At 37.1% G+C, this 72089-nt stretch overlaps 4 protein-coding genes across 5 annotated transcripts in view; 2 read left to right on the top strand and 2 right to left on the bottom strand.

The window, feature by feature from the left end:
- Positions 1 to 13986, top strand: part of LOC110938414 (gibberellin 2-beta-dioxygenase 8) — a 21477-nt gene extending 7491 nt beyond the window's left edge. Inside the window, exon 3 of the mRNA XM_035990603.1 lies at positions 13558 to 13986. Coding sequence (XP_035846496.1) covers positions 13558 to 13788 — 231 coding nt within the window. The 3' untranslated portion in view covers positions 13789 to 13986. The remainder of the gene's footprint in view (positions 1 to 13557) is intronic.
- A 25115-nt stretch (positions 13987 to 39101) lies between these two features.
- LOC110939674 (probable pyruvate, phosphate dikinase regulatory protein, chloroplastic) lies at positions 39102 to 42276 on the top strand. Its single transcript, XM_022181246.2, has 3 exons — positions 39102 to 39615; positions 41277 to 41916; positions 42002 to 42276. Exons 1-3 carry the CDS (start codon positions 39154 to 39156, stop codon positions 42103 to 42105), a joined length of 1206 nt encoding a protein of 401 aa, XP_022036938.1. The 5' UTR covers positions 39102 to 39153; the 3' UTR covers positions 42106 to 42276.
- A 791-nt stretch (positions 42277 to 43067) lies between these two features.
- LOC110939673 (probable UDP-3-O-acylglucosamine N-acyltransferase 2, mitochondrial) lies at positions 43068 to 48206 on the bottom strand. Of its 2 annotated transcripts, none has more exons than XM_022181245.2 (10): positions 47775 to 48206; positions 47151 to 47355; positions 46923 to 46999; positions 46773 to 46822; positions 45333 to 45397; positions 44909 to 44960; positions 44767 to 44837; positions 44196 to 44262; positions 44027 to 44098; positions 43068 to 43362 (listed from the first exon to the last, which is right to left on the bottom strand). In XM_022181245.2, exons 1-10 carry the CDS (start codon positions 47938 to 47940, stop codon positions 43306 to 43308), a joined length of 882 nt encoding a protein of 293 aa, XP_022036937.1. In that variant the 5' UTR covers positions 47941 to 48206; the 3' UTR covers positions 43068 to 43305. The 2 variants fall into 2 exon arrangements, with proteins under 2 accessions (XP_022036937.1, XP_022036936.1); XM_022181244.2 differs by having other exon boundaries at positions 47151 to 47358; positions 47775 to 48109.
- Positions 48207 to 58647: 10441 nt separating this feature from the next.
- On the bottom strand, positions 58648 to 59907 carry LOC110942457. Its single transcript, XM_022184237.1, has 2 exons — positions 59352 to 59907; positions 58648 to 58829 (listed from the first exon to the last, which is right to left on the bottom strand). The coding sequence occupies exons 1-2, from the start codon at positions 59905 to 59907 to the stop codon at positions 58648 to 58650; spliced, it is 738 nt and encodes a 245-aa protein (XP_022039929.1).
- Positions 59908 to 72089: the final 12182 nt, after the last annotated feature.

Genomic DNA, 72089 nt, shown 5'->3' on the forward strand with positions numbered 1-72089 from the left:
TCCAACCACAGATCTGTATGGAAATCCAATACAACCACCTCCTCCTCCTCCTGCTCAACAACCTCAATATGCGTGTTATGGAGGAACATCATCTGCTGCAGGTCAACAATCAAAGTCAAGTACAGTACAGCTCGACACGTCAAGCTTCTCTAAAATCAGTGTAGAAGTAGCTAAGGAACACATGGAGCTGCTTAACACTGTAGTGAGCGCGTACTGTGGATTGATAGAAGGTCAGATTGGAAACATTAATCTGACACAAGAAGATTACAGGCAGATTGATAAGGAAGAGATGGACTTGATGGACATCAAATGGGCCTTTGCGAGTGCTGTGAGAAGAGCAAAGGATTGGATGGAAAGTACTGGCAGAACCAGCTTGGAAAGTAAGCGTGACACCAAGTATGGGTTCGATAAGCAGGCGGTTAAATGCTTCAACTGTGGTGAACGGGGCCACTTTAAAAGGGAATGTACAAAGCCAGCACAGCACGGGAATCAAAATCCCTTCAGAAACCGAGGCAACCAGCAGAATCAGAACAGGAACACTGAGCGTTCATTGGTGCCTGCAAATAACCAAACCAACCGAGCACTTGCAGTTCAGGTGGATGAAGGTTGTGACTGGTCAATCCAGTTGGGTGGTGATGCTCCTGATGAAACAGCATGTTTTGCTCAGATTGTGAAGGAGCTAGCTCACACCAGTGGTAGAGAATCTTCTGCCAGTGGTGGTGAATCGTCTGAAGATGAAGACTCTTCTGGTTATAGCAGGAGTGCTGATGAAGAATCATCCAATTCTGGTGATGATTATGTGGGTGAGACATCGAATGCAGCAATCGATGCAGATATTGATGAACTTTTGGAGGAAGCTGCAGCAGAAACTCAAAGAAGATCTATTTTGGTGGATCAAGCTGCTTATACTTCGTCTTCTCTCCATTCAGCCTTTATGGCTAATGTCGACGGTTCATCAAGTCAGGTATGTGTCGATGAACCCACTGCTGTTAGTTGTGATGAATGTGCTAGGATGCATGCTAGATGTGCTGAAATGGAGAAAAGTATGTCTGAGTTGCAAGGCAAACATGATGCTTTACAAGCTAGTTTGTTTGACTTGCAAGACAAACATACTACTGTGAATGAAAATTTGAGTGACTTGCAAAGTAAGCATGACGCTTTGCAAGAAAAATATGATGTGACCTTTCTCCACAATCAGAAACTGACTGTGGATCTCTCAAAATGCACAGAAGCCAACATGTTTCATGAAAATCATGAAAAAGAATTTAAGTCAATGATTGAAACATTAAAGAAAGATAAAACTGAATTGACTAAAATGGTTTCAAGAAAACAAACTGATATTAATTTGTATATATCTCGCCTTGAGAGTATGCAAAAAGAGATGGCTTGTGTGAAAACCGAAAGTGATGCGATCCAACTCAAGCTAGACAGTTATTTGAGTTCTAGCTATGTGTTAGATCACATCATTGACGTTCAGAAGGAAAAGAGAGATGTCACATGCATAGGGTACAAGAAGTGTCCACCTCCAGTGAGACATAATTATGATGCCATGCCTGATGAAGAGGACAGGGTTTTCTTTGAACCTTCTGTGCCTCTAGATGTTAAGGAGTTTGCTGCAGGACTCGGATACCAAAAGGAAGTATCCTCAGATTCAGATGTGTCAGCAGATACATTTGTGAGTGCTGAACAGAATCAAGATCCTCCAGTTGTGATTGAGGATGCTGATTCGTCTGATGATGAATCTGACGATACTGTCCCAGCAAAGTCTGATGCGGTAGTCAAAAATGAGGACATACCTCTTGAGAATCACATTCTATGTGATCCCCCTGTTCAACCCGCTAAGACTGTTGCAACTGAGTCCTCGTCTGAGAAGGAGTCGGAGAGTGTGAATTTGCTGTACACTCTAGTTGGTGATGATAAAATTTACTCAGACAAAGATTTTCCCATTAAGAATGTTAATCAATCCTTAATCTGCAAAGTCTTTGAGAATTCGACAAGTAAGTTCTTGGGAAAGGCAGGACCTAAAGTTACAGTCACACAGTGTCCTCCAATCCCAAAGGCTGAAGTTCGAAAGCAATTTGGCAACAAGAAATTGCCAACAGTGCCAACACAGCAAAATCACACCAAACCCAAAGGTAAAGCACCGGCTCCAGTGCAAAAGAAGCCGAATCAAAAGAAAAAGAAGAATGTTAACTTTGTGAAATCGACGGGAACAGACAAAATTGAGAAGTTTGAAAATCAATCTAACTTAGATTTTGTCAAGAAAGCTATTGTCGAGAAAAGAAATGAACCAAGTAGTTCAAAACCTAGTACCTCGGGCTCACAAAGTTCAACATCATCGGCTAGACGATCACATGATTCTTCGGGGTTTGTAGAACGAAGATCATGTTTTGAGTGTGGAACCATTGGGCACATTATTAGAAACTGCCCATATCTTCATAAGCAGAAAGGAAAGGTTGATGATCCCCGTGGCAAAACTGACCGTAAGCCAACTGTTTCCACAAAACAAGATCCCCGCCTTGTAAAAGAAAGGGAAAAGAAACAGAAACGGCAACAGGTCAAGAAGATTGAAAAAGCAGTTAAAACCGATGTGGTACAAAAACAATCTGTTGTTGTAAAACCAGAAAATTCTAAAACTTCAAATCATCAAGAAGTTAAAATTTTAAAGAAAAACACTGGTGAAACCAAACAGACTTGGAAACCAAAAACGGTTGTTGAATCAGGGGGACCATCACAATTCACCAACCATCAAAGACAAGAAGTGATTGTCATTGATGAAAATGGAAGACCCAAGACCACAATGGCTTGGGTCCCCATCTCCAACTAATTCATTTGAGTTCATGTGCAGGGTGCTTCAGGAGGAACTATCAGTAGTCATTGGATTGTTGATAGTGGGGCATCCAGGCACATGACAGGCGACATGAAGCTTCTCTACGACGTTAAATCTATTAGAGGAGGTTATGTTGCTTTTGCTGGAGATAAAGGTGGATATATAACGGGAGAAGGAATGATATCTAACGGGATTGTCAGCTTTGACAAGATCAATTTTGTGCAACAACTTGATCACAATCTTCTTAGTGTTTCTCAAATTTGTGACAAGAAATTTTCAGTACACTTTGATGCTAATGGATGTTACGTGCTGAAACCCGGCTTCAAAATTCCAAAAGAATGGATTCTCTTGTCGGCTCCAAGGATAAATGATTTGTACGTCCTTGACATGAGCCAGGCTATTACTACGTCTGCACAAGCAACTTGTTTCGTTTCCAAAGCCACAGAAAAAGACACTATCTCTTGGCACAGACGAATGGGTCACATTCACTTACGAAAAATGAATCATTTGGTTTCAAATGAATTAGTGAATGGTGTTCCTCTCAAAAATTTCCATCTTCAAGACATCTGTGTTTCGTGCCAGAAAGGAAAGCAAACAAAGAAGAAGCACCCTACAAAGAAGATCAACACAGTGGCAGTTCCTCTTGAACGTTTGCACATGGATTTGTTCGGTCCTGTCAAACACAAGAGTATTCGGGGTGATCAATACTGCCTCGTGGTTACTGATGATTATTCACGATTTTCTTGGGTTGCGTTCATGGCACACAAGAGTGAAACCTTTGGCATTATCAAAAACTTGATCATTCAGATTGAGAATTTGTATAAGTTGAAGGTTAGGCGGATACGCAGCGACAATGGTACTGAATTTAAAAATCATTCCATGACGGAGTTCTGCACTTCAAAGGGTATTCTTCATGAGTTTAGTGCAGCTTATACTCCTCAACAGAATGGTGTCGCTGAACGTAAGAACCGCACATTGATCGAGACTGCTAGGACAATGTTGGTAGAGTCACAGTTACCCATTCCATTCTGGACTGAAGCTGTGGCCTCTGCATGTTACACATTGAACAGAGTCCTTACAGTAAAAAGACACAACAAGACCTGCTTTGAGCTTCTTCAAAAACGGAAACCAGATTTGTCTTATCTCGAACCGTTTGGAGCTCCATGCACAATCATCGATCCTAATGGAAAGTTTGGGGCAAGAGCAATTGATGGATACTTTCTTGGGTATGCCACTCCCAACTTACGAGTCTGGAATCTAGAGACTAAAAGGATCGAGGAATGGTCTGAGGTCAGAGTACAAAGGCACACCTTGCCAGTCAAAAATCCGGGTCAACCTTGGATGTTTGAGTACGATGACTTCTTCAATTCGATCAATGTTGAAGCCGTTGAAGAAAATGCTGCGGCTAGGATGTTTTTCGAGAGTGACAATGCAACAGTTTCACCGGTGGTTCGTCCAATTCTTGTGAATCAAGAACCATCGTCTTCGGTGAACAACAATACTCTCAACAATGAGGATTTTCATGATGCAAACGAATTGAACGAATCTTCAGAGGATGATGAATTTCTAGATGCCGATCAAGAAGCTCCTACAACAGCAGTTCATGGTACTTCAGAGGGCACTCCTCCAGTTGATACACATAGAACAGCTGAGACTACTGCATCATCCTCTTCGTCAATTCCGGGTCTTGAATTGGTTGTTGATCTTAATCTTAACAACCTGGGTATAAATGTTCCAGTTCCAGATAATCCAGAAACAAGGATTCATAATACCCATCCTCAACAAAACATCATTGGAAATGTGCAAAGTGGCGTTCAAACAAGAAACATGTTGCGAAACAACAACAATGCAGGCTTGTATGCAGCTATTCGAGAATCCGGGCAACAAAACGACTGGTCCTTCGCGTGTTATGTCTCACAAGAAGAACCAAGAACGTGGAAAGAAGCCTTGAAAGATAATGCTTGGGTTGAAGCAATGCAGGAAGAACTGCAACAATTCCAGAAGCTGGGTGTCTGGAAACTAGTAGAGAAACCTGCTGGATACAAGAAGATTGGTACCCGTTGGGTTTTCAAATGCAAAAAGGATGACCGCGGAGTCGTTATCAGAAACAAAGCTCGTTTGGTCGTTCAAGGTTTTCGTCAGATTGAAGGGATCGACTACAACGAAGTGTATGCACTAGTGGCACGTCTCGAAGCAATTCGAATCTTTCTAGCCTATGCGTCCTTCAAAGGATTCAAGGTTTATCAGATGGACGTGAAAAGTGCATTTTTACACGGTGTGGTTGAAGAAGAGGTGTACGTCGAACAGCCTCCAGGTTTTGAGGATCCTATCCATCCCGATCGGGTTTGGTTGCTCAACAAAGCTCTTTATGGTCTTCATCAAGCACCACGAGCTTGGTATGCAACCTTATCACACTATCTGCTGGAGAACGGTTTTCGACGGGGCCTTATCGACTGTACTCTTTTCATCAAGGAACAAGATGGAGATCTTCTTCTGGTACAGGTATACGTTGATGACATTATTTTTGGTTCTACTAATGATGTCTTGTGTAGGGAATTCGAGCGCATCATGCAGGATAAATTCGAGATGAGTGCTATGGGGGAAATGACTTTCTTCTTGGGGCTACAAGTGCAACAAACGGAGTCTGGGATATTCATCCATCAGACTAAATATGTTGGTGACATCTTGAACCGGTTCCAGATGTCTGATGCAACGCCCATTGGTACCCCATTGCCAACTAATCACGGAATTACTCCAGATTTGAAGGGAGAAGCTGTTAGTCCCTCAAACTATCGCGCTATGATCGGATCTCTTATGTACCTCACAGCATCAAGGCCAGACATCATGTACCCAACGTGCCTGCTTGCCAGATATCAAGTCAACCCGAAGGCCTCACATCTTGCTGCTGTTAAAAGGATTTTTCGTTATTTGAAGGCATACCCTGACACCGGTCTGTGGTACCCTAGGGATAATAACTTTGAATTGGTAGCTTTCAGTGATTCTGATTTTGGCGGATGCAAAATCGACGGAAAGTCCACAACAGCTGGATGTCAGTTTTTAGGAAATCGCCTAGTTACCTGGCAATGCAAGAAGCAGACGTGTGTAGCTACATCAACATGCGAAGCTGAATACATTGCTGCCTCAAGTTGTTGCTCCCAAGTTCTTTGGATCCAACAACAAATGCGGGACTACGGTTTTGAATTCCTAACTACTCCTATTTACGTTGATAATTCTGCTGCTTTAGATATCACTAGAAATCCTGTGCAGCATTCAAAGACCAAACACATCGAAATCAAATATCACTTCATACGTGATTGCTTTGAGAAAAGGCTAATCGATGTTGTTAAGGTCCACACCGATGACCAACGTGCCGACTTATTTACCAAAGCTTTTGACAAATCAAGATTTGACTTTTTATTATTGGTAAACGGCATTAAGGTCAAGCAAGAGTAAAACCAACATCGGAAAATCATTTTTGTAAATATCTTTGTGTCTTTTAAATTTGTCTTAGTTTATTGATTTTAGGGGGAGTAAATCCAAAAATCTGAAAATCCAAAAACATCGAAAAATTTCAAAAACACAAAAACAATAGAAAAACAAAAATGAGTTTCCTGGCGAGCAAAAGAGAAAATGATAGTACATCAGTGGTCTATCCTAACCTCTTTAAACCTTAAATGCAAAACGATAAGCAGCTCTATATAAGATGTATCGGTAGGCTCACAATCATTTTAAAGTGTGCAGGGTGATATAAATCTTAAACCGACTGAAGACCAGGTGGGAACCATTCATTGGCATATGGTCTTAGTACCGAAATTTCGTTTGATAGATTGCCGAGGTTCTGAGATATTCGGTCTTTATGCTGCTTATCATCTGGGTATCATGGTTGCTTCTATAAATAGACTAAGTCTAAGATCTTCCATGATACTATACATACGTGTACATAATTCATACTGCATTCGACCTCAATAAGTGATAAACAATCACATGTCCAAATCAAATAAGTGATAAAATATCACATTTATCCGGGTGTCAAGTTCGTCTCTCTGCTGTACGGAAGTACTGACCTGTTCACGGACTTGCACCTGTGCCCTCATGCATACGAAAATCAAGTTCCTCATCAATAAGTGATTATATCACAAAGGACTTGTTTTCAAATCAAAATAAGTGAGTATCTCACAATTTATACGGTCAAACAGATGATATTCGGTATACTCACCGGTAAGATGAACTCTCGTGCATACCTTGATACGGGAATGTGTCGTGATGTGGATGAACACCGGTCAGTAAGTATAAATCATACATTAACGTATCCTCTAAACATGATTACATCTGATAAGTTGAGTTTAAGTGGACAACAATACCGATAATTGTTATAGGATGCTTATCTTAATGTTAACTAACTGAACAACAAGAGTGTTTTGGCATGACCGTACACTGATATGATTCTCTTACCCTCGAAACTTGCAAAAAGAATGTCTGTATATATTTATTTACTTACTGCTTAACTTTTATTATTTCTTTTAAACAGTTTCGTCGTTTGGTGCATATCAGCACGACATTAGCGGTGATGTCGTTTGATAACACTCAAAGGATTTTAACTTGTTGTCTTTTAATCTCAAAAATACCAAAAAGATTTTAGGAGTGTTTTAATATAAACTTTATAAAAGCCAAAAAGATTTTATTTCTGCTTTATTTTCGATCGTACGATGTTGGAGCTCGAGTCTTCGTTGCCTGAAACCTGAACGAAAACCGAACTGACTAAATCTTCATAAACGGTCAAAATTTGCAAAGTTTTGAAAGTTAAAAATTGAAATTGATAAATTTATTAAACTTTCAAACTGTCGGACGGTGTTTGATTGTGACATGGTCATTCGTGTGTCATTTGTTTATACTATATTCCAAGCAGTTGTTCTCATTATGCGTTTAGATTTCTTGCATGTGCAGATTCTAAAGGCTGGGAGAACATGGTCGATGACAAGCTTTGGAATGAAGACACCACGAGAAGGCGCTCAAAAGATGAAGATGATCGAGTTGCCGCTGGCCATCATCAACACCACAAGGATCTCACTTCATAAAGATAAAGTCTTTTCACGAGCATAACTCAAGGGGGAGCTTATGTTAAGGGGGAGTTTGTCAACACACTTTCTACATGATACGGGTAGTTTGTTGATACACTCTCTACTTTCAAGACGTGAAGACTTTGAAGATCCTCCGACATTGAAGACTTGAAAGGACATCAGAGTTTTGAAAACTCGAAGACCCAAGACCGTCGAAGTTCGAGACGAGTCTACATTTATTGGAAGACAAAGACAAAGCTACAGCCAAGGGGGAGTTTGTTGGTGCACTTGTGTCTGTACTTTGTCTGTATTCGGTCTTTATGTAACGATGTCCTGATTTGTGTTGTAAGTTGACCAAGTCAACCATCCTCCGGTTTGACTTGGACAACAGTTGATATGTTGAAAGATGTTCTGATCGAAGGATAACCTCGAAGGATACTGTTGATCCTTCGAGGTTCTCGAAAGATATGCTTCGAATGGTAGACCTCGAAGGTTCATCCTTCGAGGTCCCTGCTTATCCTTCGAAAGCATTGTTTCCGAAAGATGATCCTTCGGACCATATTTCGAATCCTTCGAGCAGACCTGCTGAGCTGGGTATATATATACCCATGCATGTGTTGAGTTTCGGTAGACAGACACAAGACAGAAAGAGAGAGCATTCTTTGAGAGCATTCTGTCCAAACTCACACACACACTTTAGAGAGTTTATAGAACACTTCTGTAAACATTGAGCTTGTAACCGAACCCTCATTGCATTAATACAAGTTGTGTTAATCGGTGAACTTGTGTGTTTGTTTCTCTACTTGCTACTAACTCGGTTTGCTTGCTAGCTTGGATTCCGCACTCGCTAGTAGGTTTGTATAACAAGGTTTAGGTTCGTAATCCTCCGCGAAACAGGGACCTACAGGCTTTATTTCATACCATGGATATTAAGGGTGAGGGTCTATAAAGCATCCTAGGGCTGGCAATTTTACACGAATACACGACACGAACCTACACGAAGTTAACAGGTATCGTGTATGGCCTTAACAGGTATCGTGTATAAAATAGGTAGACACGAGATTACCTGTTAATTTTCGTGTATAAACAGGTAAAAATACCTGTTTACCTGTTAATACCTGTTATTACACGATAATAAACTAAATTAAATAAAACTCATCAACCATGTGCATGTGGGTTCCTTTAGCACCCCCTTGTTTACATCACGCTATCGTGATGTCTTAAAGCCCATGTGGGCTTTACTCCATAACGTCTAACCTAACAAGTGTGTTGCTTTATATATTATATATATGAAGGATAAAATGAAAACCTTGGTGAGTTAAGAAAATCAAGGAAACCTCATTTCCACTAATCTAGAATTAATTTCATATATACTCTTGTAAAGTTGGAAATTTTCATATACACAAACAAAATCAAAAACTAAAACTATCAAATATGCCTTTATAAAATAGTAAGAATATCAAATATACCTAATTTATTAATAAAAATCTAATAATAATAATTTTACCCTTAGTTTTTTAACTTCTAAGTTTTCATACATGAAATCTTTTAACTTCATATTTTTTAGAGTTAAATGCTTGGTTGGTCCCTGTGGTTTGCAAAAATTGCAGACTTGGTTCCAATGGTTTACTAATTACACGCGTGGTCCCCGTGGTTTTCAAAAATGCACTCGGTTGGTCCCTAGCCCTAACATCAGTTAAATTTCTCAGTTAAGTCCATGTTAAATGACCAAAATACCCTTGCTTATTAACAAATACATAAACAGATCAAACAAGGGCAAAATAGTAATATATCAGCACCTTCATTCTTGTTCATCTTCAACCTTCACTCAGTTATCAACTGCCCCCCCAATAACCAAACCACCATTTTTCCTGTTTAACGTCAAATTCGTGTGGGAAACACTTGAAATCCATCGATCTGTCTCGGTCTAGGTTCTTTACCCATGTGGGGTTGGTGAATTTGGTCTCGAATTGTGTGAATTTGGTTGAGATTGATCTGTCGAATGCTGTGCATATGAATGACACTGCGGCAGCTGCGGTTGCGAGTTGCCGGAGTTTGGAGAGGCTCTGGTTGACGAGGTGTAAGGGGTTGAGTGATATTGGGATTGGGTGTGTAGCTGTTGGGTGTTTGAAGTTGAGGGTTTTGAGTTTGAAGTGGTGTTTGGGTGTTGGTGATTTAGGTGTGGCTTTGATTGGTGTTAAGTGTAAGCAGATTAGAAGCTTGGATCTTTCTCACTTGCTGGTATTTAACACTTCCCTTAATTTTGATATTTTGATAGTTGTTGGGTTATCATCCTCTGTTTGTCATCCTTTGAATCTATGTATTTTATGGACTGTTTGAAAGTGAGTGCTTGCATTGCAAAGCGTAACGTATTACTGAGAGACCATTTTCAGGGGTTTTAGACGTGATTTAGGCTGGTTCCAGATCTGGAGCTCCGAATTTGTGTCAGCAATGTGTTTTTGGGTGTTTTGAAGTGGGTTTTTTTAGAGAGAGAAAGTGTTGAGAGAGGAGAGAGGGAGTAAGGTGGTGGCGGCGGTGTGGTTAGGCGGCGGTGTGGTTAGGCGGCGGTGTGGTTAGGCGGCGGTGTGGTTAGGTGGCGGTGGCCGCAGGTGTGTGGTAGTGGTGGTAGGGTGGGTGGTGGTGAGAATAAAGAACTAGGGAGAGAGAGAGCAGAGAGAGAGAGAAAGAGAGTTAGAGAGAGGTGAGAGATTGATCTGTTTATGTATTTGTTAATAAGCAAGGGTATTTTGGTCATTTAACATGGACTTAACTGAGAAATTTAACTGATATTAGGGCTAGGGACCAACCGAGTGCATTTTTGAAAACCACAGGGACCACGCGTGTAATTAGTAAACCATTGGGACCAAGTCTGCAATTTTTGCAAACCACAGGGACCAACCAAGCATTTAACTCTATTTTTTATATAGCACAATTTAAGCTTAAATTTATTTTTACTCATTTTTTTTATTTTTTCTCATAGACGATATTATTCTCCATATATATAATATCTAAGCTAAATAAATTAAGCTACAAAGAAGTAAATATAATATTTGAAGTTAAAGGTCATATACGAGATTTCAAAGCTTTAGAAAAATAAGTGTAAAATTATCATTTATTAAATTGTTTTTAATGAATTGGGTATATATGATATTTCAACTATTTTGTAAGGGTATATATGATATTTATAATTTTGCAGGGGTATATGATATTTTGCAAGTTTTTAGGGGTATATATGAAATTGCCATTTAATCTATGGTGTAGATTAAATCAAGTACAAAACGTTATTTTTTAGAAAAGTGTAAAGACTACGAAAAGTGTTTTTCAGAATTTGTTACAGTCTGACACAAAAGTGCGTCTGTCTGTAAGTGTTATACAAAAGAACTTACTAAAAAAATGTAACATATTGTTACGTGCACCGCAAAACTAAAAACCTTTTTAAATTCTAAAAATTGTAACACTTGAAGTTCAAAAATTTTAAAAAAACTGCTATCAAACGTGTTACAGGTGAAGTTCAAAAAAAAAATATAACGCTGAAAAACGTAACACATTCACACATTCTCTCTTCTCTCTTCTAACAAAAAAATTGTACACAAATTAAGAAAAAGTTAATTGTCAAAAAGTGTAACATATGTCATTTTTGTGTTCACACAAATAAGTTTTTCTTTAACTAAAGTGTGATTTCTCTCTCTCCCCCTCTCTCTCTCTCTCTCTATATATATATATATATATATATATATATATAGAATTGCGCTAAAATAAGAACCACCTTGAGTTGTAAGAACCGTGAGAACTTTTTGATCCGGTGCGAGGTGGACCAAATTTTTTTCATAAACGTAGATGCGTGTATTATAAACACATTTGTAAAAAAAAAATTCAAAAAAAATGTCGTGTGTGTAGTTTTGAGCACCACAAGTTTGTGTTTACGGGTACCGTAAATTTTCCGGTAAGATTTACGGTACCCGTAAACACAAACTTGTGGTGCTCAAAACTACACACACCACATTTTTTTTTTGAATTTTTTTTACAAATGTGTTTATAATACACGCATCTACGTTTATGAAAAAAAATTTTGGTCCACCTCGTCCCGTACGGTGTAGTTCTCACGGTTCTTACAACTCGAGGTGGTTCTTATTTTAGCGGTCCTATATATATATATATATATATATATATATATATATATATATATATATATATATATATATATATATATATCGAAACAACATTAATTAACACTAATGATAAAAGTTAGATAAAAAATTATACACATTACAAATATTGCTTCATAATTGCATCTAATAAAATATTAAGCATAGTTATATCATTAGCTAACAACAACACGAGGAGGAGGAAATAAAATAAACACCATAGTTTTCAAAAAATAAAAGAAGAAATACAGAATACAAAATAAAAATGAGAAAAAAAAAATAAATAGAAAAAAGAAAGCGGATCTAACAAAAAGAACTCGCAACAGTGAGAAATTAGCATTTAGACACGGTAATCTCATTCTTAATGAAAGCTGAGTTTTTTTTTTTTTTTTTTTTTTTTTTTTTTTTTTGAATGGCAAATTTGGATCACTGACGGACCACTGGAGTATCATCGTGCCACCAATAGAACCACCCGATCATATTCATCTCCACTAGGCAATAATACCTAATGGTCAAAAGCCTTATCCCACCCCCAATACCACTAGGCTATAATGCCATAGGTAATGAAAGCCGAGTTCTAACACCTTTTTTGGTACACCTATTTTATGGTCAAAGAATATGTACACAAATTGAATTCCATTACTTGTATATTTGTTGAGAGACATATGCCAAAGAATATGTATACAAATTGAGTTCTATTTTTTATATATTTATTAAGAAACATATGAAGCCACATTAGCACCCACAAATCAGGTTATGTTTATTTAATAGAAACAAACTTTGTACCGCCAATTGAGTTATATTTTAAGGAAACTAATAAAACCTTAAAAATGTACAAGAGACATGTTATATACTTATATTGAAAGATACATTCTAGTTTCCTACTTCTATGTATGTTCCTTTTTAACAAATTGGGCCCTCATACAGTCATAAAAGAGACTTACTATATTTATTTGAATTATGTCCCTTATCTCTATGAAGTGTAATATAGTGCCTTTTTTTAATAATGAAAAGATAAAACCCTTGACACGTCGTTTCATGTGGTTTTTGAAAATAGGGTTTCATTTCATTATTTCAAAAACGAATTCATAACTTTATTTATTTAATATCGATAAAACCATATCAACACAACATAAATTTTCACTCCACTTACCTATTTTGTCACGTGTTCAAAAGATAGTTGTTTATAAGTAGTCCGGGATGTATAAAGTTGAGAATCATGAATCAAATTAAGACGTCATGTTCTTTGTTTATGGTTTACTTGATTTATCCTCACGCCGGTGGCCAGACGAGCTATCTACTAATTGCTAAGTTAAATATATAAAAAAAAAAAAAAAAACTGTGTGCTGCTCCTTTTTTATTATATAAGTTCTGATACCATATTGGGTATTCTTATAAAACTATCATACATAACAATTGTAGTCCATCTATAAACGCATTCTTAATCACAATACTTCAATTGAAAACCAAAATGTAAATGGATTAAAGAATACTAATAGTTTTTAATTGATTTGAATGTTTACAGGCATGGAGTAATGACGTATATAAGAGCGTGGAGCACCGAGTGGTAGCTAATAAGCACTTTGAGAGACACTCAGTTGCTTATTTCTTGTGTCCATCTTATGAAACAGTGATAGAAAGTTGTGGCGGGAGTTCAACTTATAGAAGATTCAGTTTTGGAGAGTTTAGAGAACAAGTTCAAGACGATGTCAAAAGATTTGGTCATAAAGTAGGCCTACCTAGGTTTGTTCTATAAACCAAATATATCCATAAGTTTTGTCATTTTCATTTATATTGATACTTTGCGAGAAAGTTATAGATGCAATTATACATAACGTTTATGTGATGTAAAGGAATATGTGACCTACTATATAAAATAGAAAAATGAAAGATAGAAGATTATGTACTGATGTATAAACAAGTGGAATATATTAAACCAATTGGTTGTGTGTTAGTTGAGTTGTTTCAACTTTGAAAGTTGAATTTATACATTCTTGAATATTTAGACTGAATAATCTATATTAGCGGTGCTTATGTATTTACGGGAGTTACCTCAGAAATTATTATATATTTTTTCATATGTTTTCAGTTAGTCACTAGTACTATTTGTATTATATCTCTTAATTGTATTATGCAACGGCATAATGATAAAAGAAAAAAAAAACTTAAAAATCAGGTATATAAATATAAAGAATTTCATTAAACCTCTTGTTTTTCAACTGCAAAATGTCTCTGGTTGTCAACTTTAGGTGCATGCCAACCCTTCCATCTCGCATGGAAGTGATTTCAAGTGTTGAGTTTCATAGTATACTTTAGCATCATTTTCAAACTACAATCCTAGGCTAATCATCACATTAAATTGGTGAATCATTCATACGCAAGCCATGTATATATAGGTGGTGACTTACAATGGAATAAGCGAGACATTAGAGGAAGATGGAGATGTCATAAAGGTAGTCAGAATGGAATAAGCGGAAGCGATAATCGCGCTAATCATTAACTACCATACGGTCTAGTTTCCTACTTCTAACCTTGTTCCTTTTATGTAATAATGAAAAGTTAAAACCCTTGACACGTTGTTTCATGCGGTTTTAGAAATTAGGGTTTTATTCATGATTTCAAAAACCAATTCTAAACTTTCATTAAAAAATATCAACAAAACCATATCTACACAACATAAATTTTCACTCCACCTACCTGTTTTGTCACGTGTTCACAAGATGGTGGCTATAAGTAGTTCGGGATGTATAAAGAAGAGAATCATGGATCAAATTAAGACGTTGTGTTCATTGTTTAAGGTTTACTTGATTTTTCCTCAAACTAGGCGCCAAACGACCTATATACTGATTGCTAAGCTAGATGTATAGAAAACGCATGCTACTCCATTTTTATCATATGAGTGCAGATACCAAATTGTGTATTCTTTTAAAAAACTACTACAATATACATAACATGAGTTACATCCCATCATATACCATTTTATAGTCTTTGAAAAGTTGTGTTGTGAAACAACAAGCCTAATAGCTAAATAATATGAGAAAGATGTAGGGAGAAAAATCTTTATATTATTCATGGTGTGTTCATACAATAAATACAATGGAATGAATATAGGGCAAAGAAACTTGGAGAATAAGCCTGTTCTATTTTAGGCGTTGATAACCAGAATATCAAATATATTTACAACACCCCCCCTTGGTTATCAACTTTATACGTTTGGAGATATCGTGTAACGCCCGGCTCTTTTGTACTTTCCATTTATAGAAAGTTTTGTTCGTATTTCTATTTTTGGAAACCTTGTATTCTTGTAATCGCTCCTTTCATTGTAATCATTATCAAACCGAGACTTGGGTCATTAATGAAGCTTGTATTTTGTTACATTTATGTTATACACACTCTATGTATGCTCGTATGTTCGATTTGGTGAATCAATCGATGTTTAATCGTTATTCTTGGAAACTATGTGCGAAACTTGTAATTAATCTAAACTTATGCATTGAACGTGTTTTGAACGAGAACGATACTTGGTTATGACATTTATACGCTTAAACATACTTTGGTTTGATTATCATGCTTACCTACACCTTATACTATGCTTTTGTATCAAAACAAGTCCCTAAACTCTCAAGATTGTACCAAAAAGGATCAAATACAAACTTCAGGGACTAAAGTGTAACAAAAAGAAAGTTGGGAGACCCCTACCCGCCGCGTGACGCGAGGGTCCTAGACGTCACGCGACGCCCTTGTTTCGGCAGAAGGTGTGTTTCTTTGAGCTGCATGCATGAAATCCCATTAATCTAACTCACCCAATCACCTTTAATCCACCTCTAATCACCTCCAATCATCTCCTAACTCCTCCATTATAAATACCCACCTTCTCCAACCCATTTGACACTTTCACAACTCTCTAATCTTCACAAATTCACTCTCAATCTGCAGTAAATCTGAGTTTGGACAGATTCTTGTAACTTCACTAAAGTGAGTGTAACTTGCTTGTTTCTTAGTCAAATCACTTGGTTCTTCTTCCTATTGCTTTGTTATGTCCTTGGGTTTGAATCCTTGGTTTTTCCTTGGAAGAATCATGCTTGGATTTGCCCTAAAATGGACTAAAACTTTCTGTTTTGTTTACTATTAATCAACAACATGTTATTTCTTATCCAACTTGTGTCTAACACATCTCACACCAATGTCCTAATGCTTACAACCTCTCTTATGGTTGGTTAAGCTTAAAAACATGGTTGAGACACTTAAATCAGAGGTTAAAACCTCACAAACTTTCTGTTTTAATTAGGGTTTTACCCACAAGTAGTGTTCAAGTGTGAAACTTGATGTATGTGTGATGGTTGGTTTAGCCTAGGCTATCCTTCATAAGAATCCACTCATTACTTGATGTTTTTCTATAGATTAGTTGTTGTTATTACCTTAATACTTGTATGTTCATGACCCTCCTTGTTGTTTATAACAACAAGTGTAGTGGTGAACAATAGAGGTGCCTAAATGGAAGCTTGTTCTTCCTACCTCATGTATGAACTCTATGTCACAAAGAGGTACCTAAATGGAGACATTAATCTCCTACCTCATGCTTGAATCTTAAGACTTGTAATCTATACTATCTAAGTTAACCAATATGTATATACCTAAGTAACTAAACTTGATGATAACTTAATAGTTACTTGTTAAGAATATGTTACATCATCTATGACCATGCCCTTGTTACGACTCTAATGGATCCTTGAATCCATGAAATCATATCAACTCTTTTGAGTTTAATAGTGTCAAGAACAAGAGTTATGTGTACAAGATGATTATTTTCACTTATGTTATTTTTTTCATACATATTAAACTCCGAATCTATAATCTTCCGATTTCCCCCAAACTCACACACCTTTGCTTTCCCGTGTAGAAGGACAAGTTGCTCCAAACTAATCCATCCACCAACTTGCTCTCGGAACTTCAAGTCACGACTTGTAAACCGTGAGTATACTCGCATTTTTCCCCTTTTTACTTTTACCACTTTTGGGGTGTAACATGTTTACCTATTGAAACTTACACTTGAACTTTTGTCTAAACACATGAACATTCCTATAACATGCTTGTATATGTGATGGCTTGAGACTTTAAATTTGGGTGATTCTTATGTGTTGAACTTATCATTAACTTCGTACGAGCCAAACCGTGACATATGTAGCGCTATAGGATTAACGACCCGCCTCTACTGAAACTTTGGTTATGTCATGAGCAAGTTGCGTTTTCTTGGTTTGATATGTTAGACACATGCCATATTTAATGATTATCTTGAATTGCATGCTTGCTATGAGGGATTGTTCACACTTTTATCTTATGCTATGTATGTACCAAACTTGTATACTCGCCTTTGCTTTTGCATTGAATTTGTATTTTAAACATGTTACAGGTTGAGGATGATGAAATGAAAGAGGTAGCACGATGCCTAGATACACACTTTAGACGTTAGGTTTAATATGTTGTATCGAATTTTGGTTATATTGGTTTGTTATTTTGATTAAACTTGTTGTTATTTGGGATCTTGTATTGATGACTACTTGAAGTTTGGAAATGAAATTTGGATTATTAAATTATTGTCACAAATAGTGTTATGATGTCTCGAGCAATCTTGACACTTCGTCTCATCCCGATGTTTCCGCCATTGGTTGGGGTATGACAGATTGGTATCAGAGCCATAACTATAGGGAATTAGGAAAAATTGCCATGCTTTTGCCCTAATCTATAGTTTTAGGAACTTTGTCTCTTATTTGTTGTTTAAAACTTTTGTACTCTAACATGCATGCTTCCTAGCTACACTTCTTGTTATTAAACTTATGCGCCTTTCCTAAGGCTAACACGAATACACTTATGCTATTTTATACTCTTGTGACATCAATGAAACAACTTTACCAAAATAGGCGTGAAACCCACAATTTGGTAAACGACTCTCACTCTTCCTTTAATCTATTTTTGCACGAAATTTCACCATTAAGCTAGGAGTGACATCCACAACTTAATGGTGATTTCCATTTCAACTCTAGTGGACCCTTGTCAAAGTGTCAAAATTTTATTTTGGCCGACAAGTACCAACCACATTTAGGGTACGAAATCGTCAAGTTAGGGGTGAAACCCGCATCTTGTCGATTAAGTCCCATTCCTCGATTTTTATTCTCGCCAAAGTCCCGAATGTTTCAATCATTTAGAGATGTGTAGTAACCGGAAGGGTAAGATACCGTTAATCGCTTCTCGACGAGAGTATCTTACTTATAGGCCAAAGCACAATATCTCTAATTCGAAAGAACTTTCGACCCACTTTGGAATAATCGACGTTTCTCTACCCGAAACAATCCAATGTTTTATTGAGCCTCTCTTTTATGTATCTCAATTTATATGTGATTCTTATACTTGAACGTTCATTCATTTCCAAATGTCGTTTTAATCATTTCGCACGTTATCGCAATCACAAACAATAATAATCCCTCGTGAACAAACTAAATTTACAATGCTTTCGTTTATTCATGTTATGCTATGTGGAATTCATGACTATGCTATATGAAACGTCTAAACTTTTATGTTATGTGAATCAAATTGAAACCTTTTATGCTATGTGAATCAAATTTTTATGCTATGTGACCCTTTATGCTATGTAATCAATTTCGTTTTCTTAAACAAGCATTATGATCAAGTCTCACCTATTCCCTCTTTTCGAATTCAAATTATTTTTGAGATTTCATTTTCTACGCATATATCGTACAAATACTTTATCGTACATTTATACATTATTTACATGCATGATTTCACATAATTTTATTTATACCCCTTGTAACAATAAATGGAGACATATCATCAAGATGGGAGTGATTTCCTTACCTTGACGACTAACTCCGTTTCTTTTCTCATCTTACAACGGCCTCGCCAACGTATTAGGGGTGATTCCCTTACCTAGGTGATCGTTACCAATATTTTCCTTAATAGACTATATTACGTAAACAAGATCACGTTTATGTATAAATCGTTTATCATTAGCCAAATCTCTATTTATTTCAGCATGCATTGTTTATATGAATGAATTCCTTATTCTACAATCTATTTTTTTTATGTAGCTCACACACACAAAATTCTTAACTTTTACCATAAACGCTTATTCTTCGATTTTCAAAATTTACGAAATGCTACTTATCAACCTAGTTGGTTTAATAAATCCATTGCCCACGAAATTTTGTATTCAACGTAACTATTGAAAAGACTCATCTTATGTCTTTAAACTAGAAAATTTCTATTTTCAACTTGGAATCAAACCGACCTTTTTCACGCACACCTACAAAATACGACCAATGTTATTTACTAAAAATTTCTTTCAAAATCAGTAAAATGTTTTACTAAAGACGCCTTTTCAACAATCACTAAGATCGTATACCAAAACCCTCTTCTTAAGAATTAACGTTGTCACAAAAATCTCTAAACTTCAAATTTATTCTTTGATGCAAGATCATTTAAAACGATGCAAACTTATTTACTTCTAGAACCTTTTCAACCATTATTCAATACGTCAATTTAATTTAAAATGTGGGGGCACGGAAACTTCATAATAACCAACCATCTCCAACGTATGTAAATCCTTTTTAAAACAAGAGTAGCATTTCCATTCTTTTACAAAGTACAATTCACATAATCAATAGATGTTTTACACTCTCCTTACGTTCACAAACTAGATGCTACGTTCCATGACAACTCAATCTATTTTGATTTAATTAAACGTCACGCTCTGCTCAAACAACTATATATGTATATCATTTTATGTGCTTTAGTTTATATCTCGTGTCAATTACACTTATACCCTCATTTTGATTTTGTACTCAAAACTTCTCGGCCTTTCACATGCTTAAATTCGTATGTTACGATTAATACCACATACAAAATTATTACTTATTACACTCATATCCATATTCATATTTATGCATCTTACGCTTACACATTTATGTTTATTTTCATAATCATATACGTATTCATACACTTTACATTATACTCATGTTCACAAATTATTCATTTACGCCATACTTATGTCCAAGTTTATATTCATGTAATACAATTATACTTACACTCACAATTACGTTGCGCTAATATTCATATTCGTGTTTATACTCATATATCCTACTTGTACCTGTACCTATACAACTATGCTTAAACTTATATTCACATCCATATATTTTCCTCATACCAATACAATTATGTTTATACGTAAATTCGTAGTTATACCCGCATTTATACAATTTATGATAGACTCATACTTATATATATACTCTCGTTTATACGATTTACGTTTATGCTCATGCTCATTCGTTTATGCTCAAAATTGTACTCACATATACACTCATACTTCTACTCATACTCCTGGCATGCGTTTTGTGTTTATGCTCTCGTGCGTGTTCGTATTTAAACTTAACCTAGACTCATGCTTTTTACACAAAATTTATACTTTCGCACTATACGCGGGCGAAACCCGAGGGATTCGCTTACGTTGTTATACTATTTGGAACACAAGCATGCTTATATGCTATGCCTCTATGCACGCAATCTTATTTTTAGAATTTGTTTATACCTTAATTCATACGCAACTAGTACAAGTTATGCGGATCATGTGACGATCAATGTAATCGCGGGTGCACACGGGATTATAGTGATAGTCGTATGAGAACCATAGAGTGTACTATTGTGTATGATAAGACACGGAACGTAACATGACACCGGATACGAAACGGACGTCACATGGTCAAAACATGGTGGATACGCCGCTGGTACTTCCTATATATAAGTGTTTTCACCATGTTACCAAACTCTCGTAAAACGTGCCATGAGAAATTCAGTGTTTTGAAGACCTTTTGGACCTTATACAAACTTTAAGCAACTCACAAACGCATTATATCCGATTACCCATGACGAGACTTCATTTTTAACGTGCTACTTTCGTCTATCTAATACTTATATCATACTTATAACATGCATTCGTTTATTAAAAATCGATCGTCCACTTCAATACTTCTAGTATTCACCATTATTTTTGTCTTTTATACGAACCCCGTTGACAATCAAGTCTGTTAAACCGTCTTCCTATCCCTAATTCTTATATAGACGTACTTAGTAGACCATTATCACTTTATTCAAAGTACTAGGCCTTGTCGTCTCCAAAACTTCATACCCTTCAAAACGTTTCAAATTCTCAAGGCCACATTTCTTAATAGTCATCCTATTGTCAAAACTTTTTCAAGCCTACGTTTTTCCTAAATTTCGGGACGAAATTTCCTAAAGGAGGGGAGACTGTAACGCCCGGCTCTTTTGTACTTTCCATTTATAGAAAGTTTTGTTCGTATTTCTATTTTTGGAAACCTTGTATTCTTGTAATCGCTCCTTTCATTGTAATCATTATCAAACCGAGACTTGGGTCATTAATGAAGCTTGTATTTTGTTACATTTATGTTATACACACTCTATGTATGCTCGTATATTCGATTTGGTGAATCAATCGATGTTTAATCGTTATTCTTGGAAACTATGTGCGAAACTTGTAATTAATCTAAACTTATGCATTGAACGTGTTTTGAACGAGAACGATACTTGGTTATGACATTTATACGCTTAAACATACTTTGGTTTGATTATCATGCTTACCTACACCTAATACTATGCTTTTGTATCAAAACAAGTCCCTAAACTCTCAAGATTGTACCAAAAAGGATCAAATACAAACTTCAGGGACTAAAGTGTAACAAAACGAAAGTTGGGAGACCCCTACCCGCTACGTGACGCGAGGGTCCTAGACGTCACGCGACGCCCTTGTTTCGGCAGAAGGTGTGTTTCTTTGAGCTGCATGCACGAAATCCCATTAATCTAACTCACCCAATCACCTTTAATCCACCTCTAATCACCTCCAATCATCTCCTAACTCCTCCATTATAAATACCCACCTTCTCCAACCCATTTGACACTTTCACAACTCTCTAATCTTCACAAATTCACTCTCAATCTGCAGTAAATCTGAGTTTGGACAGATTCTTGTAACTTCACTAAAGTGAGTGTAACTTGCTTGTTTCTTAGTCAAATCACTTGGTTCTTCTTCCTATTGCTTTGTTATGTCCTTGGGTTTGAATCCTTGGTTTTTCCTTGGAAGAATCATGCTTGGATTTGCCCTAAAATGGACTAAAACTTTCTGTTTTGTTTACTATTAATCAACAACATGTTATTTCTTATCCAACTTGTGTCTAACACATCTCACACCAATGTCCTAATGCTTACAACCTCTCTTATGGTTGATTAAGCTTAAAAACATGGTTGAGACACTTAAATCAGAGGTTAAAACCTCACAAACTTTCTGTTTTAATTAGGGTTTTACCCACAAGTAGTGTTCAAGTGTGAAACTTGATGTATGTGTGATGGTTGGTTTAGCCTAGGCTATCCTTCATAAGAATCCACTCATTACTTGATGTTTTTCTATAGATTAGTTGTTGTTATTACCTTAATACTTGTATGTTCATGACCCTCCTTGTTGTTTATAACAACAAGTGTAGTGGTGAACAATAGAGGTGCCTAAATGGAAGCTTGTTCTTCCTACCTCATGTATGAACTCTATGTCACAAAGAGGTACCTAAATGGAGACATTAATCTCCTACCTCATGCTTGAATCTTAAGACTTGTAATCTATACTATCTAAGTTAACCTATATGTATATACCTAAGTAACTAAACTTGATGATAACTTAATAGTTACTTGTTAAGAATATGTTACATCATCTATGACCATGCCCTTGTTACGACTCTAATGGATCCTTGAATCCATGAAATCATATCAACTCTTTTGAGTTTAATAGTGTCAAGAACAAGAGTTATGTGTACAAGATGATTATTTTCACTTATGTTATTTTTTTCATCCATATTAAACTCCGAATCTATAATCTTCCGATTTCCCCCAAACTCACACACCTTTGCTTTCCCGTGTAGAAGGACAAGTTGCTCCAAACTAATCCATCCACCAACTTGCTCTCGGAACTTCAAGTCACGACTTGTAAACCGTGAGTATACTCGCATTTTTCCCCTTTTTACTTTTACCACTTTTGGGGTGTAACATGTTTACCTATTGAAACTTACACTTGAACTTTTGTCTAAACACATGAACATTCCTATAACATGCTTGTATATGTGATGCTTGAGACTTTAAATTTGGGTGATTCTTATGTGTTGAACTTATCATTAACTTCGTACGAGCCAAACCGTGACATATGTAGCGCTATAGGATTAACGACCCGCCTCTACTGAAACTTTGGTTATGTCATGAGCAAGTTGCGTTTTCTTGGTTTGATATGTTAGACACATGCCATATTTAATGATTATCTTGAATCGCATGCTTGCTATGAGGGATTGTTCACACTTTTATCTTATGCTATGTATGTACCAAACTTGTATACTCGCCTTTGCTTTGCATTGAATTTGTATTTTAAACATGTTACGGGTTGAGGATGATGAAATGAAAGAGGTAGCACGATGCCTAGATACACACTTTAGACGTTAGGTTTAATATGTTGTATCGAATTTTGGTTATATTGGTTTGTTATTTTGATTAAACTTGTTGTTATTTGGGATCTTGTATTGATGACTACCTGAAGTTTGGAAATGAAATTTGGATTATTAAATTATTGTCACAAATAGTGTTATGATGTCTCGAGCAATCTTCACACTTCGTCTCATCCCGATGTTTCCGCCATTGGTTGGGGTGTGACATATCGCCTCGTTAAAAACCTTGTTAGGAAAACCCAGTGGGACAAAACCTCAGCTAAGTGAAAATGAGTGCAGTGCGTTTTGTCTCCCCGTGATACGTCTAGATAAATTGCCTAATTAAAAACCTTACTAAGAAAACCCAATGGGACAAAACTTAGTTTAGAGAAAAAGAGTGCAACTTGTATAATACTCTCTCTTATATGAATATGTACCCTTTAAGTGCCATGTGTCTTGAAGTGCAATTCTTTATGTTCAAAGATTTTGTAGGCAATGAAATGGCTCTTGATCCTTTAAAGTACAATCTTTAATGTTGAGCAATGTTGTATAATCTTCATATAAGACTTTTGTGCCACCTCTTGAAAACAAACATCATAAGATCCACGACTTTGTTGTGTTACATACCCTGTATCTACAAGACTAACCAAACTTGTTTTGATAGATTAGTTAAATATAAGTTCATATCTTACATACCTTAGATGTATCGAAATAATTATTTTCCCATTTCAATATTTCCTCGCTTAACACATGCTATATCAAATCAATAAATTTAATAAAGATGTATATAGAATCATGAATAGATATTAAGAAATAATAATACACAATTGCACTAAACCATGGTATTTCTAGACCAAAAATTTTAGTTTCTTTCATAGGAGATTATAATAGTCATTTTATATATCAAGTAATTTATCAACCTTTAATATGTCAAGGTTATTAAAAAATTTTCCCTCTAAATGTTCGACAGTTTCTCTCGATGATGCCTAGACATCATCACTGTAAACTGTGATTATGGTGGACTTTTATAAATAGAATGCTGATAAAAACATGGCTAATTTAATCAAACTTATATCCCTCTTTATGCGAATATCTCGAGTTGTGCAACACTCGACCCAACTATTTTAGTCTATACATATTTTGTCAACTGCATATAGCATGATCTTGATGTTTTTATATCAATGCTTATGGCATTATCAATCCATGAGGGAATTCTTTCCACTTATCCAAGTATGAATGTGCTGTCACACCCCAACCGATGGCGGAAACATCGGGGTGAGGCACTGAGCGAAACAGATTGTCCAAGAGAAATCCATAACAACTAAATTACCGGATAATTAACATTATGTCCCACATCTTAACTTATCAAGTAAAACAATTATTACAGACAAAATATCTCAAGGCAAATCATTGTTCTGACAATTCAAATGTAAGTTTTTGTTTGTTTCTAGACTCTCCTAAGCTCGATTCCATGAAAGCAAGCAAAGCATCCTAAGCATTCAAACACCTGTCACATACGTTAAAATAGAGGTCAATACACCTGTCATTTGATGACATCTCTGATGATTTTATCCAGCTTTTTCTCATAATGTTTATCTTTCGCAACATTTGAATAGTACTCGCCGGATAGAGGGATTACTGCAAGAACGTCGTCAAACACCACTTCCTTTCGATGAACAACTGGTTCACCTTTGCTGTTGACATAACATTATCGTTTCTTGTCATATCTTCCATAACTCCTTGCTTCTTTATATTCCTTCTCCATCTCTTCAATTCGATATCCAACAATACATCTTTCTCTGTATGTCTTCTCTTTCAGAATCTCTTCTTTTGTTTTCTCTTTCACAACAACAACGAATGCACTATGTATATTCGTTGATACAGTTCTGCCATGTGCTGTGAACGTGTAACCGATAGCATCCTCTTCTAGAAGCACTTTACTCCAGTCATACCCTTCATCATCTTGAATCACAACACATGTTCTTGATTTCTCTTTCTCAGAATTATCTTCAATATGTTTCAACCTTGGTGATTCCTCTCTGCTCCTGTGATAGATCGCTTTTTGATAGTAACCTTCTTTAAACGGATTAGCGGTTTCTTGAACAACAGAGTTTCTGAAATATCTTTTGAAATGACCCTTTTGCTTGCATTTTAAGCAGGTCACTTTTGATTTGTCGAAGCCCAGTTTTGTTGATGGTCCACAGATTGATTATCTGCCAGTAATATCCATGAACAGCTGAGCCCTTCGAATGCAGCTTGCCAAACACCATCTCAGAATAATGAGTTCCATCTATTCTGGATCGATCTGGTCGTAATCTTCCTTTGTCAGTTCGAAATTTCCAATTTCCCAGCTACCAAATCTTTGTATGATTCCAGAATTGATCCCAGAAGGCTCATTTCCTGTTTAGCAGCGTTGATGTTCATTGTTGGAGAATTCTTCAGCTTTAAAGCGATGTTGCACAGAATCTCATTAGGTTCTTCAGAGTTTGATGATGTTGATGATGAATAATATCCTAGATTGTAGCTTGATGAGTTTTTCTGTGAGTCTTTCATCTTTTCAACACTATATGCAGTCTTTATCGGTTCACTAACTGTCACCGAAGGTACACTGCCCTTGTAGTAAAGACCAACATTCTGGTGATGCGAAGAACTGCTCATCTTGCTTTGCTTTTGCAGCTTAAGCTCATGACTTTCTATCTTTTCTATCAAAACATCAAGAGTAATTGTATCAAACAACACATCATTTTTCAAAATAAACACGAACATTTGCCACTGATTAGCTCGTGGTAACGCTTCAATGATTTCTTCCCGTGTTTTTACAATTTCAAACCTATCAAGTTCAATTTTAAGGTGACAAAATCTTTCAATCATTTGTCGTACAGATTCACCTTAGAGACCATCAAATAGATCAAATTCTTTTTTAAGTAAAGCTATTTTATTTTATTTTTGATTTGTTTACCCCCCTCAGCTTTAACCCGTAATGCTTCCCACACTGATTTAGATGATCCATCATGATTAAGCAGTGTGAATATGTCATCTCTAATCGACTGTTGGATTAGAGCAATCATTCTTTGTTCATATAAAAAGTTCTTTTTACATCAACGGATAAGCTTTTGAGTGGAATTTCTTCGTTCTTATCATCGACTGGTCTACTGTATCCGAATTCCATGGAAAACCAGCTTTCGTGCGCATAAGATTTGGCCCAGTTGATAAATCGTTCTTTCCACCATGTGTAATCTTCAATACTGTCGAGCTTTGGTGGTTTTGAATGGGTTCCGTAAAAAAATATCATGGTTAATATTTTCAGTTATAGCTTTTGGTATGCTTTTCGGTGAGACAGTCGATTTGTTCCGGAAGACTCGGACTTGAACGCCTTGTAAAACGTGTTGTAGAACTCTTCAGCCATGACGGTTGATTCTTCGATTTTCTTTTCCGTGTAACGCACCTTGACTTTGCTTCTCATTTATCACCTCGTTAATTTTTCGTTTTTCTGTCAAAAACGTGAAGAAGAAGAAGAAGAGTAGAGTAAGAAATTTGACAAATCTGATGCAATTTTGACTCTGAATCTTATCTGATGATTTCTTGTGCGATTTTGTGTGTTTGATCTGTGCAATCGAGCTCCTGCTCTGATACCACTTGTAGGATCGGTTTTTGACTCCCGAACGATTGCGTATGACACGTGTGACGTGCGGAATCCGTACACGTGCGTGGACCGAACACAAGAACCATACTATAATCTGTGATTTGATTAGAAGATCTGAAAACGTTCTGCTAAAGCCCTAACTCCTCTATTTATAGGCAAAGGATATAAGGAGAATTTCCTTATTTACAATAATGCCACCTTGCCCTTTTTTTATCTTAATATTACAATATAAGCTCTAGTTTTCTTCTGATTCTGCTACGAACTGGATTGACGAAGGCGATAGACATAAATGCACTAACAAGTACCATGCCATGTGTTCTGCTACCTGTGAAATTATGTGGTTGGAAAATATTCTTAAAGAACTAAACGTTCAAATCAAATTGCCTATTTCATTATTTTGTGATAATTCTGCTGCTATATCTATAACAGCTAATCTGGTTTTTCATGATAGAACTAAACATTTCGAAATTGACTTATTCTTCTTAAGGGAAAAAATTGCCTCTGGTGTCTTAAAAGTTATCTCAACTGTGTCCAAAGACCAGTTAGCAGATGTGTTTACTAAAGGACTTCTAGTAAACCAACATGAGAAGATGTGCAATTTACTTAACTTGCATGATGTCTTTGCGAATTAAACTGAGGGGGGTTTTAAATTATCATATTTCTTTTCTTCGTTTATTCAATTTAATTCTTCTTCTTTGTTTCATATATTTGGGCTATGTTTGGTTTTCTACTCAAGCCCAAGATGTGGTCAAGTCTTGTGGAGCCCATATCAAGGTGAAGCCCATATCTAGTCTCTTCCTAATTAAGTCGAATATCTGGTCCAACCTGTTTTTCTCCTTGGCGGTGCCTCTCTAGGGTTCTCTCCTCTCAGTCTTTGACAGTTGCGTTCAGTGATTGCTAGATGTCCCGGGCCTTCCTTTTTAGTACTCGGTTTCTATAATTGTTTCCTGCTCTACAGCTCTATATAAGAAGGTTGTTGGTGGTGTTGAAGAGCATCTCAAATTGAGTCTACAAACACATATTAGTTCCTATCTTTACTGGCTTAATTTTCAGCCTCTTCTTGTCAATCGTTGATTGCATTCTTGTACTATACCTTTTTTTATCAATAAATACCACTTCAATTTTGATATATTTGTTATTACTCAACTTATTTTGACCAATGTATCGTTATCTATTCGTTTTGATACCCTTACATCCAAGCTTCACATTGTTGTGTGCGCTTAACTTGATGGGACATATTAGAATAGTTATATGTTTATAATTTTGTTGTGCTTTCATCACCGGATTCGGTTAAATAGTTGTGTGCTTCCTTGGCTCCTATCAATACAAAAACAGGGGGCTATCTTTTTGTATTAATTTATTCAACAAAAATTCATTACACACACATACCTTTCTCTCAAAAGAAAGGGGGAAGGAAGATGGATAGCGAAGTCGGTAAGAAGATAGAAGAGGAAAATTTGTTTTATATTTTTCGTCCTTTCTTTTCATATATTAAAGTATTTGATCATCGTTGTTTGATAAAGTGTAACGTGTTTTGTCCCTATACCAAACAAATATTAAGATTATGTTAAAAATATATGAAATTATGGTTTACCCTTTTGCTTAAAAAACAAAAACAAAAACAAAAACCAAAATAATCGAAAGATATATACACAAACCCTCCAACCATTTTTTCTAATAAGCCTTTCTTTCTCACTATCCTCCTTCCCTATGATACTACGGTACTATGTAAATATTGCTTTTGTTATATTATTATTGGGAATAGTGACAAATCTAGACCAAAATTTCAGGAGTAACGTTCAAATTTTATTTGTCGCACTTTCATAGAATATAAATGAAACAAAAATAAAAACACGACGATAAATCTTTATTTATTATCGTTCAAATTTTAAACACATACCTAAAAGATTTCCCCTCTTCAGTTTATTTCTATACTCTAACCAATCATATCTATCAAACCATTTTACATTAAAACATTTTTGGCCATTAGGATAGTTTGTCTATTTAAATTGATGACCTCAAGGTTGAAAAACCTTCTTAACAAGATATTCTCTTCTTATGTCATCTACTTGATTACGATAATAGCTAACAATAGGTGGTCTATCAGAGGGATCTAAAGGAAAATCATTTAAATTGATTGTATTTTGTATTGAAGGAATTGGAGCCGAAGGAATATTTGGAACCATATCATCATTTTCTTGCATATCCTTATCAATATTTGAAATTTGACTATATCATCATTTTCTTGCATTTCATTAGGTTCGTTAACAATATTTGAACTTGGACCGATATCATTATTTTCTTGGAATTTTCTTTTAAAGAGATTGCTAATAAGAACTTGTTTAGAATGTTGTTTCATCTTTCAGTTCCAAGTACCCTAATTTTAAAAGAAACAAAATGTAAACGATAATCAATTGCACAAAAAGTCATAAACCCTAAGTCCCTAATCAATTGCACATAGTGACATAAACCTTATCAAATCTAAAATCAATTGCACATAAACCCAAAACCAATTTTACATAAACACTTATCAATTCCATATAAAATTATAAACCATGATTCAAATGTAAACAATAAACAATTGCAATTTATACACAATTAATTGCACATACCCTATTTACAATGGCGATTTCAGATTGGAGATTTGGAGGTGTTCGACAATTGGCTGAGATTAGATGGTCCTCAAATGTGAAATTCATGTGAACAAAACAAGGTAACTAAGTGGGGAAAGGGCAAAATAGGAAGATCCAATATTGTTAACTTATAAACCCACTTCCCCCACGATTTTCAAACGGTTATAACTTTTTCATACGATATTTGTTTTTAAAAAAATATTACATCGTATTAACGAATATTTTATTCTCTTTAATTCGATGCGATAATTTTCTTACTTTTTAAATTTTAAATTTTTTATTTTTGATTTTGCAAGTTATAACATTACGTGATTATGTAACAATACGTAATTACATAATATACAATTTGTATTCTTGAAACAAGTGTAACGTTATGTGATTGTGTATCAGTACGTAATTACGTAACAATATTTGACTATGGATAATTACGTGATTTTGAATACCCATTACGTGATTACGTGGTTTCATTATAGTATTATATGAAAACCCACTAAGTGATTATGTAATTACATACTAACCATAACTGTAGTAAAAAGCAAAACATATAATACATAACATTTCATGAAACACCAAATATTTGGGGTATAATCACGTAATAAGTATAAATGTGAAACAAAACATTAAACAATCAACCTATAATAATCACGTAATGCCCTATATTGCATATTTTATCACGTAATAATGCATAAAATTCTCATTATTGAATGTGTAATCACGAAATAAGTATAACTATAATAACATTAATTATAACAAATCGTACTGAATGTACAATCACGTAATGATTTGTATTTGAATGTGTAATCACGTATTTTGTAACAAATCAAAAACTAAAAACTATAACAATAGCCTACTCGTAGTAAAGAGAATGAAATGATCGTTAATACGATGTAATTGTTTTTTTTTAAATATTATCATATGAAAAAGTTATAGCAGTTCAAAAGTCATGGTGGAAGTGAGTTTATGAATCAACGATATTGGATTTTTCTATAATACCCTTATTTTTTTTATGTTTCGTACGATTTAAGTGTCTTGGAGCATTCACATCCAACCCCCAAATTATGTAAGGGTGTGGGGGGGGGGGTTATTTTATGAAAAGCGGTTGTAGGTGGTTGTGAGTAAAGAAGAAAAAAAATATTACTGTTTATCTGTAAATTTGAGGAACACTCTTCACCCCTTAAAATTTCGTAATATATTTTAAATTGATTAGGATAGAGAAAAAATAATGATTTTTGGTGTAATATTGAGTTAAGAAATAAGGAATAATAGGGGTTGGATCAGAGTGCTCTTGTACAATAGTCATTCTTTTATTATTAGTAACTAGGGGGAATACCCGTGCGATGCACGACATGCATAATAGTTATTGTTTTTTCCTGGAACGACGACTGATATAGATAGTGCGTGACACGGTACGAAAGTGCGAATATAGTATAGATTTAAAAAAAAAAACCGGGTTTTTTTAAAGTTAGCCGTTTGACCATGGTTATTTTGACCAAAGTCCACTCCTCATTCGACGCTTTGTGGTAGCACCACCAGTCAAAAAAGGCCCAAAACACCCGAGGGTACAGTGTTCCCCCACATTTTTAAGACGCTTTGAGAGAGGTTTGCGCCCCACCACATGTGGTCTCACAAAACTTCAAATCTATGGACGTGTGGTTTCTCAATCCTCTTCAAAAGACGTCACAGTTTTCAAATTTTTTTATTTTTTCTTTTTCATTGTGTTTTAAATGGTGTAAAATAGATGTTATATATATATATATATATACATATTATACTACATACACATATACATATACATATACATATAAATTTAGTTTTAACATCTAAAAGTCAAATTGCAGGTTTTGTTCCCTTTTATAGATCAGAAAGCAGTTTATTAACCAACAAAATTAACAAATCCTAACAGTTCTTCAAGTGTTTAGTTATATAATCTATATATTTATTTACTAAAATTTATTACAATTAACCCAATACTTAATAAATAGGGTATGCAGGACTTAAAAAGTGTTATCTGGACACGTATGTCACTCTAGCTTGCCAATCTTGTGTACCGACTCCAGGGTAACATTTTCAGATGCCTGCAACACATCTGGTTATAAAAGTAAAAAATAAACAAAAATGATGTTTTAGATTTTTACCCTGGTCTCAAACTTAATGTAGTTGTTTAGTCCATTTAATTAAATTTTATTTTTAGTTGACGCATAGGTACAATGTAGTCCTCTATTTGTGACAATTGTCATTGTGCTTATAGTCATGTGATGCTGTTTTAATACCCGTTAACCAACTCGTTTCGCCTCTATTTCTCAGTTATTTAAAGAAGCAACATATACATCAGAAGTAAATTTCTAAAGATAATGGTGAACCGTCAATGGTACAATAAACTTACCTCAAGACTACCATTTGCTAAACTGGTAGTGTATCTCAGAGTCCAGAAATCCCGTGCTAGAGCTATTTCAATTAATATATGGAGAAAAAGAAGAGCCGCATTGATTAAACATGGTCATAAAGGCTCGTACTATTTCATTAAAGTTAATTATAATATTAAGTATTAGTTATCTAATAACCAATCAATCCTTTAAGGTGAATTGTTATGAAAAGTCTATAAACCCTAACTTAAACATTAATATATGGAGAAAAGGAAGAGGCTCATTGATTAAACATGGTCATAAAGGCTGGTACTATTTCATTAGACCATATGTAATGGGGCTTTATAAGGGCATGAAAGATTTTGATAATGCCCTTACACCATTACTCATGGGCATTATAGGGGCATGAAGAGTGAGGGGCATTTCTATAATAATGCCCAAAGAGAAGAAAAATAATGGAAAGTAATAAATGAAATGGGCATTAACCATTACACCTTTTTTAAAAGGGCATTATGATAATGATGTGGTGAAAAATGCCCATTAGTGGGCATTAACCATTACTTATGGTCTTAAAGTTAATTGTAATGCATTTAAAGCAACCATAAATTTTGATTTTAAAAATAAGATATAGCAAAACTTAGAAATTGTTTACTGAAAGTTGAAGTTGAAATAAATCATATTCAGATAATTATTTTTTATATGCAAATTCAAACAGACCTATCAAAATATGTAGGAAAACTCCATGCAAGTCTAACTCCGTCATGCTTAAATTCATGTAACCTGAATGCGGTTCATTACTTATTTAACCCATTTATTTAAATAGGCAGGCGAGTAGTAATCGGGTTGGTGGGTTGTAAAACTGTGTTAATTTTACCAGCATGGTGGAAGTCAATATTCTACCAGTATCATTACATCCAACTTTTTAAAAGTAAACAAATGGTTTGATAATATGAAAACTATTTCAAATGAATATTAGTAATGTATAAATTTAAACGAATATTCAAATGAAAATAAAGAATGGTTACAAACGAACGCAAATAAGAGAGAGGACAGACATAAACGAAAGTCGATCATCGAACATAAATGAACGAAAATAAACGAACATAACATTGAACCTCCAATTCGTTTACGGGTTGCACCTACTTCTGTTTAAAGCAAGATGTATAGATTATGCAACGTACCTTAACCACGCGTGTGTGTGTGTATGTGAATATATGTTTTTAACTTGATCCGCATAAATAGTTTTGAGCCAATAGAAAGCGAACCGGGGACTAAATAAAAAATGGAACCCAACTAAAAGCGAAAACCAGGGAAACTGAAACCAAACCTAAACGAACCAAAAAACAAAACCAGACCGAAATGAACCTATACAAACTGAATAATTTTACCGAAACAAATAAGCTGAGACAAATAATGTTGCTGAAATGAAAACCGAACCTGAACCAAAAACAAATAAAGCGAATCTAACCGGAAAGGAAACTAAATTTACACAAAACTAAAAAAAACTGAAAACGGAACAAAAAACGTAAAAGATCTTACCGAAACGAACTCAAAAAATTAGATCGAAACAAAACAATTCCTGGGAAAAATCAAAACCAAAACGATGTAACTAATGAGATGTCGTGCGGAGGCGAAACTAATGAGATGTCGTACGGAGGCGAAACCGAAACCTCTGGCGGAGGATTTAAAGCTTTTCCGGCGAACCTCCGATGACTCGCCTTCTCTTTCTTCTGGTAGGTTTACGGCCGCGACAGTTAACCTGTTCACTACTGGTAAAGTTTTCTTCAATAGCTTCAATTACTTGATGAAATAGCTCTCGGTTAACAGACGTGTCCCACCGGAACCAGTAGTTCGTGTAATAATCGAAGCAATCGCAGTCGAATACCGGAGATTTGTGTGCGGCCGGAGCTTTCTTCTTATTGTTATTATCAGATGATCTAGGGTTTGTGGAATTATTTTTGTGGAATTATTTTTGACACAAATGATTAAAGTAATGTAACTTGTGATTATTAAACTGGAATTGTTTTTGACCCAAATGATTGAAGTAATGTAACTTGTGATTATTAAGTAAATTAAATGAAATTAATAGGATTCTTATAGACTGGTGCATTTAAAAGAAATTTTTACATATATCCCCTTATTAAAAGCCCTTATTACATAATTGTCCAATCTTTAAAATCAATTACATATTTCCCCCTTTCTTTATGAAATTACCCTTTTACCCTTTTTCTTAATTTCTTATCTCTTAACTTCAAAATCAATCTAGTCAATACTCTATATGTTGTGATAAAATCTTTAAAATATTTCTTTGAAAAAAAAAACCTGTCATACCCATTTTATAAAACAAGTGACCTTTTTACATATCTAGTTACTGGTTAAGTTTAAGTTTACATATTTTTTACAACCGACCCATTATACATTTAAATTTTAGTTAACTACACTAACAATTTACGTTAAAATATTGATTATCTAAAATATCTTATATAAAAAAACATATTGTTATACAATATACGTTTGTTTTTTTCAAGTCGTAATCAATTTTTCTTTAGCCTAAATCTTAGTTCCATCATCAACATTTTAATTGTTTTGAAGCAAGAGCTAACTTTCCATTTTTTTTTTGTGTAACGCTATTTCAGAAATCTAATTGTCATGTTTTAAACATTCAAAATATATTGAAAAAACTGTTTTACAACAAAAGTAAATTTTTAAACCATGGTCGCATGACTGTTTTCTTTAAAAAATAATGCTTAAGAGCTATGACGTATTATATATAAGCAAAACTTTCAATTTTCACATAACAGTGGCAGAAGCTTATAAAAAAATAGGCAGGGCTTATAAAAAATGAATTCATATCATTAGGTTAATATCTTATTTGTAAACAATTATATTACACAATAAATCATAAAATATGTAAGTAATGGTATTAGAAATGGGAAAAATGTAATAATCATTTAATAAGTTCATTAAGGGTAAAATAGTAATTCAATAGGAGTATTTTAATAAAATGGGTAAATATGTAATATGTATGGTTTAAAAGAGGGAAATATGTAATTGATTTTATGGGTTGGGTATATATGTAATAAATGATCTTAGGAGGGGGATATATGTAAATGACCTCATTTAAAACAACCATAAATTTTGGTTTTAAAATAGAATATATAACTAAACTTTAGAATATATATACATATATCCCCTTATTAAAAGCCCTTATTACATAATTGTCCAATCTTTAAAATCAATTACATATTTCCCCCTTTCTTTATGAAATTACTCTTTTACCCTTTTTCTTAATTTCTTATCTCTTAACTTCAAAATCAATCTAGTCAATACTCTATATGTTGTGATAAAATCTTTAAAATATTTCTTTGAAAAAAAAGCCGGTCATACCCATTTTATAAAACAAGTGACCTTTTTACATATCTAGTTACTGGTTAAGTTTAAGTTTACATATTTTTTACAACCGACCCATTATACATTTAAATTTTAGTTAACTACACTAACAATTTACGTTAAAATATTGATTATCTAAAATATCTTATATAAAAAACATATTGTTATACAATATACATTTGTTTTTTTCAAGTCGTAATCAATTTTTCTTTAGCCTAAATCTTAGTTCCATCATCAACATTTTAATTGTTTTGAAGCAGGAGCTGACTTTCCATTTTTTTTTTGTGTAATGCTATTTCAGAAATCTAATTGTCATGTTTTAAACATTCAAAATATATTGAAAAAACTGTTTTACAACAAAAGTAAATTTTTAAACCATGGTCGCATGACTGTTTTCTTTAAAAAAATAATGCTTAAGAGCTATGACGTATTATATATAAGCAAAACTTTCAATTTTCACATAACAGAGGTAGAAGCTTATAAAAAAATAGGCAGGGCTTATAAAAAAATGAATTCATATCATTAGGTTAATATCTTATTTGTAAACAATTATATTACACAATAAATCATAAAATATGTAAGTAATGGTATTAGAAAGGGGAAAAATGTAATAATCATTTAATAAGTTCATTAAGGGTAAAATAGTAATTCAATAGGAGTGATTTTAATAAAATGGGTAAATATGTAATATGTATGGTTTAAAAGGGGGAAATATGTAATTGATTTTATGGGTTGGGTATATATGTAATAAATGATCTTAGGAGGGGGATATATGTAAATGACCTCATTTAAAACAACCATAAATTTTGGTTTTAAAATAGAATATATAACTATACTTTAGAATATATATACATATATCCCCTTATTAAAAACCCTTATTACATAATTGTCCAATCTTTAAAATCAATTACATATTTCCCCCTTTCTTTATGAAATTACCCTTTTACCCTTTTTCTTAATTTCTTATCTCTTAACTTCAAAATCAATCTAGTCAATACTCTATATGTTGTGATAAAATCTTTAAAATATTTCTTTGAAAAAAAAAAACCGGTCATACCCATTTTATAAAACAAGTGACCTTTTTACATATCTAGTTACTGGTTAAGTTTAAGTTTACATATTTTTTACAACCGACCCATTATACATTTAAATTTTAGTTAACTACACTAACAATTTACGTTAAAATATTGATTATCTAAAATATCTTATATAAAAAGACATATTGTTATACAATATACGTTTGTTTTTTTCAAGTCGTAATCAATTTTTCTTTAGCCTAAATCTTAGTTCCATCATCAACATTTTAATTGTTTTGAAGCAGGAGCTGACTTTCCATTTTTTTTGTGTAATGCTATTTCAGAAATCTAATTGTCATGTTTTAAACATTCAAAATATATTGAAAAAACTGTTTTACAACAAAAGTAAATTTTTAAACCATGGTCGCATGACTGTTTTCTTTAAAAAAATAATGCTTAAGAGCTATGACGTATTATATATAAGCAAAACTTTCAATTTTCACATAACAGAGGCAGAAGCTTATAAAAAAATAGGCAGGGCTTATAAAAAAATGAATTCATATCATTAGGTTAATATCTTATTTGTAAACAATTATATTACACAATAAATCATAAAATATGTAAGTAATGGTATTAGAAAGGGGAAAAATGTAATAATCATTTAATAAGTTCATTAAGGGTAAAATAGTAATTCAATAGGAGTGATTTTAATAAAATGGGTAAATATGTAATATGTATGGTTTAAAAGAGGGAAATATGTAATTGATTTTATGGGTTGGGTATATATGTAATAAATGATCTTAGGAGGGGGATATATGTAAATGACCTCATTTAAAACAACCATAAATTTTGGTTTTAAAATAGAATATATAACTAAATTTTAGAATATATATAGATAGTAATAGTAATAATAATATTAATGATAACAAAAATCAAGAAGAAACTACTTTAAATATTTTAAGTAAAAAAGTCATAAAATCTAAAAATAAAAAGTTCTAAAATTATAAAAGTGGTTTCAAAGTTTAAGACGAGACTATCTAAATGGAAAGCTAATTCTTTATCCATTGCCGGTCGGTTGGCTCTAATCAAATCGGTTCTAGATAGCTTGCCTTCTTATTACTTTTCGTTATTTAAGGCGCCCAAGAAGGTTATTAGTGACTTGGAGGGTTTGATGAGGCGGTTTTTATGGGGAGGTACAGAGGAAATGAGAAAGATGAGCTGGGTTTCGTGGGAGGTTGTTACTAAGCGAATTAAAGACGGTGGGTTGGGGATAGCGCCTCTGGAGATTAACAATAATGCTTTGTTAGTTAAATGGTTATGGAGGTTTCTTAATGAGCCGAACGCGATGTGGAGAAGAGTTGTGTTGTCTATCCACGGGTCGTCTAGGAGTTGGGGGATTGCGCCTTGTAATAATGCTATTCCGGGTGTTTGGAAAAATTGCGTATCGTTTTGGAATAAACATAAGGTAGAGGGGGTGGGCTTGAATGGTGTCTTGAGAGGTAGAGTTGGGAATGGCTTGCAAATCAGGTTCTGGTTGGATTACTGGTTAGGTCAGGAGCCATTAAAGGTAACGTATCCTTCTTTATTTGCGATTGAGAAGTGTAAAAGGGCTTTAGTTGCAGATCGGTTGAAGCAAACAGGGGGTATGCGCTTGATGTGTTGGGATTGGTCTAGAAGTCCAGCCACTGCAGAAGAGCTTCTTGATAAACAAATGCTAGAAGATCGATTGCATATGGTTAACTTGGAGGATAAGGAAGACGGATGGGTTTGGGATCATGGCTCGTCGGCAGACTTTGAGGTTGCTTCGGTCAAGAAGTGGCTGAGGGGTCCGGTTAGTAGCGAAAGTCATGTCGGTTTCAAGTGGAGTCCGTGGGTTCCAAACAAGTGTAATATTTTTATGTGGCGCGCGTACTTGGATCGTCTCCCTACAAAGATGGCGTTGGCTAGAAGGAACATTTATATTGTTAATCTCTTTTGTGATTGGTGTGAGTCGTCCGAAGAGTCCATTGAACACGTGCTTACAGGTTGTGTTATTTCCTCGGGGGTATAGAGTGCGATTTCGGCTTGGTGTAACATACCTAGGTCCTTTGTTTTTCATGTAAAGGATCTAGTGGATATTCATGAGCATAGTGGGGCAGTGGGGAACAAGAAAGTGATCTTGCACGGGGTTATAATTATCGCGTGTTGGAGGTTATGGCGTGCCAGAAATGACAAGGTGTTCGACAACAAGGTTCCTAAAGTGGAGGATTTGGTTGCGGATATAAAGTCTTTGGGATTTCTTTGGTATAAGTCTAGATTTAAAAGTGGTGTTGTAGTGGATTGGGATAGGTGGTGTATGTTTGATGTAACGTAATCTGGATTGTTTTGTTTGGTTTTCGGCTTCTTTCCCCGTCTTGGGGATAGTTGTCTGTTTTGGTTGGTGTTAATGAAGTTTAATTTTAAAAAAAAATAAAAGAGAAATAAAAGCCAAGTGACTCCACATGTGAAGCATAAATCAAATAAAAAAAACCGATCCAACATCAAAACTAAAAAAAAAATGATATCTTCATCCACAATTAGCTTATCCAACTTTCCCCCAAAATCGACACCGCCTACTGCTGGCCCTACACCTGTACCTGACCCCAAACAAACAAACCACCGCACAACCGAATCCGACCGTCGCAAGCTCAACAAGGGTAGTTCTCAGTTACTCCGATGGTCTCGAGCTCGCGCAATCAGATCAGGTGTGAAACTGGACCGTCCGGTTGTTCAACGACCACCGGTGCAGAACACGGAGGCTGTTGATCCACCAGTGGCTGGTGAATCTTTGTATTATTCTTCTGAGGAGGAAGACGGGTGTGTAGCGGAGATGGAGGACGCATCCGGAGCTAAACATATTTACATGGTGTCTGATGGCACCGGTTGGACCGCGGAGCATTCGGTCAACGCTGCCTTGGGTCAATTTGAGCATTGCTTGGTGGACCGTGGTTGTCCGGTCAACACTCACTTGTTTTCAGGGGTAATCAATAATTTGTTAGAACAATATGATGTTAAATGTTTAGTGATAGTATAGGGACTCTGAAGTGTAATTTGGTGGTTTATATAAACCACACCTGTTGTATACCTTAATTACGTCACTACGAGGGCGTCAAAGCTTAGGGCGTTACCGCCTTAACAAGCACGAAAGTTTATATCTTGTTGAGTGGTGTGGTTTTGACGAAAAGGGGCGCCAAACACCGTTACAAATTTTTATGGGACGGGAGGTTGAGATGGTATGGGCATGGTTGGAGGAGACAGGCAATGGCCACGGTTAGAACGTGGAAAATCTCATTGTGGAGAGTTGAAGGAGTAGAGGCAGATCGAAACTGACTTGTGAGGAGCGAATTAGGGAGGATTTAATAGATTTGCACCCTTGCTTTTAAAAAGCGCGCCTCAGGCTTGCTTAAGCGCACACACTTGGGCTTTTTTGCTTAGCGCCTAGAGTAATTACGAGAAGCCCCAAAAAGGCGTGCTTTTTGGGATTTTTGTGGGCTTTCTTGATCTGAGGTGCGCGCCTCTTGTACCCGGGGCATTTTTATGCATCTAACTGTTGTACCTTGGGTTTTTTGGCTTGTACATGCAACTAAAATGATACAAAAACCTTACTAATAGCTATATTTTGGGTAGGGAAAGCTAAAAACCTATGGGATATATAAAAATATATATATATAATTAGCTTGTGCCTCGGGTATGAAAAGCCCGCCGCTTTTGCGCTTTGCGCTTCGATTTTAGACCTCGTCGCTTCTGTGCGCCTGTTGCTTTTTAAAACCAAGCTTGCACCTTTCTAAGGACATGGTCGAGGATAGGAGTTCATGGAGAATTAAGATTAAAGTTTAGGACTTGATGCTACGAATTTGCCTGTCTGTTCTCACCTTAGGAGCTTAGTTTCTTAGCTTACTTTGGTGGCCTTTACATGTTATCGCATGTTTGTGTGTATATATGATGTGTTATCTATCCCTATTATTTCACCAATTTGCTGTAATTGTTGTTAGGCTACTACGGATACTTTTTTAAGGTTTGTCTACATCTCATTCTCTTCAGAACCCACCGTTAGCTTGGCTATGGGTGGGATACTACTGGGTATGGTTGTTGTTTGTTAGTTAGCGAGAGCCCCACTGCCTACATGGCAATGACATAACCTTCTGGGGTAGCCCAGTTGGCCAGCCTCACCCACCCTCTCCCTAGAGGTCCCGGGTTCGAATCTTGGTGTCCGCATCCCACGGCCAAGCTCTTCGCTCTCGGTTGGGTATTCAGCCCCAGGCAGCTATGAGGCTAAGCTAGCTTGTGGAGTGTGATCACTCCAGCGGTTGGGAGGACCGTGGAATATCCATCCCCCCCCCCCCCCCCCCCCACACACAACCCACATGGCAATGACGTGGCACTCACTTTTTCACTTACTAACTAAACCACAACACATAAGCCTAGGAGTAGGTTTTAGAGGGGTGTGTGTTCGCCGTCCAAAAAAGAAATGTGATTATCTTAACGTCAATCATTGCGTGATTCTAACACCTTTTTTCGACAAAAAATAATTATCAACTTAGGTTAATGAATAATTTGTTATTTGTTAAGCCTTCTTGATTACCTTGTTTTCACCTTAAACGTTTTGAAACATTTATTGAGTTCACTTTCTTTTCATATCAGATTGATGATGTGGAACAGCTTATGGAGATAATAAAGCAAGCAGCTCGAGAAAACGCAATGTTGATTTACACACTAGCTGATGAAAACATGGCTGCTTCAGCGCGGCACGCCTGCAAAAGATGGAGCGTTCCATCCACCGATTTGCTAAGCCCTATTACAGAGGCGATTGCGTTACATTTAGGGGTTTCGCCTTCCGGGCTACCTCGTGGTGCTCCGGGCAGGAAGTTTCCACTAACCGAAGATTACTTCAAGAGAATTGACGCGATCGATTTTACCATAAAGCAGGATGATGGAGCTTTACCTCAGAACTTACACAAGGCGGATATCGTTCTTGCTGGTGTTTCGCGAACGGGAAAGACTCCGTTGTCTATCTATTTGGCGCAAAAAGGATTCAAAGTGGCGAATGTGCCTATTGTTATGGGAGTAGCATTGCCGAAAACTCTGTTCAAGATTGACCAGGAGAAGATTTTCGCTTTGACTATAAATCCAGTTGTTTTGCAGACTATAAGAAGAGCAAGAGCAAAAACGTTAGGTTTCACCGAACAAACGAGAACTAATTATGCAGAGATGGATCATGTGAGGGAGGAGCTTGATTTTGCTTGCAAGATTTTTGCACAAAATCCCACGTGGCCAGTAATCGGTCAGTTCTCTTTTATAATCGTTGATATGAATTTTGCTTGAATCTTTTATAGTTGGTTTTAACGTATTGTTCATGATGATCACAGAAGTGACTGGAAAAGCGATAGAAGAAACTGCAGTTACCGTATTGAGACACTACCAAGACCGAAAAAACAGGTGCTCGATGCCCCGAATCTCAAAACGCTACTAGAAATGTTTATTCGTTAAACGATTTTAGTTTTCTACTTAAAGGGGATTAATAGAGTATTTGTAATATGTATATATAAAAATGTTATAGATATTTACTATGTTATAAATTATGCATACTTCATGTTTACACAATGCTTACTGGACCCTGTTTGGATTAACATGGGTTGTTGCTTATTATGGGCATAGTTGATGAATTTTGTGGTTGGTAAATATCCTCTCAAAAGTTGTAAAAGATTGTTGGTGTTATGTTTCAAGTATAAGTTGTAAATTATAGAGTAAACTGCCAAAATGGTCCCTGAGCTTTGGTAACTTTTGCCACTTTAGTCCAAAATTCAAACCTTTTGAATCTGGGTCCATGTGGTTTCAATTTTGTTGCCATTTTCATCCAAAAGCAAAATCTGGTCAGATTTTTCAGTTAACATCCAGTTTTTTTGTCTTTTTCCTCTCTTTTAATGAAGGGCAAAATTGTTAGATTTTTTTAATTTGTTATAATAAAACGTTAAAAGACCATTTTGCCCTTCATTAAAGGGAGAGAAAAGACAAAAAAAAAACTGGATGTTCACTGAAAAATCTGACAAGATTTTGATTTTGGATGAAAATGGCAACAAAATTGAAACCATACAGACCCAGATTCAAAAGGTTTGATTTTTGAACTAAAGTAGCAAAAGTGACCAAACCAAACCTCATGGACCATTTTGACAGTTTACTCTAAATTATATTTCATGTTCTCTTTCTAAAAGCTTAACGCAAGAGCGTTACTTAATCCTTATGCCGAAGTTTAGTCGTGGGTTGGAGCCGAAGTTTAGTCGTGGGTGTCCAACCCAACGAGGCTAACGCAAGAGAACATTACTGATAATATTCTAAGATTTATGCATGTAAGGTATCGGGGTCGTATTGGAAACACAATTTAAGCACTGCTAATGATTCTTCAAAAAATTAAAACAAAACTGCTAAAACCAAGGCTTCTTGTTTCTCAGGTCATTTTCTCATTCTTCAAATATAAAAGCAAACTTGTCCTCTTCTTGGTTTATACAAGGAAGAGAACTCAAGTTTAGAACAAATTTAACATGCCAATCCATCTGATGGTCACAACTCTCAAATATGCGAGCCCCGTTTGTGTTCCACATGTTGGTCGACAAAACTTAGGTTCGCAGATTATCTGGTTTGGTTGTTTTATTCTGTCATAATTCCAAGGTAGCCGTTATTTCAACGTTTGGGAACGACTAGCAACTTGTCTTCGCCATTCACGAATCGGGACCTGTTTGAATATTTAGTGGAAAAAATCAGCTTAAAGCTTAATGACATACACCTTGGTTTAAAAAAGCGAGCTTAAAGCGTGAAGCGCTAGGGTTGTCGCTTTTTTTTTTGCTCTGAGGCGACAAATCACGTGAAACGTTTTGAAGCGCGCTTAAAGCCCGAAGCGCCATTGGTTTGAAGCGACGCTTCAGCCCAATCAGGTCATATTTAGGTTTTTAATTTAGGCCCAATAGTCTCTAATAGGGTTTAATTGAGGCCCGCCACTTCTTTACCCTAAAAAAAAAGAACGATAGTAAACATCTTCAGCCGCTCCCTCCCTCTTCTCCATCGATTCTTCATACTTTCTCCAATAATCGACTTTAATTTATGTTTTAATTATGTTTTTTTTTTTGTGTTAAGTGTGTTTTTTAATCATGTTTTCGTGTTTTTTTATTGATTAACAAGTAGAATATGTCATATTGATGTGTCAAAATATTTTTTTTTTTTTTTTTATTTTGAGCGCTTCGTATACGTGAAGCTCTCGCTTCGCGCTTCGCGCTTGAAGCTTCGCTTAAAGCTTTTGGAACCAAAACGCTTCGGAGTGCCTCGCGCTTTTTTAAACCAAGACATACATGACTTACTTTATTGCATATAAAATAAAACAAATGAGAAAGAAATATCCTTACAGCAGGGAAGCCACCATAGTCACCCGGTTTAGTAATATCCTTGGTCACACAGCTAGCGGCTGCTAGACGCACCTGCAGCTCAAGGCATCATCTTTTATTAACTTTCGTTTATGTTGATCACATGATATGCAGACGCGAACATAGAAGTTTCGTAAAATTCAACGCGTACCTTTGACACAATGGTAACATGATCACGAACTCCAACCCTTCCGCCTAAAGTTACATAATCACCCATCCTAAATACGAAAACAGGTTATATTGAAACTCAGCAGGATTATGTAAAATAGTTATCAAGCTTGGTTTTAAATGCTCTGATGCGTTTAGTCCAAAAATCTGATGCGTGATGCGTGATGCGCGATGCGAGCGCATCACGTATGTGATGCGTTCTTTATAAAAAAATAGTTAAAAATTATTTATACATAAAAACTTATAAAAACATACTTAAAGTAAAACAACTGACGTAATTAGAAGATAAGAGTTGTGTTTTTTGGTTCAAATCAAGCATACTAAGATGTTAATTATGGAAAAAACCGAACACAGTTCATAAAATCTGGAAAAAAAGCATAAGAAACAATGTTGCGTGCATCAGAGCGCATTATGCGAAATGCGCGCAATATTCTCGCATCACGTAAACGCATCGCATCAGCTGTTGCGATGCGCTCTCATTAGTGCATCGGGCGCATCACGCATTATGCGCGCATTTTAAAACCAAGTTATTAAGACTAAATAAAATAGCATACGTTACAGAACCCGCGATGCCAACTTGCCCGCATAACATGCAACACTTGCCAATGACCACATTGTGACCTATCTAGAAATTAAAGTTGAAGAACTCATGTTGGGTCATGGTTGAAGAACAAGTTAATGAAACTCGATACGTACCTGAACTAAATTATCTATCTTCGAATGATCGCCTATCGCAGTGTCCCTCCAACTGCAGAACGAATAGGTAAATGTTATTTCACAAATCATTATCTGCAAATACACACAAAATACTTCATATTTAGAAGAGTTAATTACTGTTTTCGTCCCTATGGTTTGTCAAAAATCACTATATCAGTCCATTAGTTTAAAAATTGTGATTTCAGTCCCTGTGGTTTCACTTTCGTAACCATTTTAATCCATTATTCTGTTAAGTACAGGGACTGAAATGGTTACGAGGTGGACTGAAATGGTTACGAAAGTGAAACCACAGGGACCGAAATCGCAATTTTTAAACTAATGGACGGAAATAGAGATTTTTGACAAACCACAGGGACGAAAACAGTAATTAACTCTATTTAGAAAGAAAATGATATAAGCTCACCTGCCCCTGTCAATGCACGAATTTGCACCAATCTCAACATTATTCCCTATATGAGCTTTCAAGGCCTAAAGGTTAAAGGGATATAAATCAAGACACAAAACTGAAGTGAGGACTAAGTAGTTAATGCGGTAAAATATCGGATATCGGTCAAGGACCGATATTTGAGATATCGGTTATCGGCGTATCGCGGTGGGATATCAGTGTGATATCGGTAATTTTAATATCATGCTAAATTTATATATATAAAAATTTAACACTAACAATTGTAACAAGTAAGAACTGACTAAAACTTAAAACACTAACATTTAACTGTAACAACTAACAATTAAGACTTAAAAAAGCCTCTTAATCCATTCAGAGGCTGTCTCTTAATGAAATCATTTGTGGCCCTTATGTCTGAATGAATAAGAGGTAACCTTATGTCTGACTGGATAAGAGGTAACATCTGAATGGTAAACCATCACATGTCACATTCTTCTACATTATCTTTGTTAAACTCTTAAATGATTTCATTAAGAGGTAGCCTCTTAATATCATTCAGATGCTACCAAACAGCCCCTAATAGCAGCAATAAGAAGAAAAATGAACAGTAGAAATAAGAAGAATGGTACTGGTATCGGGAAAATCGGTGATTTATCGATCAAATATCGGACAATATCGCTGATATTATCAGTATCGATATTCTTACCAATATTTTGTACCGCTATCTCGGAAGGGGACCGATAACTAGGGCTGGCATATCGTGTATACCCGTACACGATAAGACACGACACGATAAGACACGACACGATAAGACACGATACACGAAATCCCATACACGAACACGACACGATAACTTATCGTGTCCTTTTTTTCAAACACGAACACGAACACGAACACGACACGATATACACGAAAATTACCTGTTAACACGACTGTTCGACTGTTATACACGAAAATTACCTGTTAATATCTGTTAACACGAACGAAAACACGAGCACGACATGCTATTTGAGAGTTACAGAGGGAGTTTAGGGTTTTATTTTTTTTAATTGGATGAGGAATGAAAATAGAAAGGAATTAAGGAACCCACACGCACATGATTGATGAGTTTTATTTAATTTAATTTCTTATCGTGTACTAACGGGTATTAACAGGTAAACAGGTATTTAACCTGTTTATACACGAAAATTAACAGGTAATCTCGTGTCTACCTGTTTGGTACACGATACCTGTTAAGGCCATACACGATACCTGTTAACTTCGTGTAGGTTCGTGTCGTGTATTCGTGTAAAATTGCCCGCCCTACCGATAACCGATATATCACTGATATATCGGTTGATATATCGGGATATTAACTACATAGAGTGATGAATAATGATAGTTTCAAAAAAAGGTAAAAAAAAGGCACAAATATGAACACTGAAAGAAGGTTTTATGGGAAAAATGTGGATTACTAACTTGAGGCTTCTTCACCACGGCTCCATTCTCATCCATAAAGAAACCGAAACCTGAGAAGAATGATTTCATTACAGATTTTAAAATTGAAGTGTATAGAATATAAAATAATGAGTTTATCAAAGTTCATGACTTCATTCAAACTAGTTATACCATCTTGACCAATGCAGACCCCATGATGGATGACACATGAATCACCAATTGTGCAATTTGCAAGTGCAACATTATACCTGTTAACATGTAGGAGTTAATATTGCATTCAAGAGACCAATGTATTATAAATGGGTCAATCTAACTGTTTCAATATTCATCATCTTTTGTATATATTTTTCATTCAAACTAATGAAAACTAACTGTTTTAAGAGGGGCATATGAGCATACCCTATCTTTGTCGATTGGCCAATAGTTACGTTCGGGCCAACAACAGTTCCTGATCCTACATGAACATTTCCACCCACAAATGACCCAGAATGGACTACTGCACCGAAATCTATTGATGCAGTAGGATCAATACTTGCCGACTTATGAAACATCCCTCCTCCTTTGTGGCATTTCAAATATTCACGGTCGCCCCTTTCCTCCACATCTGCTAATCTTGGATTATAACCATATCCAATAATGCAAGCATGAGTTAATCCAGTATCAAAGTTGAGATTACTACCAGATTATAAATCAAAGCAGTTTTCTTCTATAAGATCGAAAATAAAGCAGAACATACAATAGATGCTGTTCTTAACCAACAAGACATTTTATCGAACAACTGATATGCAAATTTATTAAACCAACCAGAAGAACATCTAAAATCACAAAAGCATAATGATTTCAGATTCAGTGACTGAATTTACAAAAGGGCATTCATAAAGATATGATTTTGACAAACTGCAAGTGATTGATAAGGCAAACTTCATTGAGGCATTTCATCAAACAGCTGGAATGCAAAGATACGCTGGTCGAAATAAAACAGCAAAGAAACCACGTGATATTAGATGGTTGGATTTAGCTCACCGGATGCTATGTGGCGGGTTGTGTCAGCAGAGGAAGTGGAGAAATCATGGCGGGTAGTAAAACTTAAGATGGATTTCTGCCGTAAAGAAGAGTGCGAGTCTAAAATAGATGATTTCCCAGAAATGGAGCTAATAATATTAGTCAATCGCTTCAGATGCATTGTCATTAAAACACAAAGAAGATGCAATGGATTACAAGTGGAAGCGGTTTAAAATCTTTACATGTAGAGGTGAGAACAAGTCGAGAACAATTTTTTTTTTTTTTGAATGACAATGGCCTCTGATTTCTTTTACTCTTCAAGGCCAGTCGGTATGGCCGTATGGGGACGGCCAAGGGCCGGACAGGCACGGCGCCGCCCCGGAACACTGCCCCCCTTGCCCCGTCCCCGTCTTCAGCGTCCGATCCTAGCCGTCCTCGACGTCCCCCTCCAACACACACACACCTATACACATGGTTGTAAAACAAGGTCTCCAAGGCCGAGTACTCCCCGAATAGTCACTACAAGGTTGGTTGCCGAGGCGACTTTCTTCAACACCGCCTAATTACTCGGAATCAATGAAACGCGGTCAACATCGGCCAAAATCGGATTTTGTAAGTCAACTCGGGCCAAGTCTGACTTAAAATAAAAAAAAAAACATAATTTCTATGCATATCATATTAAAAAATGAATATCAGTTTTACGTATTTTGTTATAAATATTAGTAAATTTAAATTATTTAACACATATTTAATTTCTGAAAACTAATTTCTTTATAATTTGACGTGTCCGAGTATTCCCCGTGTACTCTCCGCCTAAACCGAGTACTCTCAACTCCCCGGTCGACCGACTAGGTAGCGCCTAGCGACTTACATGTAGAGGTGAGAACAAGTCGAGAACTATTTTTTTTTTGAATGACATTGGCCTCTGATTTCTTTTACTCTTTAAGGCCAATCGGTATGGGGGACGGTCAAGGGCCGGCCCGGCACGGCGGCGCCCCAGAACACCGCCCCCCTTGGCCCGTCCCCGTCTTTAGCGTCCGATCCTAGCCGTTCTCGACGTCCCCCTCCAACACACACACACACACACATACATACATACATACACACACACATACATATTTAGCCCTATCCACACTCCCGGTGACATGGCGGGTGACGTGGCTGCCCATCCTTCCCACACCATATCTTCCGGTCTAAGTAATTATTTTAGATTGCGAATTTAATGATGTGGGAAAACTTTATTTTAAGAAACTAAAAATCAGTTTTTTTTAAGTTTTTCTCATTTTTTTTAAACTTCATATATCCCGTTCCCCATAGCGCTCCCTGTTTTGGTGTTCAGGGATGTCATGAGGCGCTATGGTTCATTTGTGGATGATATACCGCCCCATTATACATACTCTTACCTTTATTCAATTAAGAAATAACTAGGATTTTTGCCCGCCGCGCGTTGCGGCGGCACACGGCGGGTGGAAACATGTAGTAAGACAATACATGATTCATAAAACGCAATGTGTAATAGACAATTTAAAACAATGTAAAACATAATGCATAAAACACAGTTACAAAAAGAAAAAGTAAAACACAAAGGTAGACATGAAGTGTAAAACACAATGTCTAAGACATTTTGTAAAACACAGTGCATTGGTAGTTGCAAAGTAAGAGTAGTAGGGATGAGCATATGCCACCGAATACCGATCCCATACCGATCCCGTACCGATCCCGATCGGTATCCACTTTTTGGCGTTTTCGGTATCGGTACAGTACGGTATCGGTATTATACCGATACCGACCCTCAAAATACGGTATAATACCGATACCGTACCGTATCGATACCTAACCGACATGTTCCGGTATCGGTATCGGTACCTAGTTTGGGTGAAATTCGGGATCGGTATTAGGCGGTATCGGTATCGGTTCGGTATCGGATACCGATATGCTCATCCCTAAAGAGTAGTAGTCTAGGGGTTAAAATGGAGTAATATTGCAAAGGATAAAAATGCAAAGTCTAAAATTTGAGGGAAAATAAAAGTAGAAGGGTAAAAATGGAAAGTATAAAAGTAGAGGGATGGTGGCGGAAAAGCGTTGAAGGGGTGGCGGCGGAAAAGGCAAAGTGTAAAAGTAGAGGGGTGATGGCAGAAATGTGTAAAAGATGAGCGGTGGTAGTATAAATGAAAAAGTAGATGATTTGTGATGTAAATACGTAAAAGTTGAGGGGTAGTGGAAAAGCAAAGTAGAGGGGTGATAATAGCAAAGTTTGAAAGACGAGGGTCAGATTGTGGAAATTCAAAGTAAATGGGGCGATTGTAGCCAAGTATAAAAGTGGGGGTGTCGGTCGCGTAAAAGCCACCAACTTTGTGCTTTGAATAAATCTAATTATATATACTAAATAATAAAAAAAGTATATCTTTAAAAACACCGTGTATTACATGGGTTAAATAAATGTAATTTTGTATAATAAATAATATGCTATTTGATTCGTTTGAAAATCAAAATTTGATTCAGTTTAATTTGAATCGAATCGTAAACCTGGTTAAGTTTAATTCGAATTGATTAGAACCCCAATTTGAAAAATAAAAAACAGAACTAAATTATTTGTTTCTCTTCCTATCTAGTGTTTTTTTTTTAAGTTTGGTCTAACGGGTTTGACGGTTACGATTCATAAAGCCATTATTTAGCCAACGTGTACAAATTCTAAAAGAATGCTTTTATCCAGCAAATGCATAGGCAAATGAGTGGAGGGACTAAAATGGTGAAAAGAAATAAATGAAGGGTAAAAGCGTTGCAAAAGGAAAGGGTGGTCGGTGGCCAAAACCGCGGACTTTCTCTTTTAAAAAAGTATGAAATTGCACGGTTGTTCCCGATTTTGCATATATTGCACCTTTGATCCGACACAAATAATTTACATGGTTGTAAACTTATATATTGATAGTCCCAGGGGCGGACCTTGAAAAAAATAATTTTACTGTTATTTACGCGTTCAAATTCCAAACACATCTCATAAAATTTTGTAATCGCCCCTTGAACTTTGATCCCAATGACAAAGAAGATGTTAAGTAAAAGAAAAAAAAAATCACCGGAAAGAATATATTTGCAGAGGTGGTATCAGATAACTCATGAAGAAGATGATAATTTTAAATTTTTATTTTATTCTTTTAATTAGTAGGGGTATCTGTGTAAAATAAGGGTGGTTGTAAAGTGATGCGTGTTAGTGTGTATATATTTTTTGATATATTTTTAAGCCCTTTTTACACTTTTAGCCAAGTTTTAAATTTATAAAACACGATATTTACTAACACTAAACACACATATGGGCAAGTGCACCCATCGTGGACGTAGTATAGTGTTGGTAAGATACCGAGGTCGTCCAAGGACACAAGAGCTTTTAATACCGGCTTATCCTCAACGTCTAATCAAATCAAAAAGTTAGAAAAAATGTTTTAAACTAAGAAAAATAAAAACTAACTAAATGCTGAAAAATAAAATAAAATAAAAACAGATAGACAAGATGAATCACTTGGATCCGACAAGTGTGTTAGTATAACCTTTGATTATTTTCGCACTTTTGCACTTGTTTAAGAGATTATCTTAGTTATTGTAGTAGGCCCCTTTTTCGGAGGTGACGTTACCCTCAACCCAGTAGTTTGAGTCAGCAAGGATACAATCCTAAAGGGTTGGATTATTGAAAGATAATGAATTAAGTTATTAATGCAAATTATGGTAGGCCCCGCTTTTGGCGGCGACGTTACCCTCGGCTAAGTAGTCTGAGTCAGCAGGGATACAGTCCTAAATAGCCGGGTTATAGTATTAATAGTAGTTAGCTTATGAGGGGGTCAAAGAGTTTGGATCCCCGCCATCCAATACCTATGGGCATTGAAGGAGATCCTACTAAATTTGACCCAGGTCCCAAGCAGGACCTCTAAACGCTGAACAAGGGCAAGACCTTTACCAAACCGTTCCCTTAACCCCCGACCAGGTAGCCAACATACCTCCATATAGACCGTGGAGATATGAATGGTGAAAATCTTTTATTTTATATAGACAGTAAAATAACGCCAAGACACCACGGACAAACGATAAGGAAAGATCACCTTCAACATAAGTAACTAGTTATTAAAGTCATTAATACAAAACCAAATAAAAAGTGCAAAAGATTAAAAATAAAAAGTATTATACTAAACACTTGTCTTCACCAAGTGATGTAAGAGACTTAGGCAAACATGGCCTTGATTGTCAAGAACTCTTACGATCAATCTTGGATCCCGAGACGACTCACACACTCTATGATGGACAATGGATGATGGTGGTGGATGATGGTGTTATGGTGGTGGTGGGTGGTGGATGAAGTGTGAGAGAGGTGGTGTGCCAAGGGATGAGAGAGAATGAAGCCAAGCTCCTCTATTTATAGGCTGAACAGAACGCTGGACACGGCCCCGTGTTCGCTGAACACGGCCCCGTGCCCGTCTGACATTCTCTCTCTTCATTAATTGTAATTGCGAATTACAATTAATGCGCCTGCTGTACTTTCAACACGCCCCCGTGTCCGCTGGGCACGGCCCCGTGGTGAGCAATGGAAGCTTCTACTGGTTTGTCTTTTCTGCTGCTTCCTGGGCACGCCCCCGTGTTCACTGGACACGGGGCGTGTTCAGACTCTGTTTCCCTTCTCTTTGTCTTGGGAGGTGCCGTTGAGGGTCCGGGCAGTTCACTTTTGTTCCTTTTCTTGTATTTATGGTAGATTTAGTAGTCTTTTTGCTTCTTTTGTGATTTTGAGCTCATTTTATCCTGAAAATACAAAAGGAAGACAAAAACACTCTTTTTCCAACATTAGTACTTAAAAAGGGTTAGTTTTATGCCTTAATTGATGTGTTTTATATGTTGCATTTTACACACATCAAATACCCCCACACTTGAACTTTTGCTTGTCCTCAAGCAAAACTCTTTTAATGTGGCTTACACTCCCAAATGGAATAGGTAGAAGAGAAGTTTTTTTAACTTGTCCTAGAGTGTCGGGAATCCAAGGTTTGTATAGGTTTTATTTTTATTTTATTTACAATCTTATTCGTCATGGTTTATTTTGAACTTTACATAAGATAAATTACTAAATTTGGCATAGCATGCCTTATTAAAATTCCATTTATATACAAGTTCACATACCTCACGGGAGATCACTCAATCACTCGGCCGAAGGTGTATATTTAAGTGAATCGCTCGAGAGCGGCACGGATTTACATTTTCCATATGCTTGCCAAGCGATCAATCCTCCTCCTTTTTAACTTTTTACCTTTGTAAATATCAAGAGGTCTTTTGGGGTGAAGGCTTGGGTTTAAAGGTGGGTGGTTGGTTAGTGGTTAGTAAAAAGGGCGAAAATCGTAACAAGTGTCGGTTTTCGTAAAATACCTTATTTTTGGTGATATTTATTTTTGAAGTATTTCTCCAAACAAGCTTTTTGTAGCTTATGTTTGTTTTTGACTTCAACATTTTTTTTTTTTTTTTTTTTTTTTTTTGATCGTCACGTAAAGGATATGTTTATGAAAAACCGAGATTGTCACTAAAATAAAGGTGAAAAAAAATGAAAAAGGTTTTTGGTAGGTAGAAAATTGTTTTGGGGGTAATGAAATGAAAGGTTTAGGCTCAAAGGGGTTTTCTAGGGGGATTTTGGGTAGGTAAAAAAAATGAAAAATAATGGTTTTGAAAGAAAAATAGTTAGTCCTAATGCCTCCATCATTTACTTACTTGGGTTTAAGTTGGTAAGGACCGGGAATGTATCGTCGTGGCAAGTTCTAGATTTGTAAAGACCGAGCGGCTATTCACACAAGAAACGAAAAATGAGCATTTAATCTAAATATGTGTATTTTTATGCTCAATAAAGGCTCAAAACTCACTTTTTGTGGGAATGGGTTTTTAATGTGACCAAGCATATATAATCGAATTTTAGCTAGACTTGTTATACCGTTTCATAATTTTCTTATGTTAGTTCTTTTTATCACGACGCTATCAGTTGTAAGTTTGTAAAAATATAACCCTTTTATAACTTGTTATTCCCAACTTAAACTAAGACAAGTAAATAAAAAAATGAAAAAGTTTTTGAAAAAAAATTTGGGGTGTTTAGCGGTTCCAATAGAGTTTTGTGTAAGGCTTGTTTTAGGATTTTGCAAAAATTTCAAGGTTTTAGCATCCCCCCCACACTTAAATTACACATTGTCCTCAATGTGTCCAAAAATAGAGTTTTTGGTTGATTAGAATATGTAAAAGTGTGTTTAAAAACAAAGATTTGTGTTACTGGCGCTCTGGACACGGCCCCGTGTTGACCGGGCACGGCCCCGTGGTCAAGTGCCAGTAACAAAAATTATAGAATTGAAACAGAAGCCTGGACACGGGGGCGTGTTCGCTGAACACGGCCCGTGTCCAGTTACCTGAACTGGGTGATTTCCTGCAGGGGGCTCAGCACGGGGCCGTGTTGGTTGGGCACGGCCCGTGTGGAGCCTTCTGTTTTGGAGATTTTTGTCGGTTTGTTCTGTTCCTCTGCATGGTTCCATTTTTTCTCGTTCCCTTTTTCATCCATTACCACCATGAGTCCATAAATCATAAAAACCATCATAACATTGCTAATAGAGAGATTACATAATATAGTTAATTAACTAAGGGGTTCATAAGGTTATCATAAAGGTTCTACTTATTTAGGAAAATTTCGGAAATAGCTTCCCGATGTAGAAACATTCTTCAGCCCATGGCTCCTAGGTTCTCACTCAAAGCCATTCTTCTATCTCCCTTGGGAGGTAGAAGGTAGCTTCATTCTCGTCGGTATCTTGAGGAGGAGCGCTTACCGGGACTCCTTGCACTACCCTTGGTTGCGATACTTGGTGCAAGGCGTGCCATTCTGCTGGAATGATAACCTCGGGTACCACATTCCACGCCCTGTGTGTAATCACCGGCACCAAAGGCGGGGAAGCAAGAAGGTTTATCCTTTGGTGCAGAAGGTTTACTTCTTGCAGGCAGCCCTCCAAACTTATCGTCAGATGATTAACGCGATCCACCAAAGCTTCTTCTACACTCGTCAATTCGTCCACGGCTTCCCTTAAAGCGTAAACGTAGTTTACTAGGGAATCCTCTGCGGTGGACGATCTCCTTCCATTTCGGTTATTCCTTGAAGATGCTCCGCTGTTCCGGCTGGCCATTTTCTGCGAAATAAGCCGAGGAACTAAATTTTTGCAAAGCAGTACCTCGAACACGGCCCCGTGCTCAGTGAGCACGGCCCCGTGTTCACTGTCTGCAGGAATTTTTGTCTAATGGTTCTAGGTTTTTAAATTATTTTTTTATTCTTTCGTCGTGTTATGAGCTTAGATAATTTAAAAACACAGTTATGGAACTAACTTTAGACAAGAATCCATAGCGAAAATTCCTACAAACCTTGCATAGAAGGTTGGAATCATGGGTTTCCAATCTTCCATGGAGGTAGGGTTTGAAAAATTTTTGGAAGAAGAGGAAATGAACAAAAGTGGAAAAGATAAGATGGTCCCTAGGAACCTTCTTTTGGTACTTACCTAGGATGGTATATGTGAAGATTCCAGGGATCTCTGCTTGGTGGAGTGGTCAAAAATGAGCAGGATTCAGGCTGCATTTAAAGAAAACGACAGCACACTGAACACGGCCCCGTGTCCGCCGAACACGGCCCCGTGTGCAGAGAAAATCCTGACACATTTTGTCCGTATTCTGACAGAATCAGCAGAAAATCTTCTGATCGAACACGGGGTCGTGGTGACCGGACACGGCCCCGTGTCGGAGGGCTGTCTCGTGGAGTTTTGTCTTTTCTAAGGCGCTTACTTATATCGGGTGGCTCCTGACTTGTTGGAACAACCCCAAAGTGCCTAAGATACCTTAATTGTCCTATACTAAGGCGAGAACGCAAGAGGTTGTCGGTGAGGGTAATTCCTATTTTCATTCTAGGTGGACAAGTCCAACCCTTTCCCGGGCTCTCGTTAAAGAAGGTGTATGCCGAATCGCTCAGGTCTATGTATGCACCGAACGAGGTCGATGGGGAGTCCTTCACGGCACAATCGGCACAGGGACGACTATCGTCCATGTCTTGTCTAGGAAGAAAGGTATTTTCGGGAGCAACGAGGTTGTCAGAATGCGGTTCCAACATTTCCTCATGGTCATCGTCTAGGGATGGATCTAAGAAATCCTTCCTAAGTTCTTTTGACCAATTTAGAAGTAGTTCTTCTAGTTGAAATAGCTCGTCAAGGAGCATATCTCCTAGAATATCCGGTTGGGCGCATTCGAGGGAGAAATAGTGTTTATTTTTACTTTCGCCCCTCTTAAGGCTACAAGGAATTGGTGGGTCTATATAGTGTGGCCTATAAGTGAGGAAGAAACATTTTAATTCCTCGTGTTCGCCTCCACATATTTGACACCACAAACCATAAGAGTGCCGAAAGTAAAAAGAATCACTATTACTCATGTTTGTATCAGAAGTTACCAACCGCCGGGATCAAACGGTTCTGTTTTCAGCAACTGAATCTTGGGCACGGGGGCGTGTTGAGTGGACACGGCCCCGTGTTCAGCCTACTGTCTGATATAAAACAGGATTGCCAGTTCCAATGATTGGGCACGGGGGCGTGTTCAGCGGGCACGGCCCCGTGCTGAGCTCTGCAGAAGCTGAAAAATCTAAAAAAAAATCCTAAAAATTAAAGAAAAATAAAAAGATGATTAGGCCGTTGATTCCTAACTTTCTTAAAATCCTTGTGTCCCCGGCAACGGCGCCAAAAACTTGATGCGTGTTAGTGTGTATATATTTTTTGATATATTTTTAAGCCCTTTTTACACTTTTAGCCAAGTTTTAAATTTATAAAACACGATATTTACTAACACTAAACACACATATGGGCAAGTGCACCCATCGTGGACGTAGTATAGTGTTGGTAAGATACCGAGGTCGTCCAAGGACACAAGAGCTTTTAATACCGGCTTATCCTCAACGTCTAATCAAATCAAAAAGTTAGAAAAAATGTTTTAAACTAAGAAAAATAAAAACTAACTAAATGCTGAAAAATAAAATAAAATAAAAACAGATAGACAAGATGAATCACTTGGATCCGACAAGTGTGTTAGTATAACCTTTGATTATTTTCGCACTTTTGCACTTGTTTAAGAGATTATCTTAGTTATTGTAGTAGGCCCCTTTTTCGGAGGTGACGTTACCCTCAACCCAGTAGTTTGAGTCAGCAAGGATACAATCCTAAAGGGTTGGATTATTGAAAGATAATGAATTAAGTTATTAATGCAAATTATGGTAGGCCCCGCTTTTGGCGGCGACGTTACCCTCGGCTAAGTAGTCTGAGTCAGCAGGGATACAGTCCTAAATAGCCGGGTTATAATATTAATAGTAGTTAGCTTATGAGGGGGTCAAAGAGTTTGGATCCCCGCCATCCAATACCTATGGGCATTGAAGGAGATCCTACTAAATTTGACCCAGGTCCCAAGCAGGACCTCTAAACGCTGAACAAGGGCAAGACCTTTACCAAACCGTTCCCTTAACCCCCGACCAGGTAGCCAACATACCTCCATATAGACCGTGGAGATATGAATGGTGAAAATCTTTTATTTTATATAGACAGTAAAATAACGCCAAGACACCACGGACAAACGATAAGGAAAGATCACCTTCAACATAAGTAACTAGTTATTAAAGTCATTAATACAAAACCAAATAAAAAGTGCAAAAGATTAAAAATAAAAAGTATTATACTAAACACTTGTCTTCACCAAGTGATGTAAGAGACTTAGGCAAACATGGCCTTGATTGTCAAGAACTCTTACGATCAATCTTGGATCCCGAGACGACTCACACACTCTATGATGGACAATGGATGATGGTGGTGGATGATGGTGTTATGGTGGTGGTGGGTGGTGGATGAAGTGTGAGAGAGGTGGTGTGCCAAGGGATGAGAGAGAATGAAGCCAAGCTCCTCTATTTATAGGCTGAACAGAACGCTGGACACGGCCCCGTGTTCGCTGAACACGGCCCCGTGCCCGTCTGACATTCTCTCTCTTCATTAATTGTAATTGCGAATTACAATTAATGCGCCTGCTGTACTTTCAACACGCCCCCGTGTCCGCTGGGCACGGCCCCGTGGTGAGCAATGGAAGCTTCTACTGGTTTGTCTTTTCTGCTGCTTCCTGGGCACGCCCCCGTGTTCACTGGACACGGGGCGTGTTCAGACTCTGTTTCCCTTCTCTTTGTCTTGGGAGGTGCCGTTGAGGGTCCGGGCAGTTCACTTTTGTTCCTTTTCTTGTATTTATGGTAGATTTAGTAGTCTTTTTGCTTCTTTTGTGATTTTGAGCTCATTTTATCCTGAAAATACAAAAGGAAGACAAAAACACTCTTTTTCCAACATTAGTACTTAAAAAGGGTTAGTTTTATGCCTTAATTGATGTGTTTTATATGTTGCATTTTACACACATCATAAAGTTAGGAATCTCTAACACAAATCAGTAAAACTATATTTACTTCTAGTGCTAGCTAGAGTAGGCACCTTTCTTTCACTTTTTTTTACATTAATTAATCATCAAATTCACACTTAATTTTATGCAAACAAACATTTTACAACGCATGAATATATATAAGGAGTGATTAGACACTTGAGAGTGGTAAATTAAAAAATCAATCAATGAAAGTGCACCACGTCATCCAGGGAAAAGTGTTTAAACTATGCTGAAAAGTGTTGGCAATGGTTGAACACTTGCTGAATAGATAATTTTTTTTTTTTGTAAACTAATATTTAATGTTTAAGTTAATAAATGTAGAATAAATTAACAATAACATTACATTAAATTAAAAACATTAAAATTACATTAAATTAAAAAACAATAAAATTACGTTAACTTGAAATAAATTAAACTAGTCTTTGTCGGAATCGACCAAAAGGTGGGGTAAATCTTGACTTGCGAGATGATTTATGAGATCGTGTTTTAGTCTCCAATGCGTGTCTTTATCCATCAACTCGCCCAACACCGTATCGTCTATAACGGGCTCGACCGGAGGATCCCGAATGTGCACCGGTGCGATCGCGTTTCCGTCGTCTTTCAAAATCATGTTATGTAAAATAATACACGTGTACAGAACACTCCTAATTTTTCTAACAGTTCTCGCTCACATCGGCCGACTCAATACACCCCATTTCCCCTTCAAAACACCAAAAGCCCGTTCGACGTCTTTTCTTGCCGCCTCATGTTGCCTCTTGAATTTCTTTTCGTCTACTTCGTGAGGGTAAGGGATCGACTTCACAAACACGGACCACGGATGGTAGATTCCATCCACGAGCAAATAACCACGTTCGTATAAATGGGTGTTAACGTAAAATGGACATTTTGGCGCGGTTCCATTTCGTTCCGTGAAAAATAACGGAGATTGTTGTAGCACATTGATATCGTTTTGTGAACCCGGCGGACCGCAAAAAGCATGCCAAAACCATAAATCTTGATATGCAACCGCTTCGAGCATAACAGTCGGGTATCAGTGATCTCCTCGCATATAATGGCCTCGATACTCTGTCGGACAAAATTGCCAAATGAAATGGGTGCAATCAAGGCTACCGAACATACCTGGAAGGTGATGTTTTTCCTCATGAGCTTTGTATAAAAGTGCCATGTCGTGGCTTGTCGGTCTACGTAAGAACTCGGGAGCATATATTTTGCAAACCGTGTCGCAAAAATATTCTAGGCACTCGCGGAAAGTTCTTTCGGCCATATGTAAGTACTCGTCGTTCTCGTCTGGAGTGTTACCAGTTGCGAGCTGTTTAATAGCCGATGTCACCTTTTGCAACGACGTAAAGCCCTTCCTACCTCGCACATCGAGGGCCTCTTGAAACCACGAGTCGTTCTCTTCCACGTCGCTCACAATTTTTAGAAACAAACGTTTCGACATACGGAACCTATGCCGAAAAATATCTTCATTGTATTTCAGATCTTCGACAAAATAATCCGCCATGAGTGTCTCATGCCCCACCTCACGTTGACGTTCAATATATCTCCTTCGGTTAGATGTGCCCGTGTCTTGAAGTTCAGCGTCTTCGATGAGATTTTGGAGAAAAAGAATGCTACTATCCGATGAATCGTCGCTACTAATGGGTCGGAACCATAATGGGAGTTCATCCGCCATTTTGTTTTGTAAATGTTTGGGAAGAATTGGTGGTATTTTTTGGTTTGGTTGGGGTATAAATTTGAAAGTATTTGGGTATGGTTTGGTTTGGTATTTATAGTTTAATTTTTTAAAGAAAAAATATATTTTTTTTTAATTTTAAACGGCTATAAGGTCGTTACACATGACATGGGCCCAACGGTCATTTTTGACCTTTGTCGATCGGTGAACAAACGCGGAAGGGGTAACCAAACCGCGCAGCAAACTTGGTTGGTGGCGGTGTTCCCTAGCGGCAAACACCTTTGCCTCACCAGTTTGACGCCCCACTTCGTATCCCCTAATGATTAAAATTTCACACACCATATTCAACTAATGATATTACTGTTAAATGCAAGCAAAATAACAATATTGTTAAATTAATCTGTCATTATACTTAAGAGGCTTTACTTATTTATTTATTTATATGTACTTGTAAATTTATTTAGTTTACATTAAGAAAACATTTAGATTTTTTATTTTGTTACTTAAGATGAAACTTATATTCTGGGTATTGTTTGATATTTGATTACTTGTTTATGATTTGTTTATGGATTATTTGTCTAGTAACATTTTCAAAAAATGAAAACTCGTAATAAATATATATGTAGTTTTTTTATTCGTAAAGTCATGATTGAATCTAATATCACTAATATGATTATGTAAAATCCATGTTAATACTTAAACTGTGAGTGAATATGTGCTAATGTGATATTGAGATGTGTTAATGAGTTGTTAGCTTTAATGAGAATCATAGTAAGAATTTTTGCTCCCGATCCTACCCGACCTGACCCGAATCAGACCGAAAAAAGTGTTACAGAGCGATAGAAAAATGATCCTTAAAACTTTCCGCACCCCTTGAAAAAAAGTTCTAGGTCCGCCACTGAATAGTCCTTGCCATGGATTATCTGTTATGTGAGTGTGAAATGTTCATTTTACCTATGATAAAAACATAATTATATTTAACCACGACAAAAGAACTTAGGTTTAATGACTTAGATTTCGTGTTGGGCTTTTAGTTGGGCAATAGATAATTTGGGCTAAATCCACTTACAATTCCAATATTCAGTAGAGTAAAAATTATAAAAATAGCTATCTATTTGTGCATATAAAATTATATAAAAATATTCGAGCTAAACCGAGCCGAGTGAACCTTTGCTCGTGCTTGTCTCGTTTACAAACCGAACGGAGCCGATCGATTCGTTTACAATCGAGCGAAAAACTAAGTGGGCGTTTTCCGAGTGAGCGATGAGTGAGTGGTGAGCACTTTGCTCAACCCTATAATCACATCCAAGTCTTCTTTTAAGTTAATTGCATACAAACTACACAAACGAACCTTTTGATTTTACCAATTTAGTTTCGAATATAAGAGAGAAGAAAAAAGGGTTAAAAGAAAACGCTTAGGGATTAGGGTGTCGTACAAGCTTTATCTATGCTATCGATGATTATCTGAACGACGCATATGGCCTCTGAATGAGATGCAATGCAATTGGAAAAACAAATTGGAGAAAAAGTTTTAAATGGATTGAAGGTGGAATGTGGGAGAGAGACGAACTAAAATTCTTGTTTTGACATGAATCATTTTGGTGAAAGAAAACCACAAATTAATTTGTCCATCCAGAAACTGTTCTTGAATAATGATGGTGAGGATTTAATCTTAGCCTGACCCTGTCAGAAAGAAGAGAATAAGTTATAGTATAGGGGCTAGATGTGTAATATGGTGTTCTATATAAACACCCTCCTTATCTAACCCTAATGACAATTTTTACAATCTAATACAAGCCTCTATTATTATCTATACCATTTGACATGGTATCAGAGTAGTGTTTCTGATTCTTGAACACTTTGCTCATCATTTACAATTTATTCCAGCAAATCCAACCGCAAACCAGAAAAAAACCCAAAAACCAAAATCAAACTCCAGAAAAAAAATCAACAACCGCTGCCGCCTAACACCGGTTTCCATTGCCGCCGCCCTACTGCCACAAAACGCTAGCTGGTGCACCTACCTATTCCTACCAACAGTTCTGCCACTCTACCTATTCCAGCGTATTCCAGCCACTGCACCACAAAATCCTATTCCAACCATTTCAAACCACAACCCAAACCCTAGCCTCCGCATCTGATCTGGGAGGATTTGTTGAAGTTGTGGGTGGATTTGTTAAAGATCTGGGCGGACTTGTTGAAGTTCTGGGTGGATTTGTTCTGGGCGTTTGTTTCTGGGCGACTGTAAATCTTGAACGAGAGTTCAAGTTGCCCGGTGTATTTGATAAATCCGCCGGTAAGATAACGTGCCCGAGGTATTTCTCCCGACGTTGTTATTCCAGCATTTTTAAGTTGCCCGAGGTATTTGGGCAACCTTAAGATAACGTATTTACGTTTTCCGGCGTTTTTAATATGTCTGACAGCGTATTTAAATCTTGAACGTGAGTTCAAGTGTCCATCGTATTTGAGAAATACGTCTAGTTATTTAATTTGTCCGGTACCTTTATTATGTCAGTTTTATTATAGACAGCGTATTTAATTAAAAAAAACTGTTTGAGAACCCTTTTCTTTGCAAATTATTAATCATCAGGTCTATGAGTTGTTGAAAGACTATCCTTCAACAAGTACGGAAGCCTATTTAACAACGCAGAAAAAATGGTGATCAAATCAACCCTTGAATTTTTTGTTGTGGAGCAACTGATACGATGATGTACGAGCCATTGGACTTCGTCTCTACAAAGAAACCAAACAGAACCGATGTAGTGCGTAGTACGATAATGAAGATCAAACACGTTGATTCTGTGAATACCCGTGTAGTTCTTCCCCAACCCCAAAATTCATCCCAAAGGGCACGGAATTTGAAGTGAAAAATCAGTTTTCTCAAAATTCAAGTCTGATCTTTCATTTCACTAGAGCAACATATAAATAGGAACATAAATTCGAAATGGGCCTAAAAAAGACAACGAGCCAAACACAAGCTCAAAAACAAAATGCCCAAAATACTTGAAAAAACATAAAAATGGAAATAACTAATAGAAATAAGCGTTTTTTCGGCCTGTATGTAACACCTCGAAAAATTTCGTCCAATAATGCATTGACACGTGTCATAGACTTTGGATATGTGAAAATATACCTTAGAGGGACTAAAGTTGTCAAAAAGTGAAACTATGGAATATAAGGGTCCGAAGTGTCAACATTGGATAAATAGACTCTAAAATAACCCTATATGGTGTTTATAACCCTAAACGGATAGATCATGGATCATACGAAGCGGAAAATGCACGAAAGTGAGGAATTACAAACTACAGGGACTAAAAGTGTCAACATGTTGAATTTATACCTCTGAGTGATCTTTTGGCAACCCCGAAGCTTTGTAATGATAAAATATACTCACTAGAATATGTGGTAAAAATTTCATGAAGTTTCGTTATCGTATGAGAAAGTTATGGCCAAAACCGTACTTGAGGGGTTAAAAGCGTCAACGTCGAATTTCATGACTTTTCGGGTGAGCGCAAAGTTAACCGAGGACTTTACCATGTTGGTAAATGTCCCAAGGTCCTTAAAAATCAGATTTGAGGGTCTAAGGGTCAAGATAAAGGGCCAAAACCTCGTAACCAAAGAGCAGGGACCAAACTGCAAAGTTTAAACAATTTTTGTGAAGCTGCAGACCCCAGGCGGCCCGCCTGGGCACCTGTACGCGGGCCGCGACCCACGCCCAGCATCAGATTTCACGAACAGCAACTATTTGGGTCCGTTTTATGAGTTGTTTACAGCTATCAGCACCTCCCAAACCCTCCAATCAGCTTACATGCAATATGGGACACCTGTAGCACTCTCACAACTCCTGAAACACCTTATAATCAGATCAAAGTCTTCACAATTTGGGTCTTGAGTAGTAACCAAGAACACTTACAACTTTCAAGAATTCACAAGATCCGTGCATGCATGTTTGAGATCTGCATTAGAGCTTATTTTGGACCATTTTTAATTATGTGCAACTCTCTGAGATTTTACAACATGATTCAACACTTGTCCGATTCATATGCATGTTACCGGTTATGCTTAAATATGACTATTTTGCCCTTTTTGCTATAAAACGTGATTTTTGGAAAAGTGAAAGAGTAGAAACCTTTATTACTGATTTATAAACTTGCACCGAAAATTTGATATCAGTTGGAGGTCCAGATTTAGAGTTATGTCCGATATCGTAAATCTAAAGCTTTATGTTAAATAAACGGCGTAAATAGCATATAACCTATTTAAGCCCACTTTTTGATACCAAACTTTTTACCAACTGATGTTATATAATATTTTGGGATTTTTGAAGATTTTTATTTAAGTTTTGGCTGATCGTATCATAGGCCTCTAAGTTTAACTCGGTTAATACCGGTTTTGACCTTTTAAGCCATAAAATGAGTTTTATAAATCTTTTTGACCCCAAACCTTTTTCTACTGATTTTATTTGTTAAATAAAATATTTTGAGCATTCTGGAAATATAAAAATATCAGCTTTCCTTTGAAAACCCGGAAACGGCTCTAAATCGCCTTTTTAAGCGTTTTTAACGCCTAGTATGTATTATAACCATGTTAAGCGTATAAGGGTTATACCTACTGATGTATTTAGCATATTTTTATAAAATAACAGTAAGTATAAGTTTTCGAACTCAGGTTTCCAGTTTTGACCGTTTAAGCCTTTGTGAAATTACCGAAATACCCCTAAGGTGCATAGTTCGATTTTAAATGATAAGTTTTGTATATGGGTCATACCCTACTGTTATAATATGCCAAATTAAGTATATTTACTGTATAAATCAGACCTGTAACTCAGATTTCCAATTTAACTCTTTTATAATCTTTTAAATGACCAAAATGCCCTTATGAGGCGTAAATTGAGTTTATTTCCGTATGGGGCAAAAATAGAAGTTATCTTACTGATATTATAACATATTTAAAGCATATTATCTCAGGGAACTTGCGTATGACTCTTATGGTCACCCGTAACGCTCTTTTAGCGTTCGGTTCGGTTCATGTAACTAGGTTGCATAAATTGACCGAAACGGGTCAAACATTATCATTTTGTCTAAAAATCCAGAATGTATTTAGCATACCCAAACTATACAAGTATTCAAACTTGTCGGGTCTAAATCACATTCTATCCGGTCTTCGCTTTATCGTGCGCTTGAACCGTATCGTCCTTAAAACTAACCGGTTTAAGCTTAGGCTTAAATAAAGACCCGTTAGGAATCTAATAGGTTATTATAAACCTTTGTTCCAGAATAGGAGACCCAGTCAAAGCTACCTCCACTTGCTAATTGTGATTCATACTTACCAAGGTAAATACTTTTTAACTTATTTTCCCTATACGGGCTAGGGGTACGGTATATAATATACCGCTTGGTCCGGCATTGAATTCTTTAATCGAATAGTGGTTAAATTTATTGAGATGACCTTGTTTTGAAGGTGTTTTATTGCTTAAAGCCTTTGGGGGGTTAATGACCATGTCCCGGATATCCTTGGCATCATCTTACGAGATGGCCACGACCTGAGCACGGGGTGTAGGCGTACACCCGTCAGTGTATAACTCTATATTGTGGTGTGTCTATTAATCTTTAACCGGTCTACGGATCGGGCTACTGAACGCGGAGTAACATGTAAATCCCTTACAAGATTATAATGTATAATTATCCCAAGTTATAAAAATATTTTATGCCATGTGCATTTAAATTAATTTTCAATCTTTTCAAAATGAGTCAGTTAATCTGTATTTACCAGTGTAAACTGACGTATTTCCCCAAAAGGTTAAGTGCAGGTACTACACGAAATAGGCTGGCTGTCTTCTAGAGCGTCCACAATAATTCTCGCAAGCTTGGACGACAATAAAACTGTTGAACAATATCTTATTTTATTTTGATCCGCCTGTGGATCCGTTTCAACTACTAGTGATATTTAATATTACATTCTATTAAAGTTGAAATGAATCTATCTTTGCTTCCGCTGTGCATTTATATATTGTGTTGTTTGTCTATGATGATGCCAACCACGTCACTATACTCCCCACCGGGCCCACCGGTGACACGTGGAAATTAGGGGTGTGACAGGTTGGTATCAGAGCCAACTCTGAGTGAATTAAACACTAGCCTTTTGTGTTTAATCTCAGTTACACAATTGCACATTCCTCGATTCTCGAGTCTAGACAAAGAACTTAGGAAATATCCAAAATTTATTTTATTTTCTAACTTTGTCTTATATATATTTTGTTGTGCCACTTGTTTGATTTTTGACAGGTTCAAGATGCCGCCACGTGTAAGAGGAAGAGGAAGGGGACAAGGAGCATTCGCAACCTCACATGATCATGAAGCCGGCCCTTCGCATAGGCGAACCCCTTCAGGATCCCATAACGCAGATGCCCGAAACCTTTGGAGATCTTTCGCTGAACCCGCAAGGCACTCACTGAGTACCTCACCTTCTCTCCCACACTCCTTTGGGCCTCATTCAGAAAATGAGCCCCACAACTCCCACCAATCCTACATACCTCTCCAGAACCACCAATCACCTTTTGATTACCCAGCACCTGTCTTTCAGGGCCTGTACAACCCTGATGATTACTTGGGAGAACCAATGGGTCATAACCCACTTGGACCGGAAGACCACTTTCCGGGTGGCAACGAGATGGATATCGATGAGGATACCGATCCTTCCATGCCACCGTCTGGAACACCGAACCACCCCATCGAGATTTCAGATGGGTCACCGTTTGTGGGATCACCTTACAATGGTCCCGACAGTTATGAGGAGAGATTCAAGCAGCATGACTGGGTATATACCCCTAGTTACCATAACTCTCCCCTGCACCAGTCCTACCATAACTCTCCCTTGCACTCCCAGCAGCAGATTCAGCAGCAGCCTCAGCAGCAGCAGGACCCTTCTGAGGGTTTCTGGCGCGACGTGGTCACTCCGCCGCCGCCACCACCTCCAGTTTTGCCTCCCCCGCCTCCAAGGCGAAGAGGAAGGAACGCTCGTATGTCCACACGAGGGGGAATACGCATCGGCACCCCTCCACATTCAGGTGGCAGCCGATACTCGCCACTGCATGAAGAACCAGAAATGGGAGAATCTTCACACCCCGTCTCAGAGGTAACATCTGCGCCAATCGCGCCACCACCACCACAGGATTTTGGGAACCCAATCCCCGCTTATACTAGCGCGGCCGCATATAACCCCTTCGAGCCGACTTTTCCCCCAGGTTATAACTATACAGAGGATCCCTACTGGGTAGCCGCGAACTACAACTCTCTCAATCCGGAGGGTACTTTTGGAGGTCCCTGGACTACGGGACAGTCGACCTATGGATACCCATCCTATGGATATCAGCAGCCACAACCTCCTCAACCACCGCAATATACGCTACCACCACCGGCACCGATGATGTCGCCACCGCAAGTTCAAGAAATCCTTCAAGGGATAAATGATGTGCGGCGTGAATTGCGGCATGAATTGCGGGAAGATCGTCGGCACAATCGTGGGATGTTTAAGAAGATGGTGGATTTGATCAAGGGAAAGAGCAAGAAGGACTACTAAATCCTTTGTTTGCTAGTTATTTAATCATGTCCCTGTGAGGACATTTATTTCTGTACTCTGCCCCTGCGTGGGTATGTTTTTCCTTTCTGTTCTACCCCTGCGTGGGTATGTTGTTTCTGTTTAACCCCTGCGTGGGTTTGCTTGTTAGTTTAGCCCCTGCGTGGGTATGTTGTTTGAGTAAAAGTCCCGTTTAGGGCAAACTTTTGTTAGTTAATTCTATTTGAAATGGTTAATTTAAGTTTTACATTTTTGAATTATATGCATAAATATAATATATACAAATAAATGAAAAATAGCAATTATTATTTTAATTTACCATTTTAATAATAAGAATCTTAAAAAGGTAAAACCTAGCTTGAATGTCACATTAAAGACCTGGCCAATATGGTAGAACCTATTTAAAAGATTCAACTCTCTGTTAACATCTTTAAACATGTTAACATTCTTGGCAAGCGTGATCCGCAAAATCACACATGTCACTCTTTTAATAAATTATCCAAAATTTGTATTCAATATATATCTGAATGTGACTTGATTCCTACGGGTTATAACTAATGTCATATAAAACAAAAAAAAGGCAGCCGTGGTTTATAGACTCCCTGCCAAGCAAAGGATTTATTTGTTTTAACTATACAAATTCTAATCCTATAAAAATCTAAATTCAAAATTTAGAAATTGTCCAAGTGACTAGGCCTATTGTGCCAATATATATATTTCATTCTAGGGTAAAGTTGATAATAAAAAGTCCGAATGAAATTAATTAAATTAGCTAATATGGCTTTTATTTACCATGGTTAATAAATCGTCAAGAACGATAATACTGTTAGGTTTCTAAATAGACCTTGTCCTTACTTTTATGTAGCACCAAAAACCACATGGCTAAGTCTGAAGAAGTAAACAGTCACTCCGAGGAAGGACCAGATAACACTAGAATACATATAACTGGTGCGGAGCTACAAGCATTAGTAGAAAATGCTGTTGCCAAAGCCATCGAAAGGCAATATAGTGAACCAAGTAGAACTCGAAGTAGGGCCCGGTCCGCGCCACATTCCAAGACCAAGGATCATTCTGAGGCTCATACCAAACCACTCTCTAAGAAGGATGCATCTAAGAAAGACGAGCTAAAGAAGAATGATGAGGATAATCACTCCTCTAACCACAGCAGTATCTCGAAAAAGGAGATCAAGCAGAAACATGAATCGCACGGTAAGTCCTGCACGTATAAATACTTCGTCTCATGTAAACCCAGAGACTTTACTGGGGAGAAGGGAGCGGTCGACTGCATGACCTGGTTAGACGAAATGGATACAGTTGTAGATATCAGCGGGTGTGCTGAACGGGATGTAGTGAAGTACGTATCCCAATCGTTCAAAGGGGACGCACTAGCGTGGTGGAAATCTCTCTTACAAGCTACCGGAAAGGCCACACTTTACAGTATGTCGTGGGATCAGTTCGTAGCCCTTATTAAAGAAAACTTTTGCCCACAACATGAAGTGGAAAGGATCGAGTCAGACTTCGTATCCTTGGTGATGAAGATCTAGACTGCCAGGCATACCTCACCACTTTCAATACTCTATCTCGATTAGTGCCATACTTGGTAACCCCAGAGCCGAGAAGGATTGCCCGTTTTATTGGGGGTTTGGCGCCTGAGATTAAGGCAAGCGTTAAGGCATCAAGGCCTACAACGTTCAGATCAGTAGCTGATCTATCTCTCTCTCTCACCCAGGACGTAGTCAGGTTGAGAGCTCTTAAGAACTCGGAAGAGAATAAGAGGAAACGTGAGGACGATACCTCACGGAGATCGGAGAAGAGACACCGAGGGAATAACGACCACAGGAAAGGGTCGGGATTTAAGAAAGATTGGCAACCATCAGGGGATAAGCCCAAATGCAAGACCTGTAAGAAAAACCATTTTGGGAAGTGTCGTTTAGAGTCAAAATCGCAGTCCCACATGAGAACCTGTGGAATCTGCAAATCTACGGATCATACGACTTTGAAGTGTAAAGGTCTGAAGGATGCAACATGTTACGGTTGTAACGAGAAAGGGCACATTAAGACTAATTGCCCAAAGAACGCTAAGAAAGCCGATGATGGAAAGAAGACCAATGCAAGAGTCTTCAAGATGGACGCTAAGGAAGCAGTTCAAGATGACAACGTTATTACAGGTACTTTTCTTGTAAACGATGTTTTTGCTAGAGTCTTGTTTGATTCTGGCGCGGATAAGTCTTTTGTAGATAATAAATTCTGTGAGTTGTTAAAATTACCTGTAAAAGCCTTAAGTGTGAAGTATGAGGTGGAATTAGCTGATGGAACCATAGAAACCGCCTCAACCGTTTTAGATGGATGTGTTATATCCATTAGGAATCACTCTTTTCCATTATCCTTACTTCCCTTTAAACTAGCCGGTTTTGATGTAGTGATAGGTATGGATTGGTTGTCACACAACCAAGCCCAGATTGTGTGCAACAGAAAGCAAGTGGTAGTTAAAACTCCGTCTGGTGAGTCACTCACTATTCAAGGAGATACCCAGCATGGGTTGCCTGAGCAAGTGTCCATGCTCAAGGCATCCAGATGTCTATAGAAAGGTTGTGTCATTTACATGGCACAAGTTACTGTTGATGAGCCAAAGCCGAAGATTGAAGATATCCCTGTCATTTCGGAATACCCTGAAGTGTTTCCGGAAGAACTACCTGGCTTACCGCCAGATAGGCAAGTGGAGTTTCGAATTGACATCATTCCGGGTGCGGCGCCAGTAGCGAGAGCTCCATATAGGTTGGCACCAACGGAGATGAAGGAGTTAAGGACGCAGTTAGATGATCTGTTAGCTAAAGGTTTTATTAGACCTAGCTCGTCTCCTTGGGGAGCGCCGATTTTGTTTGTCAAGAAGAAGGATGGATCGATGCGTCTGTACATCGATTACCGCGAGCTTAATAAAGTCACCATCAAGAATAGGTATCCTTTGCCTAGGATCGACGATCTGTTCGATCAATTGCAAGGGGCAAGCTACTTTTCGAAGATCGACTTGAGGTCGGGCTATCACCAGTTGAAGGTCAAGGATGAAGATGTACACAAGACAGCGTTTAGGACTCGTTATGGACATTACGAGTTCCTAGTGATGCCTTTTGGGCTCACTAACGCACCAGCCGCATTCATGGATCTCATGAATCGCGTCTGCAAGCCTTATCTGGATAAATTCGTCATCGTCTTTATTGACGACATTCTTATCTACTCAAAGAACCAGGCTGACCACGAGAAACACCTTCGTTGTATTCTCAAACTTCTACATCATGAGAAACTCTATGCCAAATTTTCAAAGTGCGAATTTTGGCTTCGAGAAGTCCAATTCCTTGGACACGTGGTAAGTGAGCGTGGTATCCAAGTAGATCCCGCTAAGGTAGAAGCAGTTATGAATTGGCAAGAGCCAAAGACACCTACCGAGATTCGCAGCTTTCTAGGATTAGCAGGATACTATAGGCGATTCATCGAAAATTTTTCAAGGATTGCTGCGCCTCTAACTTCGTTGACTCGTAAGAAGATTAAGTTTGATTGGGGCCCTAAGCAGCAGGAATCCTTTGACATTCTGAAGAAGAAGTTGAGCAATGCACCAGTGTTAACATTGCCTGATGGTATAGAAGAATTCGTGGTGTATTGCGATGCGTCACACACTGGTATGGGCTGTGTACTCATGCAGAGAGGCAAGGTCATTGCCTACGCTTCACGACAGCTAAAGGTGCACGAGAAAAACTACACCACCCACGACTTTGAACTGGGTGCTGTTGTATTTGCACTGAAACTTTGGAGACACTACTTGTATGGGACCAAGTGTGTAATCTATTCGGATCACAAGCGCCTTCAACATTTGTTCAATCAGAAGGACCTGAACATGCGACAAAGGCGATGGATGGAAACTTTAAATGATTACGACTGTGAGATAAGATACCATCCAGGCAAGGCAAATGTAGTTGCTGACGCCTTAAGCAGAAAAGAAAGAGTGAAGCCGATAAGAATACATGCCAAGCGCATAGAAATAAGGAATAATTTGAACGAAAGGGTGTTAGCTGCACAAAAGGAAGCTGTGTTGGAAGCTAACTATCCTGAAGAAAAGCTAGGAGTAACTGAGGAGCAGTTACCCTATGACAAGGATGGAATGTTAAGACTGAATGGGCAAATATGGGTTCCAGTTTATGGAGGACTTCGAGATGTTATCCTCCAGGAAGCCCACAGCTCCAAATATTCCGTTCATCCTGGTGCTGATAAGATGTACCAGGATCTAAAGGCAAACTACTGGTGGATTGGTTTGAAAAAGTCCGTAGCAGAGCATGTAGCTAAATGTTTGACTTGTGCTCAAGTCAAAGCTGAGCACCAAAAGCCGTCAGGTTTGCTACAACAACCTGAAATTCCCACGTGGAAATGGGAAATGGTGACAATGGATTTCATCACCAAGTTACCAAAGACGAGAAAGGGAAATGATACTATATGGGTCATAGTAGATAGACTGACGAAGTCAGCTCATTTTCTACCCATCAAGGAGACGTATAGCTCCGATATGTTAGCCCAATTATACGTTGATAAGATTGTAGCGTTGCATGGTATACCTGTATCTA

Source organism: Helianthus annuus, chromosome 5 (assembly GCF_002127325.2).
Source record: "Helianthus annuus cultivar XRQ/B chromosome 5, HanXRQr2.0-SUNRISE, whole genome shotgun sequence".
Lineage (NCBI taxonomy): Eukaryota > Viridiplantae > Streptophyta > Magnoliopsida > Asterales > Asteraceae > Helianthus > Helianthus annuus.

Bases quoted from the DNA above. Each gene is read 5' to 3' on its own strand.
- LOC110942457 (XM_022184237.1), bottom strand. From the start codon at position 59,907: ATGGCGGATGAACTCCCATTATGGTTCCGACCCATTAGTAGCGACGAT. The intron at 58,830-59,351 runs GTATGTTCGGTA...TGATTTTGAAAG, and splicing joins GGAAAAACATCACCTTCCAG to ACGACGGAAACGCGATCGCA.
- LOC110939673 (XM_022181244.2), bottom strand. From the start codon at position 47,940: ATGACAATGCATCTGAAGCGATTGACTAATATTATTAGCTCCATTTCT. The intron at 47,000-47,150 runs GTATGCTCATAT...ACATGTTAACAG, and splicing joins GGCCAATCGACAAAGATAGG to GTATAATGTTGCACTTGCAA. The intron at 44,263-44,766 runs GTATGCTATTTT...TTTCGTATTTAG, and splicing joins GGCATCGCGGGTTCTGTAAC to GATGGGTGATTATGTAACTT.
- LOC110939674 (XM_022181246.2), top strand. From the start codon at position 39,154: ATGATATCTTCATCCACAATTAGCTTATCCAACTTTCCCCCAAAATCG. The intron at 39,616-41,276 runs GTAATCAATAAT...TTTTCATATCAG, and splicing joins ACACTCACTTGTTTTCAGGG to ATTGATGATGTGGAACAGCT. The intron at 41,917-42,001 runs GTCAGTTCTCTT...TGATGATCACAG, and splicing joins TCCCACGTGGCCAGTAATCG to AAGTGACTGGAAAAGCGATA.